General features: G+C 42.0%; 2 protein-coding genes across 10 annotated transcripts in view; both read left to right on the plus strand.

Annotated features, from left to right (window-relative positions):
- syngap1b (synaptic Ras GTPase activating protein 1b) overlaps positions 1 to 27,525 on the plus strand; it is a 111,656-nt gene extending 84,131 nt beyond the window's left edge. For 5 of the 9 annotated variants that reach the window (XM_042304588.1, XM_024385879.2, XM_024385880.2 and 2 more), the window contains 4 exons: positions 2,187 to 2,369; positions 3,152 to 3,363; positions 10,568 to 10,649; positions 21,371 to 24,612. In XM_042304588.1, coding sequence (XP_042160522.1) covers positions 2,187 to 2,369; positions 3,152 to 3,363; positions 10,568 to 10,649; positions 21,371 to 21,796 — 903 coding nt within the window. In that variant the 3' untranslated portion in view covers positions 21,797 to 24,612. Of the gene's footprint in view, positions 1 to 2,186; positions 2,370 to 3,151; positions 3,364 to 5,827; positions 8,070 to 10,567; positions 10,650 to 14,460; positions 14,523 to 21,370 lie in introns of those variants that run through there. The other 4 variants (XM_024385882.2, XM_024385885.2, XM_024385886.2 and 1 more) reach the window with 4 other exon arrangements.
- Positions 27,526 to 39,426: 11,901 nt separating this feature from the next.
- Positions 39,427 to 53,526, plus strand: smg5 (SMG5 nonsense mediated mRNA decay factor). The gene is made up of 22 exons (XM_024385878.2): positions 39,427 to 39,897; positions 40,740 to 40,838; positions 40,930 to 41,053; positions 42,880 to 43,036; positions 43,107 to 43,196; positions 43,343 to 43,432; positions 43,884 to 43,962; positions 44,542 to 44,667; positions 44,774 to 44,842; positions 45,050 to 45,270; positions 45,458 to 45,595; positions 45,702 to 46,571; positions 46,839 to 47,008; positions 47,209 to 47,284; positions 47,741 to 47,916; positions 48,016 to 48,174; positions 48,319 to 48,378; positions 49,493 to 49,652; positions 51,034 to 51,124; positions 51,587 to 51,661; positions 51,819 to 51,957; positions 52,293 to 53,526. Exons 1-22 carry the CDS (start codon positions 39,833 to 39,835, stop codon positions 52,374 to 52,376), a joined length of 3,318 nt encoding a protein of 1,105 aa, XP_024241646.1. The 5' UTR covers positions 39,427 to 39,832; the 3' UTR covers positions 52,377 to 53,526.
- Positions 53,527 to 60,948: the final 7,422 nt, after the last annotated feature.

The following is a 60,948-nucleotide window of genomic DNA, read 5'->3' on the forward strand; positions in this document are numbered from 1 at the left end:
TCTTCACAGAAGTAACTTTTTAAGATACCTACAAATTAGAGACTGTTAGAAAACACCTCCCAACATTTAGGAATGTTAAACCTTCCATGTTTGACAGATGCATAAAAATATGCCCCACCTCAGACAAACTGATATCTCGTCTATATGATGCTTTTCAATCTGTTAGCACACCTTCTACAGATGCCATTAAGTCAAAATAGGAGGAAGAACTAGGGACTGACATTTCTGTGGCAGACTGGGAAGATAGCTCGGAGTATATCCACACCTGCTCCATTAACTCCAGACATCGTCTCATACAATTCAAGGTATTACACAGATTACACTACTCCAAAACCAAACTAGGATATTTCCTGATACATCTCCTATGTGTTATAAATGTCAGGCTGCGCAGGGTACACTACTCCACTGCTTTGCCCTATGCTCTAGCTTGTATGGTTATTGGTGTGGAATTTTTAGGATCCTCTCTGAAGTTCTGGAGACTTCAATAGACCCAGACCCGCTTCTGATAATCCTGGGAGTGTCTGAGTCCCTAAACGGATTAACCAACCCCCCAAAACAACTCATCTCTTACAGTCTCATTTCGCCAAAAAAATGAATCTTGTGGTTTTGGAAAAGGAGGGAAGCGCCCTGTACCAAATCATGGCTCAGCGAATTGGCAAACCTCTCTTACTTGGACCAGTCGGCGCTGTGAATTTGTACATCTTAACGAACTCTCAATTGTAATATTTTAATTTGGGCAGCATGTGCTGGCCCCGTCACCCGAGCAGTCAGGAGGGGAATGGGGGGAATAAGGGGGAGGATAAAGTGGGGGAATAAGTGGGGGGTGACATCTACCCTCTTTCTACCTGTCCTTTTTCTGTATGTTGTGTTTTGTATTTGTTTTGTACCTAGAACTCTGGGTCTTGTTTCTGTCTGCTCTTTTATGTTTAGATAAGAATTTTATACCTATACACCATTCTTGTGTCTGTTCAATAAAAAATATTTGAACGGAAATAAAAGTTTAAATAAAATAAATCTCTTTGCTATTATTCTAACATTTCACATTCTTAAAATAAAATGGTGATCCTGACTGGCATTTTTACTCAGATTAAATGTCAGGAATTGTGAAAAACTGAGTTCAAATGTATTTGCCTAAGGTGTATGTAAACTTCTGACTTCAACTGTGTGTGTGTGTATATATATAGGACACACATTACGACACGAGAGACAACACTACATAAAGATAGCCCTAAGACAACAACAAAGCAATGCACATGACAACACAGCATGTGCAAGTCTAAAACACATGTTGACTCACCCAACTTGTAGAGAAACGCCAATGTCATCCTTCTCTCTTTCATGTTGATAAAATAGTCTATCACTCTGTCATACAGTACACGCTTTTATTTTTTTGTTGTCCTAGGCTACCTGGCTAAAATGCTTGCACGCTATCCTAACTTTCTTTCATGATCAACATTAGCTAGTTAACATTAGCCTTCTACAATTAGATACATATTGAACTTCCATCCTCTCAGGCCAGGGGCACAATGTATGAACTAATAGTTGGATCAGAATTACCGTTATAAGCATTGGCCAGTTTGGAGAATTAAGTAAAACCACAAGTCCAAATCCCTATCTCCATCCATGGCCAATTTAGGAAAGGGACAACTTTAGCTAGATAGCCACCGGAGGACAACTACACAAAGATATTCAACAATTCAAGTTGTTTCCCGATGCGATTTGATAGGAGTGATGCCAAATCCAAACTGGCTTTCCTTGACATTTATATTTTATGCGCCAGGAACATTCAGTTGAGCTCACTCAGTTTAGCGCAACACCGATTGGCTATTTTCTTACTTTTTTTATCAAGGAAAGCCAAATGCTTGTTTGCTTCCCTTGTATTCAATGCTACGTCCGGCAACAATGTCATACGCTTTTGGGCCAGACCACATCAGATAGATGGCCTACACATACAGAGACAGAGGGGCAGTGTTTTGCTCGCTCGGATGCTTTCTCCAGTGAGATATATTCAGCCTCTTGCGAATTGAAGGATAACTATGAAACACAGAGAGACAAAAGATAAATTATTTTATCTTTTCTTGTTCAATTTTTGGTGAAAACCTGGCTTCCCTTGGCACCCATGAATACACACCACTGCTAGTACTAGTACATATTCTTCATATCTGCTTTTTGTCTTTTCCCCCAAGGGTTCTGGCCAGTCGCCCTCGACTCTTAACCCCCCGACCCCGGCCAATGAGAGAACAGTTGCCTGGGTCTCCAACATGCCTCACCTCTCCGCTGACATTACTCTGGAGGCTAACCGCATCGACCGTGAGGAGTTCAAGCTGAAGGAGTACTCCAAAAGCATGGATGAGTCTCGCTTAGACAGGGTAGATACATCTCTCCCACCACAGCTTTTGCAACACAAAGAATGGTAGCCTAAATTTGACATTTGCAATGTGTATATATAAAAAAAACTGTAGATAATTGTCTTAACAATATACTGTAGCTTTGGCATTGAAATCCCAATCTTCTAGGAAATCGACAGTAACAAAATGATGCCTCAAAGGAATGCAGAATTCGACTTAGCAGCATATTCAACAGCAAACTGTGAGACTAGAGAACCGTAACACTGATCTGAGTCACATCTCCTTGGTAATGCACAGTGCAGATGTCAGGGAAGTGCAAGTCAAGTCTATCAGTGGAGAGCAGATGGTACCGAGACACTTCTTTATGAATAATTTAGAAACTGCTGAGGATGAACTTGAACAACAGTGAGTCATTGAAAATAAACAAACTTTTAGCTTGCATATTCATATTTGACCGCAGACACCGCATTACCACATTTCTTTTTCCGAGTGAAGGTGTGTTCAGTCAACCCCCAAGAACATTTGTTGGTTGTTTAGTCATGTGTTGCTAATAAACAGTATGACAATTGCTTAACTATTTTTATTTTTTCAATATACTCCCTTCTGGAGTTATTTTCACAACAGATATAGCTAGATCTTTGTGCATAGTGAGCAAGTGAAAAGGGATAAACTATGTGCCTTAGACCTTAGTGAAAACTGGACAACAAAGTGGTTGCCTTCATATTCCATGGCGACTTGTCGACGTGTATGACAATTGCCCAACCATTTTCTATTTCCAATGCGTTCTCTTCTGTCTGTCTCAGGTAAAGGAATACGAGGAGGAGATCCACTCCCTGAAGGAGCGACTGATCATGTCCCACAGGAAGCTGGAGGAGTATGAGAAGAGGCTCCTTTCCCAGGAGCAGCAGACCAGTAAGATCCTCTCACAATACCAGAGTCGCCTGGAGGACAGCGAGAGGAGGCTACGGCAACAGCAGGTGGAGAAAGACTCCCAAATTAAAGGAATAATCAACAGGTAAAAAGAGGGGTGGTGGAGGAGAAGGAGAATGGAGATGTAGAGATTAAGAGAAAGAGAAGACAGGTGTGGAGAGAGAACTAAAATGGAGAGGCGAAAATAAATTAATGTATTGTTGAGAACTCTTGTCTGATTACGTTTATCCAAGAAATATCCAACAATCTTACTTAGGCAGGTGCTAATTTTTGGAAATCATCTGGGGAATATTGATAAATATACAGTATATGAGAGGCTAGATATATAGTTATGAAATAGATACATTAATGGATGGAGAAATAATGGGGAGGCCTCAACCTGTACACTCAAATGTATGCAGGGATATTTTAATTTAAAAAAAGTCAAATGTAACTTTTATTTAACTAGGCAAGTCAGTTAAGAATAAATTCTTATTTGCAATGATGGCCTATCCCGGTCAAACTCGGACAATTGTGTGCTTTCCTATGGGACTCCCAATCCAGACCAGATGTGATACAGCCTGAATTCGAACCAGGGACTGTAGTGATGCCTCTTGCACTGAGATGCAGTGCCTTAGACCACCGCACCACTCGGGAGCCATATATATATATATATATACACACACTGCTCAAAAAAATAAAGGGAACACTTAAACAACACAATGTAACTCCAAGTCAATCACACTTCTGTGAAATCAAACTGTCCACTTAAGAAGCAACACTGATTGACAATAAATTTCACATGCTGTTGTGCAAATGGAATAGACAACAGGTGGAAATTATAGGCATTTAGCAGGACACCCCCAATAAAGGAGTGGTTCTGCAGGTGGTGACCACAGACCACTTCTCAGTTCCTATGCTTCCTGGCTGATGTTTTGGTCACTTTTGAATGCTGGTGGTGCTTTCACTCTAGTGGTAGCATGAGATGGAGTCTACAACCCACACAAGTGGCTCAGGTAGTGCAGCTCATCCAGGATGGCACATCAATCGAGATGTGGCAAGAAGGTTTGCTGTGTCTGTCAGCGTAGTGTCCAGAGCATGGAGGCGCTACCAGGAGACAGGCCAGTACATCAGGAGATGTGGAGGAGGCCGTAGGAGGGCAACAACCCAGCAGCAGGACCGCTACCTCCTCCTTTGTGCAAGTAGGAGCAGGAGGAGCACTGCCAGAGCCCTGCAAAATGACCTCCAGCAGGCCACAAATGTGCATGTGTCTGCTCAAACGGTCAGAAACAGACTCCATGAGGGTGGTATGAGGGCCCGACGTCCACAGGTGGGGGTTGTGCTTACAGCCCAACACCGTGCAGGACGTTTGGCATTTGCCAGAGAACACCAAGTTTGGCAAATTCGCCACTGGCGCCCTATGCTCTTCACAGATGAAAGCAGGTTCACACTGAGCACATGTGACAGATGTGACAGTCTGGAGACGCCGTGGAGAACGTTCTGCTTCCTGCAACATCCTCTAGCATGACCGGTTTGGCGGTGGGTCAGTCATGGTGTGTGGTGGCATTTCTTTGATGGGCCGCACAGCCCTCCATGTGCTTGCCAGAGGTAGCCTGACTGCCATTAGGTACCGAGATGAGATCCTCAGACCCCTTGTGAGACCATATGCTGGTGTGGTTGGCCCTGGGTTCCTCCTAATGCAAGACAATGCTAGACCTCATGTGGCTGGAGTGTGTCAGCAGTTTCTGCAAGAGGAAGGCATTGATGCTATGGCCTGGCCCGCCTGTTCCCCAGACCTGAATCCAATTGAGCACATCTGGAACATCATGTCTCGCTCCATCCACCAACGCCACGTTGTACCACAGACTGTCCAGGAGTTGGCGGATGCTTTAGTCCAGGTCTGGGAGGAGATCCCTCGGGATACCATCCGCCACCTCATCAGGAGCATGCCCAGGCGTTGTAGGGAGGTCATACAGGCACGTGGAGGCCACACACACTACTGAGCCTCATTTTGACTTGTTTTAAGCACATTACATCAAAGTTGGATCAGCCTGTTATGTGGTTTTCCACTTTAATTTTGAGTGTGACTCCAAATCCAGACCTCCATCGGTTGATAAATTTGATTTCCATTGATAATTTGTGTGTGATTTTTTTGTCAGCACATTCAACTATGTAAAGAAAAAAGTATTTAATAAGAATATTTCATTCAGATCTAGGATATGCTATTTTAGTGTTCCCTTTATTTTTTTGAGCAGTGTATATATATATAATGGGACAGCTTCAAACTAACTGCACATTCATTTCAAAGGTGAGAGGTCAACAGTGAAATCCATTCATATGAATGATTCATGTCTGTATGCAGATACCTTAGGCAATTGGTTTTCACCCAGTCAGTAGGAAAATGTTCATTGAACATTCTGACTAACGTTGACAAATTGACTTGAGATGAGGAACTTGAGAGAGGAAACTGTTTGTGTAAATGTTCTGCTTTTGTTCACCACTTCTAATAATCTGCAATTGATAGTTAGATATGTGTCACAGGGAACTTTGCTACTTTTAATCCATTCCAGGGAAGAAGAAATCGAATGAAGACCGAGACAGTTCCTGGCTGTACTTAATGGAACCAATCCCATCCATAACCCCATAACTTGGTGCATAAAGAACCCAAAAGACATGTTTAGGCCCTTTGTGCACTTTGGCAGCCATTTTATTGCCAGTATATCAAACATGCTGTTTTTTTCATCAGTAGTTTACCTGCGTCATCTGTGGTGATTATTCCGATAACCGTAAACTGAGAGGGATTCACCTAGATTGAATCGAAAAGCACAATAATGGACTGAAAGGTGACATCATATGACTTCTATCTGTCCTATACAGTATGAGGCCATAATGGTGTTTTTGATAAAAATGCATGAAACAAGACTAAGGTAGTACATGACATCTGGTTGTCATCACCATAACAGCTTGACATGAGGATGAACAATACCATACCAACAATACCATCTTTACAAACTGCAACCACAGTTTGATAGTATTTCCCTAACATATGATGTGTAAAGAGAACACAGAGTAAACCTAATTTAGCATCTAAATGACAAGTTCTCCTTCCCCTTTGAAGTTAGTTTGGATAATGGCATTGTTACAGTTGACAAGGTAATCTAGAAGATTCTGTAAGTAGTGGATGGCTGCAAGGTTTTAAGACAGATCCATATGCTGTCAATGAATGAGATGCTATTAGCGTTTTTTTATTTATTATTGAAAGTAAGCAATTTCAGTGACTCAAGTGGTTATATCCACTGCCCTCCAAAAGTATAATTAACCATACATTCCACATTTCACAAAACCCAAACTTCTATCATTGTTTTTCAAACCTCATTCACCATTCTTCTTAGAAACGACTTCAGATCATTTTTGAAGGCCTTTTTTTGTGTGATTTATCTTGGTGCCTCTAGAGTAGCAGTTATGTTTCTTAAGAGGAATATGACAGATTATATGATATCAAAGAATATCAGACACGCTAGAGTAACACACTTTATCTAAATGTTATCAATACCCTACTGAAGCACCAGTACTGCCATACCAATAAGGATACTCTAAGATTCTATATGTACATTTTGTTATGATATTACCAATGTAATTAACTATTTTAATCTATTTAAATAGCAATATTTTAGCATTAAGAGATGTGCAATAATAGACTACATTTAGCATTTATGAACAGAAGCAATCCATATGTGTATGTAGGCCTACATTCAGGCACACAAAGATATTGAGTATGTAAACCTTACATGCATAGACACATCTATCATGACCATACATACAGAACACATACACTTAAAGTTTTTTTTCAGGTCCCTTTCAGTATGAAATGAACCCATATCAACATAAATTATATTGAGACTTCTGCATGTCTGACCATGGATCCTGTAAATCCCTAAATACCATAGATGCAGCATATACAGTACTGTAAAAATAATTTATAACTTATATCTTTGACTTACACATGGCTGTATAGTGTGTTTGAACAAAAATGTTAATCATGTAGCCAGATGGATATTGGTGCCATTTATCTAAAGTGTTAAGATTTATATATCTGTTATAATTTTGCTGTATGTCGTTGGTTTAGGTTTTGATCTGCAGTAAGTCATAGGAAACCGAAGGGTAAATGGCGTCGTTGTTTGCTAAAGTTAGAGCTTTGAGGGAGTCATTTTTTGAGATACGATGTGGAACAAGAATTGTTCACTATCATAAGATTTCCTCTCGTTTGGCATTGTAGCAAGCATAATAGTGGTAGTCTGTATAGATGTATAATATTACATCAGTATTACTTTTAAAGTTTTCATAGAGATATAACTTGTCACTGTGCAATAAAGTCATTTGGATTGACATGGCAAATAGCAGCACATAGTGAGAGTTTACTGTTGATGTACATACAATTGGCTACATATCATGTGACCTTTGACTCACCCAATCGCCTGCCTTATTTCTATGTAAACAGACAAGTCAGATATCATGACCTGTCCCTGACCTCATATTGACAAATACCCACATTGTTTTGACTGCATGTACGACTTGACCTGACAAGCACACTACTTGAACTTGAAGTAAATAGATATACAGGTTTAGTTTTGGTACATATCACCCATGTGAATCACTGTCTGCCTTCTGTAGAATTCTACTGTATACTCATGTTACATTTCATTGTTTCTTAGATCAGTGCCAATGTTTCTGTCAGTGCATACGTTTGATTCCTTTTCCCTTTCTTATTTTTGTCAAATAAATCCCTGTACATTATTTATGTAATAAAACATCTAACACCAATGTTTGAAACTTCACCTGTGGATTTTCATTATTTATTAATGTTAAGCATCAATTTAGTTGTATGTTAAGCATAAAGATATTCAGAGAATGCTTTCTCTGCGGAATTGTGACAGCTTGATTATGGTGGCAAATGACTATATGTTATCCTCTGTCCAAACCAACCACTCATTTTGGAATAGTTTGACTAAAATCTGTGCTATTTCTGTTTTTAGCTTCTCTTATTGGCTCAGTTTTTGCACCAATCACATTGGCTGTCTGGTCCTCACTTTCTCTGTTGCCACTGCACAATGTCCTATACAGTTCCTTCAGAAAGTATTCATACCCCTTGACTTATTCCACATTTTGTTGTGTTACATCCTGAATTAAACATTTATTTATTTTTAAATCACACACAATGACAAAGTGAAAACATGTTTTTTTATTTTATTTTACAAATTGTATTGAAATACAGAAATGTCATTTACATAAGTGTTCACAACCCTGAGTCAAAATACTGTATGTTAGTCACCTTTGGCATCGATTACAGCTGTGAAACACCTGGATTGTACAACATTTGCACATTATTATAACAATTTTTCAAGCTCTGTCAAGCTGGTTGTTGATTGTTGCTAGACAGCTATTTTGAAGTCTTGCCATACATTTCCAAGCCGATTTAAGGCAAATGTAACTAGGTCATTCAAGAACATTCAATGTTGTCTTGGTAAGCAACTCCTGTGTATATTTGCCTTGTTAATTTCTTTGGCACATTCTTTTGCAGTTTTATTGTATGTTGTTGATCCAGTCTCAGTTCTCATTTATCACAGTCTTTAAACTATAACTGTTTTAAAGTCACTGGCCTCATCGTGAAATCCCAGAGCGGTTTCCATCTTCTCCGGCAACTGAGTTAAGAAGTATCTTTGTAGTGACTGGGTGTATTGATACACTGTCCAAAGTGTAATTAATAACTTGCTCAAAGGGATATTCAATGTCTGTTTTTTTTAAACCATCTACCAATAGGTGCCCCTCTTTGTGAGGCATTGACAAACCTCCCTGGTCTTTGTGGTTGAATCTGTGTTTGAAATTCACTGCTCGACTGAGGGACCTTACAATTATCTGTATGTGTGGGGTACAGAGATGAGGTAGTCATTTAAAAATCTTGTTAAGCACTATTATTGCACACCGTGAGTCCATGTAACTTATAATGTGACTTCTTAAGCACATTTTTACTCCTGAACTTATTTAGGCTTGCCATAACGAAGGGGTTGAATACTTATTGACTCAAGACATTTCAGCTTTTAATTTTTAATTCATTTGTAAACATGTTTAAAAACATAATTCCACTTTGACATTATGGGGTAACCCCAGCCAGTGACACACAATCTCAAGGTAATCCATTTTAAATGGGAAAAAGTCAAGGGGTGTGAATACTTTTTGAAGGCACTGTATTAAAATGAGTCATTCCTTTTGTGTAATTAGTCCTCTCTCAGCATTCTGTTCATCTCAGGAGTTTAACACTCTGAAGTTCATCCACTTTGTCAGCAATTTGTCTGTATGACTTTAAATGAAAACAACCATGTCATTCAGGCGGGAAGTAGATGTGATAAGATTGAAGACAATGAAATCTATAATGAGCAAGGCAGAAGAATGTCATTACCTCAGAAATATTGACCAGGTAGGAGTTAGGATGTCATATGTACCGTTGTTCATTGAATCTCCATCACCAAACAGCTGATCGCCATCTTGGATTTGACCTCATGATTGCAGTGACTTTTAATTCATCCTTCACCTTTTGTGTCTGTTGAAGAAAATATCAGAACCATTGCCTTGAATGACCCAGATCTTGAAATTCCAGAGGCAAGTATTTAATGATCCATGTTCCCTTCTCTGGAAAATAATTCTGATGCTGAGTAATCGTGTCTAAATGTGAATTTGCAAGGCAAGAAAAATATCCTATGGAGACTGTAGCAATAAGCTTCCAAATATCCCTGCAAGACGACTCTTTGAAATGGTTATAACAAGGATTTGGAATCTATCATGTTGTGTCAGTTCAACTATTCCATGAGGATGTGTTGCTAATTAAACCCCATTCAGAACACGATAACCGGCAAAACACCACAATCTAGACATCATTAGGCATGATTACATTGGAAAACACCCTGAATTGGACAGACACATCATGCTGAATCCCTTGGGGAACATGGAAACATGCACTTCAACTGCCTCAAAAATGCTTCCTCGTATTACTAGAGCAGTGTATGTTAAACAGTTACAGCATTGGTTGAATAGATTATAATTTGGCTACCAGAGGTTTTAATAACACTACTATAGACCAGGTAATGGGTATAATTGACAAATCAACGTTTTTCAGGGCAATGAGCGATCCAGCTTGCACCTGGACAGTCATTATAAGCCTTACGTATTACACTTAGCTACTTCTTGTCTAGTTTACTCACAATTCTCTCACAACTGTTTGAACTCTCTCTCTCTCTCACTCTCTCTCTCTCTCTCAGACTTATGGCTGTGGAGGATGAGATAAGGGGAGGAGCCGTGGTTGAGCCGCCAAAAGCTAACGTTAGGGTCTTCGCCGATCAGGTCTGTGATTTTCTTCTTCCGGTCGCCATGTCTGTAGGATGGCCTGTGTCTTTATCTCTCTATCCTTCTCTATGTTGTTTTCATCTCTTTGTTGATTTGTCCCTTTTATTTCGTCCAGACAAGTCCTTGGGTTTGGGTGAGACTGTCATTTGTCTGTCAATCCGCTTAGGTGCTTTGAAGGTCAAAGAACGTCTGTTTACATCTTGTGTCTGTCTCTCAATCAATCTGTTTATATTCTGTCTGACCACATCCGGGTTGTAATCAAATCAGCGTCTGTAGTAACTGTACATCTCAGACACGTCTATCAACTTTGTGTGAACTATATGTATTAAATCAAGATGTATTACTAGTCCAACACAAATGCAAGGCATAATACACAACTATTGAACAGTTTTGGTCCTGAGGATGAGTTAATTTGTCAGGTCGACAACGTCTTCAGCATCCACACTCAATGTTTCACAGTCCATGCTTTTAGCCAGCCACTCATCTCCTATCGAACTCGTCAGGCCCGCCCTCAAGCATGAGTCATGCTGCAAAGACATACCAGCTTTCAGTGTGAGTGTGTGTATGTGTCTGTGTGTGTGTGTGTGTGTGTGTGTGTGTGTGTGTGTGTGTGTGTGTGTGTGTGTGTGTGTGTGTGTGTGAAAGAGAGACAGAGTGTGTCAAACCCCAATGTCTCTTTCAAACGACATCACAGATGTATGCTCAAGCTTCTTTCATTCGTTTAAATCAAATCCCTGTTCCACCAGAAGATGAGTCCCACCCAACCGCTTCCTCAATCCAAACTCCTTCATCCCAAATATTCAGACTGAGCATGTCAACGTCAAGTTGTATTACCAGTCTAACACAAATGCAAGACAGACATAATACACAGCTATTGAACAGTTTTGGTCCTGAGGATGAGTTCATTTGTCAGGCCGACAACGTCTCCAGCATCCACACTCAATGTCTCTCGGTCCATGCTTTTAGCCAGCCACCCATCATCTCCTGTCAAACCGGTCAAGCCCACCCTCAATCATGAGTCATGCTGCAAAGACATGCCAGATTTCTGTGTGTGTGTGTGTGTGTGTGTGTGTGTGTGTGTGTGTGTGTGTGTGTGTGTGTGTGTGTGTGTGTGTGTGTAAAAGAATGTGCGAGAGAGAGTGAGTATGTGTCAAACCACAATGTCTCTTGCAAACAACATGACACATGTACGCTCAAGCTTCACTGAGTCCCACCCAGCCACTTCCCCAATCCAAATGTCTTTATCCCAATCCGAGTCAAATCAGACTCAATAGAGGCAACAGACATGTTCTGACATGCAGAGATAAAAACAAAAGCAGAACGTTTGAGCGGTGTGAACAGACAGGGCTCCCGCTATGTCCCAGATAAGAATGCAGCTGAATGCAGCACCCCTGCAAGGTGTCGAACAGTCAGGGCTTCAGCCACGCTTCCTCAAGTGAGCAGTGATCCAATGTGTCTCTCCTGTTCTTTCTCCATTCAGTACAAAGCTCCCCCAGAGAGAGAGAGAGGGTGAGGGAGAGGGAGGGAGGGAGGGAGAGGGAGAGATTAGCCAGAAAGGCTTAGAAACTGTGGTTGAAAGGGGGTAAAGCCGTCCAGCGATGCGTGGTGTTGTGTTCAGTTGTCAGACAAGCAGCAGACCAGAGTTTTGCGCTCGCACTGGTTTCACTCGGTCGAACGTGGCCAGTCTGTGGTTGACATGTAGTTGAGGGAGTGTCATGATAGACTTGGCCTACAGCCTCAGACAGCATTGGAATCGAAATCTATTGGTTCTTTCTGAGGGCTGAGAGATATAGTTTGAGTAGCTCCTCCCAAGTGGTCGTAGGAGCATCCAAGGCTGGGCATCCATCTTGACATTGGTTTTGTTTCCAAGCTGAAAGAGGCAGATTTGCTATCCAACATGAAGCTGTTTGGGTCTCTTCCTAGACACAGTATTAAATCACAGCAGTCCAACATGGAACTTCTGATGACATTCATTATTTCCATGTCATGCTTCCACCCAGGTTTTCTTTTATCTCATGTTAATTGTCCATTATCATGCAACCACGCGAACATTTCTGTGTATCTCCATTGTTCTGAAGGTTATAGTCAATAAGATTATAAAATGAAGCCATAAATTGTTGTGGGCCAATTGTTTGTGTACCATTACATTCCCATCATGGCTATGCCCAAGCAAAGCATGTCGGCATGTTTTAATGATTGCGTTTCCAATATCTGTCATTATTTGCAGTGAGCCGTACAATCACTTGTCCATCGCCATGGCAGCAACAGGTGTTTAATGCCGGGTGTCTAGGTGGGGGTGTCGGTGACTCATAGGGTTCACGTTCACGTTATCTTTATTATCCCAACAGTGGGCAGTTCACTCAGCTTTCAGCTTTTTGCGTGGAATTTGTGGATTCATATTCCTACAGCATTATGTTGAGAATACCTCCACCCCCTCTCTACTAAATATCTGGTTTTAATGGGATTTCATTGTCAAACTTGATTAAATTAGTTAATGTAATAATATTGCTGGAGTTTTTATTACTACCGTTTATACAAATGTTCTATCTTAATTTGATCTGTTGTAACAGAGAATTTTCCTGTTCAGCAGGAAATTTGAGGGTTTATAAAGCTTCTAACGTTTTGTATTTTCCACTTTAAATGTTTGACTTGATTTGCCCTATTGAAAAATGTATCAACCCCTACAAACATATCCATTAATTATTATCCACATTCCTGTTGGTGCAGGATTATTTTTCTGCTGTAAGAAACGGGTCCAATTAAGATATTTCACCTGTAGGCAGCAACTAGTGGTAGCACTCTTGAAACTACAGTAGATCAGCCTGTCCTTGGAATGACTCATAACAAATAAATCATCATTTGGATGTTGTACTGTACATATCCTCTCCAACTTAATGTTATATGTTCCATGCATCATTGTAAATATAATGCATGTCTCACTTTACATGGTTATCTCTATCACATCAGTTATCTACTGTCTCTATAACCCTGTATGTGTTTAAGTGTGTTATGTGTCATTCAACCTTTTTTACATGTGTATGCATATTTATATTGTTTAACTCTGTTTATTAATACTATTTATTCCTTGTTGCAGTAACAGTGGTGTTTATTACTTTTGCCAATGATTACTGCATGTTTAGCAGTAGCATGACCTTTTGCCTCAACTTCTAACCCCTCAGCTTCAGAGGAGATCAGAGATACCATTTTTCTGGACAAGACTTTGGATCAATGAATGACATTTAGCTTGAATTAAAATGCAGCTATCTTTACTGCCAAACCAACTCAGTGGCCTTGTTGTCAGTGTCCGCCCTTAGATCGATCCCAGGCCGAGTCATTACAAAGACTAAAAACGGGACCCAATGTGTCTCTGCTTGGCTCAGCATTAAGGAGATAGGTTGGGGGCTATGGCCCTGCGATAGAGTAGCATCATGTCCAGAGGGTGTACTTGTACATCAAGCTGCCTCATGTTCTGGCTTGCACAGGATGGCTACTTACCATCTGTACTGCTGCATGTGTGTATCAACAGCCTTGGTTTGCTTCCTCAGCATGCAGACTTGGTTGATATGTTGGGCCCTCTTGTGCTTTCAGGCTGCTGGGTTTGTGTTGGCGCGAATGGTGGTGTGTGTTCCTTTTGTGTTTGTGTGTGTCCTGTGGGCGTTGAGTATCCCTAATGCTCCTCAACCCTCGACACCCAACTTCTACCTTTTACTTTCTTCAGTGCACACAAGCCTAGCCTCTCCTCTCCTCCTTTTCTCTATCGTTCCTCTCCTCTTCTCCTGTGTTGATGAGATACGGTGATTTCTCTTAGGGGAGGCGCCAATCCATCCTAGTGCAGCCCCGTCTCGCGCCCGTTCCACCCCGAGTACAAAGGTAATAAACCAACCAGCATACACTTCAGTGGTACTGCCTCTCTCCATCCATACATTCTGCCTCTTCACTTTGATTCCTCCACTGTACTGTATGTGCGTCACTGACCGTATGCAGCACCAACAGAAGCACTTATTGACTTACACAGACATTATACCGAAAATCACACGTATTATCAACAGCAATATTCTTTCTTTCTTTACCTATTGTTCACATTATTTTGGTTATTTTGATTTTGTCAACAGCAATTTGAATAATGTCGAGCTTTACTGTAATAGAAAATCAATAAATGCTGGAGCTGAAATATCAACCCAGAGTCAGGGGTAGACATAACATAGTAAACAAAAATCTGGGACACTCAAATTAGTATGATTGTTATTTTTGGTATGGCATGTATTAATATGTGGATGTCCATCATGCATTTCGTATGATATACTACAATTCATAATATATGCTACAAATTTGCAATACGTATGACATGTTAAGAATTCCAGTTTGTTGTGGCTAACGTTAAGTAGGTGGCTAGGTGGCTAACGCTAACGTTAGCTAAGTGGCTAATGTTAGCTAGGCTAGGGGTTAAGGTTAAGGTCAGGAGTTAGGTGAAAGGGCTAGGGGAAGGGTTAACTAACATGCTATGTAGTTGCAAAGTAGCTATACGCTCAACCATCCACACCGACCAAGTACCCTCCTTTAATTTTTGCCTTAAATAACCTTCGGCCTGATGTAACTATACCAAACATAACATATCATACTAATTTGAGTGTACCAGATTTTTGTTAACTTTTACATCTAGTCTATGAGGCCAGGCTGGACGGTGTCTTTGGAAAGTATGCAGACCCCTTGACCTTTTCTACATTTTGTTACATTACAGCCTTGATTTAAAATGTGTTATTTTTTTAATCCTCAGCAATCTGCACAAAATACCCCATAATGACAAAAGGAAAACAGGTTTTTATAAATTTGTGCAAATTTATAATCATTAAAAACTTTGCATATGAGACTCGAAATGACAGTACTCCATGTAGGCACAACCGACGTACAAGTCATCACACAGAGAGCACACTTGAAGCACAACTGCACTGTCTGGAAGACCGCACCGGACTGAATTGGAATCCCTCAAATGACAGTACATGTTAGAGAAAAAACCAAGCCTTGAGGTCGAAGGAATTGTCCGTAGAGCTCCGAGACAGGATTGTGTCGAGGCACAGATCTGGGGAAAGTACCAAAATATTTCTGCAGCATTGAAGGTCCCCAAGAACACAGTGGCCTCCATCATTCTTAAATGGAAGAAGTTTGGACCCACCAAGACTCTTGCTAGAGCCGGTCGCCCGGCCAAACTGAGCAATCATGGGAGAAGGGCCTTGGTCAGGGAGGTGACCAAGAACCCCTTGGCCACTCTGACAGAGCTCTAGAGTTCCTCTGTGGAGATGGGAGAATCTTCCAGAAGGACAACTATCTCTGCAGCCTTCCACCAATCAGACCTTTATGGTAGAGTGGCCAGACGGAAGCCCCTCAGTAAGACACATGACAGCCTGCTTGGAGTTTGCCAAAAGGCCCCTAAAGGACTCTCAGACCATGAGAAACAACATTGTCTGGTCTGATTAAACCAAGATCGAACTCTTTGGCCTGATTGCCAAGCGTCACGTCTGGAGGAAACCTAGCACCATCCCTAAAGTGAAGCATGGTGGTAGCATCATGCTGTGGCGATGTGTTTCAGCGGCAGGGACTGGGAGACTAGTCAAGATCAAGGCAAAGATGAACTGAGCAAAGTACAGAGAGAACCTTGACAAAAATCTGCTCCAGAGTACTCCGGATCTCAGGCTGGGGCGAAGGTTCACCTTCCAACAGGACAACGACACTAAGCGCACAGCCAAGACAAGGCAGGAGTGGCTTTGGGACAAGTCTCTGAATGTCCTTGAGTGGCCCAGCCAAAACCCGGACGTGAACCCGATCGAACATCTATGGAGAGACCTGAAAATGGCTGTGCAGCAATGCTCTCCATCCAACCTGACAGAGCTTGAGAGGATCTGCAGAGAAGAATGGGAGAAACTCCCCAAATACAGGTGTGCCAAGCTTGTAGCGTCTCACCCAAGAAGACTTGTTGCTGTAATCTGAATACTTATTCAAATGTGATATTTTCGTTTAATTTTTTTGTTAAATAAAAAAAACTTTTTTCTGCGTCCTTATAGGGTATTGAATGTAGATTGATGAGGGGGAAAAACAATTCAATTCAATTCAATCAATTTTAGAATAAGTCTGCAACATAACAAAATGTGGAAAAAGTCAAGGGGTCTGAATACTTTCCATAGTCACTGTGTAGCACTATATATTTGACATTTAGATTCATGTATTGTACAGATTTAAAATACACATAGTGTATACATTAATGTATGTGACTCTTACACCACTCAGACAAATATGCCAACATTATTTGCACAAATTCAGTCATATACGGAGACTTCCTAAACGTGTAACTCTTTGCATTAGGTAAATTGCTTACCCTCTGAATTCAAACCATAAAACTCCAGCATCAATGGTAGAATTCCTGACTGAAATGCATCGAAATGTTCAGCTGTTTAATTCAATGCTCCATTTCAATGCTCCACTATTATCAAATGTTGGCATTTGCAAACCCTTGCAACTACTCCTTCATCCTTCTTCACATCCTTCATCCTTCTTCACATCCTTCATCCTTCTTCACATCCTTCATCCTTGTTAATCCCTCCACTACTTTTTTCTTTCAATTCCCTGTGTTGTTTTGGGATGATAAGCGAACTGTTTGATCAGAATATAGATGGTAGTATTATATACTTAGGACTAGATTCAATCAGATTGACAGCCGAATAGCCGTTGTTTTGGCAGTGTCGGAACTGCGATAGAGATGTCAAATCCACAAGAAGCAACGAAACCACACCCAACGTAATCCTACAAATTCCATGCAGCCGCATTAGATATTTATGCAGCCGCGTTACCAATCAAACACTCAAATTAGATTGATAGGCTTTAAACCTCTCCCATTAGCCTAACATCAATGGATTGACATTACATTTGAGAGTCATTGTTTCTAACATCGATAGAGCCTTCAATTTCTAGCGCCGTTTTGAACTTCTAACGCGGTAGGGATAACAAGGAAGGGAATGGTTTGTGACGGACAAGAGCACAGTCGCCGATAAGTCAGCTCATGAACGTCTAACGCGGTAGGGATAATAAAACATTTGCTATGCAGATGTCGGCCAACACTGGTTAACGATGGTTAATGCTCGATCTGATTGAATCCAGGCCATAGTTAGTTCTAGTTATGACAAACAGCTTGACAATTCACAGATACTCTATTAGGTACATGTACAAACACTGATGGCTCTGCTGTAGTAATACATATAAGTAGACTCTATTCCAAGAACCAATATCAACAAGGTAACTGACTACATCCATATACAACAATACCCCTGCTCAAATCAACACAAACTCACTTACACACACCGCACGTGTCTCACGGAGGAACACGTTACCGTGGGTCATCAACATATCCATTCGATTCGACTCATCTCCCCTCCCACCACTCCCCCAAATAAATGACGGGAATTATGGGAAATCTCCGTATCTGACACAATCCTTCCCTGAAAATAAACAACTGGTGTGCGTATATGTCAATGTGTGTGTTTCTTGGAGAGTGTGTTTATATATTCCTGTGTGTATGTGTCCTGTATGTATATGGCACCTGAGCACATAAGTTGATCCAATGTTCATGTATTGTCATTGTGAGTTTGATCAAGTGTGTCGCCAGTACTGTATTGTTGTTCTTTTTGCTCTGGGTCATACTTGGAGAGTTGTCTAGTGTCCTTTATATGTATGTCAGTCATATACTACTGTTCTGGAATATTTGGTTGGTTTGTACATCTAATTTCCACAATGATATGCCTAGTTTGAAACAGAAATTGAGAATTAATTTCCTATTCATGTTGCTGATTAAGAACATTTGAGAATTGCGTACCAAAGCATACTAACAATGCACTTAACATTGCACAATTCATCCGCTATGTGTTGTTTTTGTCTACAATTTCCTAACTTTTATTAGTTGCAGCTTTTGTACAAACATAAACACCAAGTTGTTCAAGTAAGCAAACTCTGCACATATGGATCTTTAACAGTGAGTGATGCACGTTTTGTTAAATTGATTGGATCGCTGCTTCTTTTATTAGCATAGGTTGGCTATCTAGCAGCTATCTAACTTTCTTATCATAAAATATTTGCACAATTTTCTCAGTTACATTGCCAGGTCTGGCTAAACTTGGATAAATAATGTGAAAGGGTTTGTAGTAATTTTTGTAGAACTGGTTTGAAAGTAATCCAGCACTGGTAGAGAAATACCACTTGTTCTTCTTGTTTCCACAACACATTTCCTGTTACTGTTGCTAGCACCAAGTAGGGAATGGGATTAGCATGTATGCTAACGGTCATCTCTGTTGAAATTGGTTATCGCCGTGTGCTTTACAAGGTTCTGAGTGAGAAGAGAAAAGGTCTGCCAGTTCAATTCCACTTTCTGAAGGACATTTTTTGTTCTCTTTCTAGAGATGGAAACATGTGCTACACACAATGGACACACCCACCCTGATATTAATGCTAATTCATTTTGAAATCAAATGGCCTGTTTCCGACTAATTTCTGTACTAGATGCAGATCATAAAACCCTCTTGAAATACCTTTTTTTCTGACTTTCACTTCTCCAGTGCATCGTTCACATCTTTAAGACTTCATACTCCTTTGTACAATCATATGAATGGTCTTTAGTCCTTATTGTTCAATGAAGTTAATACACATTTGAGGAAAGGTATTGGCATCTCGGTAGAGTAAATGTCAATTCAGATTCTTCTATTCGTGTAGAAAACTTTGAAATGATTCCACATTCCTGTTTTGACTTGGATACGTTCGACACCATTTCCTCAATCTAACACAACCTCCATCAGTGCCAATAACCCAGCTATTTTCTTTCCTACTGCTCCAACACAGACTGTACTGAACAGGACTGAACACGATGACTTGCATTCAGAGCTTGATTTAATTAAGAACTGAAATCAATCTGGTATTTGCAATGACGTTATTCTGCGCCAATGTAGGTAAGGATAGATAGCAAAACCAAACTTTTGACTTATTCACTTATTACAAATTCTAACCCAGTGCTTTACAGATTTGGTAAATGAATGAGCATCCATTGATAATTGGTCAATGGGTATGGGTTAGAAATTCTGATTGGTGGATTAGACACGGTTGAGATTTTATTCAAGAGCTCTTGAATACTAGCTTCTTAAACACGCTTTGTAGATCAGTATTTAGTCATTATGTCCTCCAATTCGCATCTAAAGTTCTAAGAATTACTGTAACACATCTGCATGCTAGACTATTATAGTAATGCAATACTATAATATTATCATCTAGAATGTTTTATCTTAAAGTACTTATTACTATTTAAATGTTAAAGTACTTATAAGGTTCAATGATGTGTGGGAATCAACCACACACTTGACAAGGGAACAAAGGTGCATGAAAAAACAATATCGAATTTCTGCACATTTATTGTGGTCTTAGCTAAGCTTTCGGTGAACGCTTTTTGTTCTTCATTGATTTTCTTCTTTCTGTGAAAGTTTTGCTCTGACAAAGGTCAATTGACTGAAAGCTTAGCAAAAACCATGCTAAACCTGAAATGCGCATGGATTCTAATGTGCTTAAGATGAATTAAGGTGACACAATTGTATCACGTGATAGAGTCATAACTATTTGTGTCACCATGGTTTTCAAGCCTTTACTACAGTATATTTAAGCAATAAGGCACGAGGGGGTGTGGTATATGACCAATATACCACGGCTAAGGGCTTTTCTTAGCACGTCGCAAAGCAGAGTGCCTGGATACAGCCCTTAGCCGTGGTATATTGGTCATATACCACGAACCCCTGAGGTGCCTTATTGCTATTATAAACTGGTTACCAATGTAATTAGAGCAGTAAAAATAAATGTTTTGTCACAACCATGGTATACAGTCTGATATACCACGGTTGTCAGCCAATAAGCATTCAGGGCTCGAACCACCCAGTTTATAATACAAATTAGAATGTATAGAAATTCCTTGAAATTAATCTCATTGGCTAAGACTGACACAACTCTCATTCTACTTGACTGCTCAGACTCCTTTTGACACCTGCCCCTGACTAGTACCCCCTTCTAACTCAGCATCATATGAAGATCAAGACACTCTGACATGTTGGTCAACCCGAGATTGTAATTCCTTCCACCTTTTCTTTTTCTGACTGTATCCCCTCTCCTATGCTGTCCATCACTATTGGTGTACTTCATACTTCTGCTCTGTAACTCATTTTCCTCTATTTCTCTTTCTCCGTTGTTCCTCCCATCCCTTGTCACTTATTTATCTCCCTCCCTTTGCTTTCTCACATGATCCTTTCTTTCTTTACCTCCTGCTTTGATCCTCTCCTATCGGGACCCTCATCACCCCACCCTATTTCCTCCATTCTATTCTTTTTACATTCCTAACTGATTCACCTATTTACTCTCTCCTCTATCCACCTGTTTGTTCTTCACTGGCCTCCTCTTTTTATTTGACTATTCCTTGCTTGTTTATATCACACATACTCCCTCTCCTTCCATCCTCCCTGTTGCCTTCTCTCCCCACATTTCCTGCTTCATATATGACTCTTTATATTGCCTCCCTCTCTCCTTCCTGGATTGGCTGACTCGTTTACACCCTTGTCCATGCCACAAATCCCCCACTGAATGCCCCTTCTCCCACTCCCATCTCTCCCCTCTCCTACTCCTCTTCTCCCTCCCTCTCTCTGTCTTGCTAGGGGGCCCAGCATTCCTCCCTGGGTTCAGCAGACCCCTGTGTGAATACTGAAGGTGGAAGAGGAGGAGGAGGAGGAGGAGAAGAAGAAGGAGATAAAGAAGGAGGGATGACTACTGTTCCTGACCATACTATCTCTTCCTCATGCATCTCCTCCACTGGCTTGCCCCGGAACGAGAATGGAGTCCCCTCCCCACCCGTAGACCCTCCTCCTCCCCCCACTCCTCATCTCCACTCCAGTCCACACCAGAATGGAGAGCTCCGTGTCAACCCAACATCCTCCCCAGTGACAAGCAGGGAGGCAACTGAGAGCAATGCAACAGCAGGACTTGGCATAGAGGAGAGGGAGCAGGTCAAAAACAACACAAAACCAAATCAGAGAGAGAAGACACAAATAAAAAAGTCTTGCCACATTTCCTTCCTTTTTTGAGGAGGATGAGATGACTGCAATCTTTCCCGTTTCTTTTATGTGTACTCAAACCAGAGAGAGAAGAAATGTGTGGGGGGTCATTGTACATTTAACTGTACAGTACGTTCAGCATTATCATACAAGACAACAAAAGGGCTTTCCAATGGACCTCATTTCCGTCATGCTCAAACTGGGCTTTGGTCAGTATCTGTCTTGCAGGACAAGATAATGATACCTTTTAGTTATCGTTGACATTGTGGGATCCTCATGTACTGTTTCAATCGATCAAACTATAGAGCCTATCATACACTGGTATAGGCCTAATCCCCAAACCAAGCGACTATGTGAGATTTTGCTTTGTGTGTTTGTTTAATCAAATAAAGACAGTAAGCAAACACTATATAACATCTCACTCCCCAAAAACTTCTCAGTAGCCAATAGCATCCTACTACTATATACATGCGTGTAGTATCCCATAATTCCATCGATAAAGGTCTAGTCATTTCCTGTCCTGAAAACTCCAGCTCTCAAATTTAATTGGTAGAGATGTGGTCATCTGGCTTTTGTAGTCTGGTTTCCTTAGTGCCTTTGAGTGTATTTTAACAGGGTTTTCAAATAACAGGCGGAGATGATATTGACAGAAGGATTATTTTAACTGATGATAGTACATAAACAGTCTAATCAAGATCCAAAAATAACTATGCTGTTTGAAATGCAGACTAACTACAGAGTCCAGAACAAGCAGAATACGGTTTTATTTTTGCCCTAAGGAAAGTGTTTGATGTTTTCAAAACATCGTGTGTAAATTATGGGACTTCCCATTCGTGGACTGGACTCAGTGCAATGTTTTCTCTTCTCAATCTCAGAACCTGTGTGTGATCAACTGGTGCTACAGACACAAACAGGGCCGTCTCCAAATCAAGTGTGTGTGTAAATAGCACTGCCTGTCATGTTTCCCACTGTCTGTATGTCTGTCTCTCTCACTCTCTCTGTTATTGTCAATTTCTTTTATGTATTTGTCTATGATTGTTTGTTATGTGTGTTGTGTCCTTACGTGTGCAATTATTTAATGGAGTGGGAGCTGGGTCAAGTAGGGTGCATAAACCAAATGAGACAATAACAAAGTTGTCAGGTAAAAAGTTTACCAGCAATTTTAAGTGGTTGAAAATATCAAAGGGATACTATTTGTGGACCTTCAGTGTCCTGGCATATAACGTAGTCACTTGTAACACCTAGTAAACTTCCAAAATTGTTGTCATGGCCTTTTCTGTTTAGTACCACGTAAACTATTTATTTGATTCTTATTTTGGGGTAGCCAGTTAAGTCTAGCCTTAAGTGCCTGGGTCTCAGATAATGACATTTTGGCCAGTAGTCAAACAGCGCTCAGACAAATTTGTATGTGGCATAGATTTTCTTCATGTCGTTTCGAGGGACTACTTTTAAGTTAACGTACCATTCAGCTGAGCATGATGAATGCTAATGTAACAACATTTTGAGAAAACAAAGATTGTTTGGGGCATCGTTAGTAAAGAGTACTTCAAATCTAAAACATGTTACACACACAGTACACTAAAAGGAATTCATTGCTTTGTGTCAACTGTTCAGATATTACCTGTCATTGAATACTGTTATACTGTGTTGTCATGTCCTCTTGTTTTGTGTATAACTTGTCCATTGTAATCTTTGTTTAGATGTGAACTTGGGTTTATTTGGTCCCTTTTTGATTCCCACTGGTGGTGCTTTATAACTAGTTGGAATCCTTACTCTGGCTTAGCGTCTCAAGTGAATTAACATGCTTCAGACAGTCCTGGTTTTGCAGAACCCAACACCAGTCTTATTTAACTATTTGATTTGATTAAGAGTCAATTTACTAAGGGCCATATCCTAACTTGATTTATATTCTTGCAGTTCTCCCATTGGCATCATGCATTACGAGTAAGTCTGAGTTTAACATGCGGATCTCAAGTTAGGATTCGGCACTTTGTGTATAGGGTCAAAATGCCTCCGCCTATGCTGTGTCGGTCAGTACTAGGGGATTAGCCATAGTGTAGAGTGGATGAGATTCAGAGATATGAGAGAGATTTAGAGTGTTGAATTAAAAGTTAACCAAATGTGATTGTTAATACGGAGAGTTTGTTGTAGTTAACTTGTGTTAAGTCAGCTAATATGGCTACCTTTCTAGTGCCAAAACATATCAGTAATAAAATGGCTTTTAAAGCAACTAGGGTTTTACATCTGCATTGAGTAAAGATATGGGACTATACAGGGTCACTGGTTGATATATGAGCATTGCCATTAATATACCTCAGAGATGCAGAATTGAGAGACTCAGGTAAACAAATATTTGCCTCAGAGCTAAACACAAACTGACAAAGAGATTAATCCTACTTTGGAGGGACTGCCATCCGATACAGTGGTTGGTGCATCTCTTAACAAGATCTATCCCACTGGGCAAAACTGGTTGAATCAACATAGATTCCACATCATTTAAACAAAAAGGCTAAATGTGATGTAGTTATCCAATTTCATTAGGGACGTTAGGGAATTTATTATTTTTTCACCCAAATTTGAACCTAAATCCAATGACATGGATTAAATTCACTTTAGTTGACAACTCAATCGATTGTAAATCAAAATTAGACGTTGAAATGACGTCTGTGCCTAGTGGGATGGCTATGATTGGATAGCAACTCATCAAGCACCTCCCCGTTCCTTCTCTCTCTGTCTTCCTTTTCTCTCCTTAGCCAATCACGCAGCTTCGTGGAGGACAATCTGGAACCTAATTGGCTGAGGCAACATGGGCAGCCCGCATGGCCTGGCCATATATCAAGAGCGCTCTCTCGTGATGCGATTGGCTGACAAAGGGAGAAGTTGGGCCATTGGTCCAATTCTCCTGACCTTAAGGATAGTCCAGAGCCACAGCTGACCATGTAAGGATCTGCTGTGTTATTTACCCTACTTTACTTGGGCCCTCTCTCTCTGATTGGATGGCTGGACAATCTGTATTTGACGCTTGTGATTAGATATTTTCTTTTCAAGACGTGCCAATCTCGGGAAATGGTTTTGTTGGCTCATCAAGCATGTGAAGAACAGCTATGCAGATTGACATGATATAAACCTTTTGGGATTGAGTAGTAAGTTAAATGAAAGAGGGAGAGCTGCTGTGTATAAGATGCATTTCAAAGGTGCTGTAATTTTTCTTTCCTAACATTTTTCTAAGATCTCACAATTTGTTTCTTTCATTTTTCCTTCCTATCATTTTCTACAGTCCACTCACTATCTACCCATTCCTCTTTCTATCTATTCTTAACCACCCACCTCAGTTTATGTTCACTTTTAGACTTTTTCTGCTCCTGTTCATATCTGCCATGGTTTTGGTTTTGTTCTTTGTTCTTTATCTCTATTAGTTTTACATTTAAAGGAAACTAATTATGCACAGCCTATTACAAGTGAAACTGCTACAAAACAAAATATTGCTTCAGTTAAAACTTTGAAAAATGTAGAAAATGCTATGATTTATATTTCTATAATAATGCTTATTCTTACCGTAGTACTACATAAACTTTTCATTGGAAATCTTCCTCTCGCAAATGTTTATTTCTTGATAATGACAAGACTAGTATCTAATGACAGTCCAGAAATGATCAATTTTATATCAACTGATTTTTCTTAAGACAATCTTATGGAACATTACCCTTTTGTGGAGAAAGATTGCCCTGGGATTGTGACAGATAAAAAACACAAACTGTTGTTTTACCTGCTCCCCTCACAATGATCTGCACGTTGCTGTGACCTGTACCCCTCCACTTCTCTCTTGTAATCCCTGGAAGAGAGATGCGAGGATGGATGTTGTTTTTCTACTTGACAATCGCTGGGGAGCTCTCCATTTTACAGACGATCTAAAAACTCCTTAGAAGAGGACATCCTTACCATCACGTTTTTGTTTTCCTATTTCTGTCTCTGATGTAAGCTTAGTGGAGCAGACGCGAGTTTATCATGTTTTTCCAGTGTGGTGAGACCGAATTCTGGAGCCAAGTTTCTGTATAACTTCCATTTGATTTCTTTGTATGGACTCCACTGACACAGAAGCTAAATAAAACCCTGTGCCCTCCTTCACCTCTGACCACTGAAAGGTGACACATCAAAAGAGCGAGAGATTAGAGGTTAATACCTTTTACGTGATTGAATGTGTGTGTATATACAGTGTGTGTACAGTTGTTGTGTATATACTGGATATGTGTGTGTATATATGGTATGTCTATGTGTATATACAGTTTGTTTGTATATGCAGGGTGTACAGTTTTTTCCTCAATCCTCTAATCTCTCTCTCTCTCTCTTAAATTACGTATTTGACTCCTCAAAGAATAAATGTTGGGGAGTGGAGAGGTTCACACTGGCAATTTAAAGGACAGCTGTTTGGGAAGCACTTTCTGTGCAGACACTGACAAATCTGACACCTCTGGACACCTACACACCTAATTATGCCTCTCAAAACAATCTCTGGCTTGCACTCATTTTCTCATCAACTGAGGCATTTTTTAAAAATTATATTTGGGTGACCAAGCAATGTTTGTACATATACAGTATATAGAATAACTAAGATAATATTTCCAGTGACCTCCATCTCCTTTTCTTTGAATTCCTGTAACTATTATGATTCTTCGTTGTTTGATTTGATTTAAGTTTTGCGTTTCTCTACATTAAATGTTTGCAATGGTTGTCAATTCAGATATATATATTTATCCAGACAACCCTTATCTAATCTTTCCAATTTAGTTCCCCGAACTCTGCCTCTCATAGACCCCTCTGTCAGGCTGAACGTTTGGTTCAGATCACACTGTTACTTGAGAAGCAACTCTTCCATGCAAGTAACACCATGTTATTAGCCATTTCTTCAAGTTCTATTAAGTGTGCCTCCAACTCGCCAACCCTCCCTCACCCTTGAACTTTCAACCCCACATACCCCTTGACAAGCCATAGTCCCCCAACCCCTCTATTTTTGTTTTAAAAAGGACAGACATTCGGGGATTTGTGTATATTAATGGAAGAGTGATATTGAAGAGTGTATTGCCATTGTAAATGGATTTGTTATGAATGTGGATATTCTGATTATTTAATTATTATTGTAATAATGATTACGATTATTGCCACTTTGATTTTGTTGATTAATTCCTTTGATGCGGTCAATAACAATTCCTTCATTTAATTTTTGAATAAACCGGAATTTATATTTTTCGGGTGGGTGAATCTTGGAGATAGAAATACATAAATAAATGAATAATAAACAAATAATTAACTTCTTAAATTAAGATGTGATATGTATTTTTTGGTATAATTCCTACAGAACAGTCACCACAGTGAAACATGTTTTGAAACTCTTACAAAGGCCTATTGGCCATTTCATGGTTGATGCGGACTATTCTGGGGTCCATATCATGAGATACACTGTAGGTTACAGAATCATCATTAGATTATCACTGGACAACCAAAGACACAGTATGCCAGTCAGATCATAGTCGTCGACATTGACATTACCATAACCGATCATGTTTGCAAATATTATTTGCTGAGGCTGTTGGTGCATGTCATGTGAGATAAAAATTAAGACTAGTCTTTTTAGTAAGTATTCACACCCCTTGACCTTTTCCACATTTTGTTGTGCTGCAGCCTGAATATAACATGGATTCATTTGAGATGTTGTGTCACTGGCCTACACACAATACCCCAGAATGTCAAAGTGGAATTATGTTTTTAGAAATATATTCAACCCCTTTGTTGTGGCAAGCCTAAATTATTTCAGGATTAAAAATGTGCTTAACAAGTCACATAATAAGTTGCAATAATAGTGTTTAACATTATTTTTTAATGACTACCTCATCTCTGTACCCCTCACATACAAATGATTGCAAGGTCCCTCAGTCTCTGCAGTGAATTTCAAACAGAGATTCAACCAGAAGGACCAGGGAGATCCACCATGAGGCCAATAGTGTCTTTTAAACAGTTAAATAGTTCAATAGCTGTGATATAAGAAAACTGATGATGGATCAACACCATTGTAGTTACTCCGCAATACTAACATAAATGACAGAGTGAAAAGAAGGAAGCCTGTACAGAATACAAATATTTGCAATAAGGCACTAAACTAAAACTGTAAAAAATACAAATAAATAAAAATAATGTGGCAAAGAAATTAACTTCATGTCCTGAATATGAAACATTATCTTTGGGGAAAGTACATCACATCACTGAGTACCACTCTTCATATTTTCAAGCAAGGAGTTGGCTGCATCATGTTATGGGTATGCTTGTCATCGGCAAGGACTAGAGAGACTAGAGAAATGGAATAGAGCTAAGCATATGCAAAATCCTAGAGGAAAACCTGGTTCAGTCTGCTTTCCAACAGACACAGGGAGACAAATTAACCTTTCAGCAGGACAAAATACAAGGCCAAATATACACTGGAATTGCTTACCAAGATGACATTGAATGTTCCCGAGTGGCTTAGTTACAGTTTTGCCTTAAATCGGCTTGAAAATCTGTCAAGATTTGAAAATGGCTGTTTAGCAATGATCAACCACCAACTTGATAGCGCTTGCATAATTTAAAAAAGAATCATGTGCAAATATTCTGCAATCCAGGTGTGCAAGAGACTTACCCAGAAAGACTCACAGCTGTAATCGCTGCCAAAGGTGATTATAACATGTATTGAGTCAGGGGTGTGAATACACATGTAAATCTGATATCTCTGTATTTCATTTTCAATAAATGTGCAACAATATTTAGAAACATGTTTTCACTTTGTCATTATGAGTTATTGTGTGTAGATGGGTGAGAGAAAAAATAATTTAATCCATTTTGGATTTAGATTGTAACACAACAAAATTCTTTCGGAAGGCACTGTATGTAGCCTGATACATCATCCGGTGATAGCTTGCTAGCTAGTCACCATCTGACATAATGCAATAAAATTGTTTGGAAAGGTCCTTTCAGGACCTCTGCAAGCCAGAATTTTGAATACAATTACATTTGAACTTACTCTACTGGTTGTTTTGGTGGTTGGTAATTATGCTGGAAATTTGAGACAAAATATCCACAGGAAAGTGTTATTAAACTGACTTTTCTAAACTACCCCCTGTATTTTAGCATATGCTCTTATAAGCCATGACAAAATGTGTAGAATTGCAGGACTCCCGAAAACCAGAAAAATAGCAAACATTTTCAAGAAACAGAAATAGAAACAAAATAGAACATACAAAAGTAATCCATACTGTTCTGGAACATAACTATTATTTTAAAAGCACCCAGTTAACAACCTTATTTTAAGTTGCAGGCATTTTTACTAGTCCCACAAGAAAACGCAATAAAGCGCCTATGCAAAGTGCTCACTCTGTCACTCAGAAACTGATTCCAGTGTCTGCCTGCAAGCTGAAAATCTTTGTAAGTGTGTGTATTTAGGCTACCTGCCCATTCCCCTTCCAAAGCGTAGGTTACTGTACTGTTGTTAGAATCGTGATTCAGAAGATAGAATCTATTAACTTTTCAGTGCTAGTTAAGGATTCAAAAGGCCTAATTATAATGTTTCACAAAGGATTTATTAACTACAAAAAGGCAAGATGTGTTTTTAATTCTGGTGCCACTCTGCACACACAAGCGTGTTAGCTAGCTAGCTCAAAGGACATTCAAAGTTCTTTCATAGAAGCCGGCCCTCTTAGGTATAATTCAGTGGACCTAATTCAGATAATGCATGTCATAACAAGATGCCCAGCACTTCAAGCCCCCTCCACTACCCTCTCTCGCTCAATCCCCTCCCCACCAACAAAATGTCAGTCACATCTTGCGCCATAGTCTACACTTGTCTGTCCATCACACATGTAAATAACTACCTTGCCTGCTCTATCCACATTGATTGGTCAAGTAATTTAATGAGCTAAATGTAAAAAACTGTTGATATCACAGGTTAAAAAAGAAACAGTAAGGAACGATATAAACCGGTTGTTTTGGGGGGTTTGAACTAGTTCAGAACTTTATTTTGCTGGTTGGAACAGTGGAACGGAACAAAAGAAATGTGGTTCTGTTCAGAATTAAACAATTGGAAAATAATTCTGGTTCCAACCCCTGGAGGTAGGTGCCCCAGATGTGGGGATCCGGCACCGCTAGTATATGCATGCATTCTGTGTATGCATTTACATTGTTTGCTCAAACAAACCATGAGAGCCACACACAGATCAGATCCGCATTTTGAAGTCGATTTAAGGCCTACATGTTTTCAGAAATGTTTGAGCATTTATTGAAAATGAAATACAGAAATATCTAATTTGCATAATGTAAGGTTCTGTATTTATTTTCTTAGTCAACCTTGTGTTCTGTTTCTTTGTGTTCTTGAATGTAGCCATGTCTTTCATTTTTGCTCATTGATTTCACCTGTGTTAGTTACTCACCTGGTCTCATCAGCTCCTTATTTAAATACAGCAAATACATTGAGCATATCCCCACTAACTTCGCCAACGACAAGAGCAGGGTGGATTTGGTTGTGTCTCTACTCACAGACAAAGCCCTAGATTGGGCCACCGCCATATGGACTGTCAACAGTGCAGAACTCAGCTCCGAGACCCATTTCCACACCCTCTTAAAAGAGGTATTCGATCACACTCCTTCCGGTCGTCCTATAGGAGACCTCCCCATAGAACTTCAACAAGGACACAATTCAGCTGCCGAGTATGCCCTCGAGTTCCGCACCATGGCTGCAGGGAGTGGATGGGAGTGCGGCTGCTTTACTTATCGTCTAACGAAGAGGGCTCAACAGGGAACTTCAGGTGGAGCTAGCCTGTAGAGGTGACCTTCAGGATTTAAATCAATACATTCGTGTTTCCATCGACCATCTCATCGCCGATCGCCGAAGAACTCTGCCACCCAGGAACCCGAAACCTTCTCTTTCCATGATTCCGTCCGAGTCTTCCAGAGCCCATGCAGTTGGGCTCTGGAATGCTCCTCTCCCGTGAATCGAACCTCAAATGTGGATCCAAGAAGGGCTCTGCCTATAAAAGATCATCTTTTCAGGCGTGTCCTTATTTGTATATATCTCCCAGAAACAATTCTCCATCCTAGTATAGATAACCGTGAAGGGGGATACTAAGTACGTAGAGGGCTTGATAGATTCGGGGGCAGCAGGTAATTTTATCGCTCACCAGCTAGTACAAGAGCTTGACATTGATCTAACACCTGTCACCCCTCCCTTAAGGATTAACACCCTGGACGGGCAGCCATTGGGCACAGGCTCCATTACGCACCTGACACAGAGCGTCACCCTCCAGATTGGAGTCTTCCACACCGAAACCATTCAACTCATGAACCTTCATCCCCCAAACAGCCACTCAGCCTCGGACACCCCTGGCTTTGTAGTCACGACCCTGTCATCTCGTGGTCTACTACCTGCTTCATCAGTTCTCAGCCTACCCTGCAGAGCCACCACCATTAAGGACTCTGCCTCTGCAGTGCCACCCACCATACCATCTGAATACGCCCAGTACAGCAATGTCTTCAGCAAAATCAAGGCCTCCACTCTGCCACCACATCGCCCAGGGGACTGTGTTATGGACTTACTCCCTGGAGTGTCCCCACCGAAGGGCCGTGTTTAGCCCCTATCTATCCCGGAAAATGAAATGAGGCAATGGAATACTACATTGACGAAACACTCAAACGGTTTTATCCGTTCTTCTTCCCCGGCTGCGTCCAGCTTCTTCTTTGTTGGAAAAAAGGACGATGGTCTCCGCCCATGTATTGATTACCGTTCCCTGAACGACGTCACGGTCAAGACCCGTTTCCTTCCTCTGATCCCAGAGACCCTTGAACAAGTGGGCCGCGCCAACATCTATACAAAACTCGACCTGCGAAGTGCATATAACCTTGTTTGTATACGTGAAGGAAACGAATGGAAGAAGGCCCTTATCACCGCATGAGGGTACGACGAATACCTGGTCATGCCCTACGGCCTTACTAACGCCCCTGCCGTCTTCCAATTCTTTATGAACTAGGTTTTACAGGATATGACGATCATCGTAATCTAACAGATCATCGTAATCTGGAATATATCAGAGGGGCCAAGAGGTTAAACTCCAGAAAAGCCTGCTGAGCTCTCTTCTACACACGCTTCCATTTTCATGTTACTTACATCCCCGGAAAGAAAAACTTTAAAGCTGATGCGCTCTCACGCCAGTTTGACCTTCTGACCAGTAACTCAGACCCTACACCATTCTTCCTTCCTCTTGCATTATGGGGCTGGTACTGTGGGAGGTTCACTCATCCATACAAGAATCCCTAACCTCAGACCCGGCTCCTCCTGAGACACCAGCTGGGAGGAGTTACGTACCAGCAGCTGTTAGACCCCCAACTGATGCAATGGTGTCACACGTCCTTAGGGTCCGGCCATCCGGGCATTACACGAGCCACCAAACTTCTAGCCCATAAGTTCTGGTGGTCCTCACTGGCATCCGACGTAAGGGATTACGTACTCTCCTGTCCAGTCTGCGCCCAAACCAAAAGCCCTCGTCATCTCCCTTCCGGGAAGCTTCAACCTTTGCCAATCCCTCACAGACCCTGGCCCCACATGGCTGTTGACTTCATCACAGACATTGCTGAATCCTCTGGGAACACCACCATCCTTGTCATAGTAGACTGTTTAAAAAATAATGTGTCTGGTTCCTCTTCCTCATTTACCTAACGCCATGGAATTGGCTGAGTGTATGTTCCAGCAGGTGTTCCGTCTGTATGGTATTCCGGAGGACCCCGGAGCCCCAGTTTGTCTCCCGGGTGTGGCTAGTCTTCTGTGACCGACTGGCGGTCGCCCTCAGCCTCTCCTCCGGGTACCATCCCCAGACCAACGGGCAGACCGAACACCTGAACCAAGAAATAGGGAAGTACCTCCGCCAACAATGTTCTACCTCTCCACACGACTGGAGTCGGTATATGGCCTGGGCCGAATACGCTCAAATCACTCATGCATTCATCCCTCCGCCTTACTCCGTTTCAGTGTGTTACCAACCCCCCATGTTTCCCTGGGAGGCGGAGCCTGGTACTGTCCCAGCTGTTGACTACTGGTTTCAGCATAGTGAACAGGTATGGGAGACCGCTCACCGGCATCTGCAGAAAGCCTCTAATACCCAGAAACGCTCTGCCGACCTACGCCACTCTTTCACCCCGGATAGCGTATGTGGCTCTCTACCAGAGACATCTGGCTCCGCCTCCCCTGAAAAGTTCTGTCCTCGCTTCATTGGTCCCTTCAAAATAACCCATCGCATCAACCCTGTCATGTATTGCCTCCAGTTACCCCATCAGTATAAAATCTTCTCGTTCTTCCATGTGTCTTTAAAACCGGTCCTCTTCATCCTACAGTGTAAACCTGCAGTGCGCCCCCACTGTTAAACGTCGGAGGGGAGCCAGCCCATGCCATTCTAGCCATCCTTGATTCCAAACGCCTGAGAGGTTGCATCCACTATCTAGTGGACTGGAAAGGTTATGGACCTGAAGACCGGTCCTGGGTCCCCGACCAGGACATCCTCGACACATGGATGATTCAGGCATTCCACCGTAGGGGGGGTACTGTAAGGTTCTGTGTTAATTTTCTTAGTCAACCTTGTGTTCTGTCTTGAACGTAGCCCTGTCTTTCATTTTTGTTCATTGATTTCAGCTGTGTTAGTTACTCACCTGGTCTCATCAGCTCCTTATTTACTTCAGTTCATTCTGTTTGTGCCTTTGTGAGGTATTGTTCGTTTTGACTCTGCTAAGCCTTTTCCTAGCTCATTTGTGAGAACCAGTTATAGCATTCAGTCCTAGTTTTGATTTACCTACCTGTGTATGACCATTGCCTGCCTGTGACCACGATTCCTGCCTTCTTCAAAGGCGAAATAAACACCTGCCATGCAGGTATCTACACCTTTTTCTCCCTGAGTATTCATTACACAAGTATTCACACCCCTGAGTCAAAACATGTTAGAATCACAATCAGTCTTTCTGGGTAAGTCTCTGGGAGCTTTGCACACCTTGATTGTTGAATATTTGCACATTATTATTTTTAAAATTATGCAAGCGCTATCAAGTTGGTGGTTGATCATTGCTAAACAGCCATTTTCAAATCTTGACAGATTTTCAAGATGATTTAAGTCAAAACTGTAACCAGGCCACTCAAGAACATTCAATGTCGTCTTGATAAGCAGCTCCAGTGTATTTGGCCTTGTGTTTTAGGTTATTGTAATGCTGAAAGGTGAATTTGTCAACCAGTGTCTGTTGGAAAGCAGACTTAACCAGGTTTTCCTCTAGGATTTTGCATATGCTTAGCTCTAATCCGTTACTTTTTATCCTAAAAAAACTCCCTTGTCCTTGCCGATGACAAGCATACCCATAACATGATGCAGCCACCTCCATGCTTGAATGTGTTGGATTTGCCCCAAACATAACACTTTGTATTCAGTATTACTTTAGTGCCTTGTTGCAAACCGAATGCATGTTTTGGAATATTTTTATTCTGTACAAACTGCCTTTTCACTCTGTCAATTAGGTTATTATTGTAGATTAACTACAATGTTCCGTTCTCTTATCACAGCCATTAACTCTACCTGTTTTAAAGTCTTTGTCGTGACTGGGTGTATTGATACACCATCCGAGATGGAATTAATAACTTCATGCTCAAAGGTATGTTTAATGTATACATTTTTTATTTGACCCATCTACCACTAGGTGCCCTTCTTTGCAAGGTATTGGAATGCAGTGTTGGGTTTTCGCCAGGCATCATGGGACCCATGTCATCCAAAAAGTTTACTTACATTTGCCAAAAACGCCTGGAAGCACCTTGATGATCATCAAAACTCTTGGAAGAATGTTCAATGGACAGATGATTCAAAAGTATAACTCGGTCCCATTACGCCTGGCGAAAACCAAACACTCACTGCATTCCACATCAAAGTCCAAACCTAATCCCAATTGAGATGTTGAAATGAGCAGTTCATACTTGAAAACCCACAAATGTCGCTGAGTTAAAGCAGTTCTGCATGCAAAAGTGGGCCAAAAATCCTCCACAGCCATGTGAGAGACTGGTCAACAACTACAGGAAGTATTTGGTTACGGTCTTTGCAGCTAAAGGTGGCACAACCAGTTGAGTGTAAGGGGGCAATTACTTTTCAAACAGGGACATGGGGTGTTGCATAACTTTGGTTATGAAATAAGTATGAGTCATGACTAGAATACCGTATGTAAACATTAAAGTGACCCGTGTTCATTGATTCTATATACATAAGGCAGCAGTCTCTTAAGGTGCAGGGTAGAGTACCTGGTGGTAGCTGGCTAGTGACAGTGTCTACGAAGACAGTCATTTAGTTCAGTAACCTTCGCTTCCTTGGCTACAGGAACAATGGTGGACATCTTGAAGCAAGTGGGGATAACAGAATGGGATAGGGAGCGATTAAATATGTCCGTAAAAACTCCAGCCAGCTGGTCTGCACATGCTCAGAGGACGCGGCTTGGGATGCCATCTGCGCTGGCAGCCTTGCCAGGGTTGACATCGGCAGGGTAGCCTAGTGGTTAGAGCATTGGACTAGTAACCAAAAGGTTGCAAGTTCAAATCCCTGAGCTGACAAGATGTCGTTCTGCCCCTGAACAGACAGTTAACCCCCTGTTCCTAGGCTGTCATTGAAAGTAAGAATTTGTTCTTAACTGACTTGCCTAGTTAAATAAAGGTAAAATAAAAATCCTTGAATGTCTTACTTGTGTCAGCCACAGAGATTGGGAGCTCTCAGTCCTCATGAGTGGCTGGGGCACACATTGATGGCTCCGTGTTGTTTTTCTTTGTCCGGGATTGAGGCATCGATGTCTGCGACGTACCTCAAAGTCTGTTCAAGAACGTTGAACATTTTGGGGAAACATGTCGTTCAGTACAAACCGTCACGCAACGTAGCGAATGTAACTTAACACACCCTAGTAGAGTAGCCTAAAGTCAAATGAAGTTTATGCAACAATCTTACGTAAAGGGACTGTTAGGTCTTCTGGAATCTACAATATGTGTGGCGATGTCCACACTCAGAAGCGTATAGGCTAAAGTGTATGCTACACTTTTTTATTTTATTTTTCTATGCTACACTTATGAACAAGGTATGCATCTAGTGTATGAGGCCTGTGGTAGCAGAATCAGAATCCTTTAGGTAACATTGATAAATAAGATGTTTTATTAATTTTCATAAGCATGCTTATGTGGAAAAAGTTACTTGGGCCTAGAGAGGGGAGAGGTCGGGTTAGTCTTATCTGTGAATGTGTCTGTAACTATTCCTAAACCATGTGAAGGGATGGTGTGATTAATGGGGAACCAGTTAGTTGGCTCCACAATGTCTGGGTGCCAGTCACTTCTCTCTGTAAGCTTGTCCAGGAGGGGTTGCATTTTTTATGGGAGTATCTAGAAATTGACAATTGATATATAGCATTGGATGAGGTAATATCTTGGTACTATGTTGTACCAAGAACGAGATAAGAGCTTCGGTTTAGGAGACCAAACTGAATGATAATTTATAGCTAATGCTATAAATTATGGGATACTCTTTTTTCTGGTAAAAGATTCTTTGTGTAATGTTCCTAAGATCTGTTATTCGTTATGTGAGTTTTGATGGGTGTGTCTTGGCTATAAATGATACTAAGGACTGTTTTGTAAGCACTCTCAGAGAATTCATTTATAGACACTGAATTGATCTGAGAGTCACAGGGCTATGGTGAAGCTCATATAATTAAAGATGGACTTTATGATAACTCTGACTTGTGTGTGGTTTGCTCTCTCATGATTTGGTAATACAGAAAATTTCAACGACAGGCCAGTTTAAAACGAATGCAATCACTGCTTACCTGGTGCGTCGGATCATGAAAAACACACCCTAGCACACTACATTATCAAATTACAGAGCCATAGCCAACCAGCAAAGTGGCCTAATTTAATTCCTAGCACTTAAACCTAAGCGAAAAAAGAGATGAAAAAAGTGAAAAAAGAGAAGACAAAACAAGAAGCTCCAGCCAATTCAAACTCTCAAAGAACAGCATTAAGGAACATCACTTACCTTTCTCTGTTGAAATAGATGTGATGATGGCATGCAAACTGGATCATGTGGTCCTTCGGTGATTGCCTTGTCTATCAATCAAAAACCAACAAGAAATGTTTGCTAATTCTTTTTTTCTCCAAAACATAAACCCAGAATATTCAGTATTCATCTAAATCACTCCTATGGGGTGACCATCCTAATCACAGCTCCTGGTCAGTCCAGTCCAAGCTCTTCCCTGTTCTGACACCCCAAATGTGGAACCAGCATCCACCTAAAGCTACGACAGCAGAGTCTTCCCGAAAACATCTGAAACCGTACCTCTTCAAAGAGTATCTTAAATAATACCAAAGCACCCCCCAAAAAAAAAAATGGAAATTATATACTAAACAAAAATATAAACGCAAAATGCAACAATTTCAAATATTTTAATGAGTTACAGTTCAGGTCAGGAAATCAAAAAATATAAACGCAACGTGCAGCAATATCAAATATTTTACTGTGTTACAGTTCAGATCAGGAAATCAGTCAGTTGAAATAAATTCATTAAACCCAAATCTATGGATTTCACATGACTGGGAATACAGATATGTATCTGTTGGTCACAAATACCTTAAAAATAAGGTAGGGGCGTGGATCAGAAAACCAGTCAGTATCTGGTATGACCACCATTTGCCTCATGCAGTGCGACACATCTCCTTCGCATAGAGTTGATCAAGCTGTTAATTGTGGCCTGTGGAATGTTGTCCCACTCCTCTTCAATGGCTGTGCGAAGTTGCCGGATATTGGTGGGAACACATTGATCTAGAGCATCCAGAACATGCTCAATGGGGGACATGTCTGATGAGTATGCAGGTAACAGGAAGTGTGTACAGATCCTTGCGACATCGGGCTGTACTTTATCATGTTGAAACATGAGGTGATGGCGATTAAACAGCACGACATTTGGCTTCAGGATCTTGTCACTGTATTTCTGTGCATTCAAATTGCCATAGATAAATGCAATTGTGTTCGTTGTCTGTAGCTTATGTCTGCCCATACCATAACCCCACCTCCACCATGGGGCACTCTGTTCACAACGTTGACATCAGACAACCGCTAGCCCACATAACGTCATACACATGCTCTGCGGTTGGATGTACTGACAAATTCTCTAAAACAATGTTGGAGGCAGCTTATGTTAGAGAAATTAACAATAAATTATCTGACAACAGCTTTGGTGGACATTCCTGCTGTCAACATGCCAATTGTTTCTCCCTCAAAACTTGAGACATCTGTGACATTGTGTTGTGTGACAAAACTGCACATTTTAGAGTGGCCTTTTATTGTCCCCAGCACAAGGTGCACCTGTGTAGTGATTATGCAGTTTAACCAGCTTCTTGCTATGCCACTCCTGTCAGGTGGATGGATTATTTTAACAAAGGAGAAATGCTCACTAATGGGGATGTAAACAAATTTGTGCACAACTTTTGAGAGAAATAAGCTTTTTGTGCGCATATTTTATATCAGCTTATGAAACATGGGACCAACACTTTGCATGTTGCATTTATATTTTAGTTCCTTTTGTGAACTAACACTTAACTATTTCCCCTCTTACTAACTCAGACTTTTCTGATAGCTACTTTATTGAGGAAAAATGTACTTATTATGACTGTGATATATGGTTGTCCAACCTAGCTATCTTAATACTGCAGTGGGCTAAATCTGGGCCACACAGTGTTTCTTGTTAGTTTTAAACAAATCTACTTTAAACAAAACAAAAGTATACACCTCACACACATGTTCATGGGCTTAAAAAAAAGGCATCTGTACCCTGTCAGATAAATAGTTGACATGTATTCAATTTTGAGTTTGCATCCCAATAATTACACTTTATATACATCACAGAAGACTGAAATATAACAAAACTGTTTGGCTTAGAAACACCAGATGTTCATTTTTTTATTATTAATTATGAAAACAATATGAATAACATTCTACCCTTGAGGCCACTAGGTCATTTGACTGCAGGAAAGGGGTACGATGAATGTACTAACTTTAAGTCGCTCTGGATAAGAGTGTCCGCTAAATGACTAATGTAAATTGCCTAGGCAATCAAAGACTTGTTTGCTACAACACCTTGCTTGTTTTAGCAAGGTGCAACAAAAGTTTCATCAAGTTTTAAAGTCCAGAAACGAACTCAACTGCACAAATGCCCAGCAGTTCCGTCTTCAGTCAGGTGTTTTTTTTCGGTGGTTATCACTCTTATTTCATTTTCACGACAGTCTTCATCAATAATCATTGGTTACCCGGTTATTGTGCCATGCAGCCCTAATCACCCAAAAATATATACAAACGTTTCACATTGCCAGGGATCACAAACAAACAAATTAATCATAATGACTCTGGCTGTCTGGCAATGTAGCTAGGTTTCCACTAGGTTCTACAGCCACAAATAAAAAATTAAAAAATGTTTTGCTTATTGGTCTTAATTCAAGGTTAGACATAAGGCTAGCAGTGTGGTAAAGGTTAGGGTTAAGGTAAAGTCATATTTTAATTAAGGGAAATTGTAGAATTAGCGGGGTTCATGGCTTTGTGGCTGTGGTAACTAGTGCCGGTCCCGCGCGGAAGCAGGTCTAACATTTCACGCGAAGTCTCGCGCTGTTCTGGCGGTCGCTGTTTAATGGCTGTCCTCTTACTCGTAGCGATGTTTGGAACGGGGAAAAACACAAGGAAACCATCGGGGTGTGATAACTGACCGGGAATTAACACAAACACTGGGGCATTCCTCTCCTAAACGGTTTCCGAACGGATGGGCAGTTTGGCAAGCGACAAGATACGAAAGCGACGTAGTGGTTAGCGGGAGAGGATAGAGCTGCTAACGTTAGCTAGTCAACACAGTTGTCACTGCCGGTGAGGCAAGCCCGGAGCAACCCTGACAAGAGTGGGGTTGAAGAGGGTGGGAACGCAGACTCTGTTGGACTGGAGCGTGTGACTCTTGGCACCAGATGCTAACATGAGTGGACCTGGGCAGGATAGCGAGCCAGAGGCAAAAGTCCTCCTCATCAAGCGGCTATACAGGTGAGGTAAAGGCCTTTTGCTGGGAAAAATTACATTAGCTAGCTAACAGTAGTAAAATAAATGGATAGCTAACCTTAGCTAATTTGCTAACTAGCTAGCCATCTAGTCAACTAGCTAGTTAGCTAACTACCCAGTCACCTGTCTGTCTGTGACTTGCAAAAGCTAACGTTAGCTAGTTAACTGTACTTGTCACGAAGCCTTCGTCGAAGGGCAATGACATTTTTACGAAGTAGTCGGACATTTTCGATAGTATGGGTTTTAAATAACCAGATGTAGCACAGTGGGAACTTATGAAGCGGATAGCTAATTAGCTAACTAACGTTAGCTTCTAGACAACCTAGCACTAACAGCACAGTAACAAGCTACTATGCTATTAGCTAGCTAACTTATTCCTGTGTCTACTTGCTTTCTAAATAATATTAGTTGTTGGACTACGTTGTGATAACTTCAGCTGTCAGTATTGTCACAGTACTAGTTAGCTGATAGGCCTACCTTGCTTGCTAGCTACCTAGCTAGTTAGTTATTTAGCAGCTAACTAGAAGCGTCTAGCAGAACATCACCACATGAATAATGTCGACTGGCTACTTTTAACATGCATAACTAGGCCTATTTAGGGCGAAACACAATATTTCATAAGCCCCTTTAACTTTACATACCTAGTTAGGAAGCTATAATGTCAACCATTATCTCAGTGTGAAACATGTATGACAGTTTATATATTCCAGTTATAGCTAGCTAGTTAACGTTAGCTCCCTACATTTATAAAAATGAGTTTCCTCATTCCTCCAATGACAATGACCAAGTAATTTACCTGCCATAATAACTGTCTCTTGCGTGCTCAGGGCAGTGGTTGAGTCGGTACACAAGCTGGATGTCATCATTGGCAGCAAGTCATCGTACAGGGAGGTCTTCAAGCCTGAAAACATCAGCCTTCGCAACAAGTAAGCATTTTACTCTACTCCAACCTTTGCCCTAAACACTAAGGCAAGAGGCAAAGCACTAACCCCAACCTCATCCGTCTTCTGTGCCCAGGTTGAGGGAGCTGTGTGTGAAGCTGATGTTTCTCCACCCTGTGGACTATGGTCGCAAGGCTGAGGAGCTTCTGTGGAGGAAGGTCTACTACGAGGTCATCCAGGTCATCAAGACCCACAAGAAGGTACAGCATTTAAGGGTGTTTTTCTATATAGTCCTCTTTAAAATAACTGATCTCCGTCCTCTTTAAAGTGAACATTGTGGTAAAAATGAAGCTAACGAACTGTTCTCTTTGTATTCACACTTCACTCCTCACTTTTGAATGGGGACTCTACTCTTTTCTAGTCCAAGTCCTCTTTGCATTCACATTGCTATATTTAGAAATGACCCAAGATCTTTTTCTAACATTCACTCAATGCGCTCTGGGACAAGCCACTTCCATTCGGCCATCAGATTTGCCACCAATGCTGCTTATAGGACACATCACTGCACTCTATACTCCTCTGTAAACTAGTCATCTCTGTATACCTGTCGCAAGACCCACTGGTTGATGCTTATTTATAAATCCCTCAATCCCCCATATCTGAGATACCTACTGCAGCCCTCATCCTCCACATACAACACACGTTCTGCCAGTCACATTCTGTTGAAGGTCCCCAAAGCGCACGCATCCCTGGGTTTCTCCTCTTTTCAGTTCGCTGTAGTTAGTGACTGGAACGTGCTGCAAATAACACTCAAACTTGACAGTTTTATCTCCATCTCTTCATTCAAAGACTCAATCATGGACACTCACTGACAGTTGTGGCTGCTTTGTGTGATGTATTGTTGTCTCTACCTTCTTTCCTTTGTGCTGTTGTCTTGTGCCATGTTTTGTGCTGCTACCATGTTGTCACGTTGTGTTGCTACCATACTGTGTTGTCATGTGTTGCTGCCATGCTATGTTGTTGTCTTAGGTCTTTCTTTATGTAGTGTTGTGGTGTCTCTCTTGTCTTGATGTGTGTGTTGTCCTATATTTTTTAATGCCAGCCCCGTCACTGCAGGAGGACTTTTGGTAGGCCGTCATTGTAAATAAGAATGAGTTCTTAACTGACTTGCCTAGTTGTTTAAAAAAATATATATATATATATCACAAATAATATTTTTAATCAAAATATGTTATTGGACAGATATACCTACTTACATTTCGTAATCTAATATTGCATTTAGTTAAAAGATGAGACAAAGTAATTGTAATCAGAAGATACTATTAACTTGTAATTATTATTGGTAACAGAATAAATAGTGGAAGAATAACTGCAGATTAAATAATGCTGTAATTGAAAATTGTACACCCAATGTAGGCTACTGCCCCTTAAAGAGCTAGAATAGATTTGGACTTTATGTTGATTCTCACCAAATATGTTTTCTCACACTTCCAACCCCACAATCAAATAAACAGTGTATGAAACTCTCTTATAGATCACATATTGCAAACAAATAATCTGAACTAAAAACACTACACATTTTGGAATGTCTATGCGTCCTTGACAATCGCTAATCAATATTCAAAAACGGCACACCGTTTTTTTTTTCTCGAACCTGCACATAATCTTCTCTCTTGTGGCACCAATGTGAGGGGTTATGGCAGGGAAAACAGTGTTGCAGTAGTGTGTGTAATCGCAAGCGAACCTGGGGAGCATTGCCCTAAATAATGGAGCCGAACTCAGACCAACTCTGGAGATGTCCTCAGTTTGCTTCGGGGGCTGTTTTGAGGGGTCCGAGTTCCTTTTGGAGTGTTAAACACTGCATTATGCAAACCGCACTGAGTTCACAAAAATGTGCTGAAAGGGACTATGTGTGAAAACACCCTAAGTTATTGGGGAAATGTTGACTGTGTGGCCCGTACAGTGACTCCTGAGCTTTCAGACATGCACACGTTATCTTTCCTCATGCCCTACACACAACCCTTAACTTTTATTTCTAATCTCTTCTTATTACCTGGCCCCCTTTTTATCGCTCTGTCTTTTGCAGCACATCCACAGTCGCAGTGCCCTGGAGTGTGCCTACAGGACTCACCTGATAGCTGGCGTGGGCTTCTATCAGCACCTGCTGCTCTACATCCAGTCCCACTACCAGCTGGAAATGCAGGACTGCATCGACTGGACCCATGTCACCGACCCCCTCATCGGTGAGAGACACACTCAGGTCAGCGGTATCTGTGATTGACACTGTATAAATTATTGTATTTGTTTTTGTAGGTCGGAAGAAGCCGGTATCAGCCACCCCTAAGGAGATGGAGTGGGCCCAAATGGCCTGCCATCGCTGCCTGGTGTACCTGGGAGATCTCGGTAATACAAACTTCATCTTTCTCACCAAAGAGATTTGAGACAACCTCATTTGTATGACCATTGAATATCATTCCCCAAATCCAAGGTCACGTTTATTTTAATGTATCAGAGAGGTTTACAGGAGGTTGTTTGAATGTTTTCCACAGCCCGTTACCAGAACGAGTTGGCTGGGGTGGAGGCTGAGCAGCTGTCAGAGCGGTTCTACCACCAGGCCCTGTCAGTCACTCCGCACGTAGGTGAGTTGACAACAAGGTGTTACCGGCCCTCTCTTTCACAGCACATTACCGCCATTTTTCACACTAACCGGTTTACTCACATCACACCACCATCTACAAATGAATCACTCTTGTTATATTGCCCACATAGTGATGAACTCACACAGCACTTATTGATTGAGCTTTATTATATGACTGGTCAAAGCTTTACGCAACTCATAGTGATCTAGCTGAATGGTTAGCGGACCATTTGAGCCAGGAACGGGAAATTCAGTAACTGTTAGCTGGCCAGGAGAGTGCATTCAGTCTCAAGAAATCACTGATCCACATTTGAAACGTTCTGTCTTTTTGAGAGGGCTTCAGAGGGCTTCATCGGTCGAACTGAAAGTCAATATTAAATGGCTGCTGCTAAAGGAAAGCAATGTATTTATTGTGCCATGATGTTGACAAGTGTTTGATGTTTTGTTTTCAGGAATGCCTTTCAATCAGTTAGGTACACTGGCGGGGAGTAAATTCTACAACGTGGAGGCCACCTATTACTACCTACGCTGGTGAGAGGAGACTTCAACACGTCTAGATTTACTGAAGCACATCCACAATCTATGACTGGTCTGTAGACTATGCTGTGCTATTGTTCTCTACCTTAGTGGGGCAATGTAGTCACACTGCTGGGGAGAAATATCTTCATGGCAGCAATTCATATTTGGATCACATCAGTAGGCACTAAATAGCATGTTTGGAATGGTAGAGGTTCTGAAACCAGGAGAAGAAGCCCAATTTCGGATCCAGAACACGTTAAAAAAAGACTTGCCACCGAGTGGTACCGGGACGATACCAGTATTGCAATAACTGTTAGTAGTGGTGGGTTTACAAAACACAAAGCGGATTGAGCTTTCGGAAAACAGCCCTGACTTTGGAAAGAAACATTGTTGTCATCCAGCCACAATTATTTGTTTTCCAAGCTATAGCACACACTATTTTACATACAGCTGTTTTTTAAAGGACCAAAGGGTTGGGTCTGCTTCGTGTTTTCATTGTCATGGACGAAAAATTGCGATACTGGTATCATCACACCCCTACCACCAAATATTGATCATGGTTGTCTCCTCTATGGTCCCGTGTTTGAACAGTATACAGTCGGAGACTCCCTTCGAGGGGGCCTACGGGAATTTGAAGCGTCTGTTTGATAAAGCTGCTAAGATGTACCACCAGGTGAAGAAACAGGAGATGAAGAAGCTGTCTCCCTCACGGCAAAGGTCAGTCTGGTTTCTTCACACCACAGCCCTGAAATGACAAATCACTAGGTCAGCATTGAAACCGGTATTGAGATTATTACTCTTTCTACAACTGTTTTCTTTCCAGATCCAAGGACATCAAGCAACTTCTGGTGAGCTTCATGTACCTGCAGAGTCTACTGCAGCCCAAGAACAGGTTAGGACTCACTTTTAACCATTTATGCCCTAGTCATTTATCTTAATAGGAACCTTGACATTTTGTCCATATATGACAAAGCTATCTGATGATAATAACAATTGATTTAATTTTTATAACCCGATTTGGTTAGTCTCAACCTGCTTTCTATTGTCTGTTGGGTCCGTGTTTGTAATGTCTTACCATTTCTCTCCTCCCTGTGAGTAGTCTGCTGGAGACAGAGCTGACCTCTCTGTGTCAGTCGGTGCTGGAGGATTTTAACCTGGTGCTGTTCTACCTGCCCTCGCCGCCACATGGCCACGAGGCCACTTCCCCCAGCGAGGAGGAGCTTGAGGAGCACGACTCGCCCTGCGCCCTGCTCCCCGATGCCCTCATCTTCAAGATGGTGGTCACCTGCCTCATGGTGGTGCACAGCCTGAAGCGGGGAGGTCAGTAAGAATATAGATGTCACATATTTGTTTTTACAAATCGCTTTTCAAACATTATGTGTATAGGGTGTTTTAAGTAGAGCTGAGTCGGTAGGCATGTGAGGATAGTGACATACTGCTAGGGAGAAATAAGGGGATATGTTGATTCGTTGTATTGCAAAGTTGATATGTCGACTTGTTTGTGTAGGGTCCAAGCAGTACAGTGCGTCAATAGCCTTCACGCTGGCCCTCTTCTCCCACCTGGTGAACCATGTCAACATCCGCCTGCAGGCTGAGCTGGAGGAGGGGGAGAGCCAGGTGCCCCCACTGCAGACCGACAACACAGGTGAGAACACCACTCCCAGCTAACCACATGCTGCCTATACACTATTCATGTTCTGTTAATCCTCTGAAAAACAAATGGAACGATGATGATATTTGTTTGCTCCTAGACGACTCTGAGTTGAGAGACCCGTCTGACCCGTTGACATCGGAGGAGAGGCCCCTGCAGAACGGCTCCCTGGACCATGAGGAGGACGAGGGGGGCCACCGGAGTAGTTTGGCCCAGAAAGCAGGCGTCGGTGAGCGTAAGGCGGAGGAGGAGAAACAGAAGCAAAAGAAGTACGCCCGCCTCTCCATGCTGCGCCGCCGCCGCGCCACCTGCAAAGAAGACGAGAGCGACCTGAGCGAGGGCTTCGAGAGTGATGAAGAGGAGGAAGAAGAGCAGAGGGGCTGCGCCGACTCTGGGGGTGCCTCGTCGGGACCCCCACTCACCCCCGCCATGCTGGGGAAGGAGAGCAAGAGAGGGGGGGAGCACCCGACAGAGGGGACCTGGGAGAGCGGCTCGGAGGAAGACGAGGAGGGCGGCACGGCCTTCGATGTGGAGACTGACTCGGACATGAACAGCCAGGAGTCACGCTCCGACCTGGAGGATATAGAGGACTCAGAAACCCCGGAGAACTTGGACACCCCTCCTCGGGGGGAGCTGCAGCCCGGAGAAGACGATGAGGAGCAAGCTAATCCCAGGGAGGACGGCGACGGGGACACCCCTCCAGCCACCAATGGCCCCCTCCTGCCCAGCGACCCCAGTATCAGCAGTAACCTCCAGGCCATGTCATCCCAGCTGTTCCAGGCCAAGCGCTGCTTCCGCCTGGCGCCCACCTTCAGCAACGTGCTGCTGAGGCCCCACAGCTCCTCCACCAACCCCACCCCCACCGACCCAGATGCCTCCTCCACCACCCCCTCCCAGGAGACGCCGCCTCCCCCGGGGGACTCACCCTGCGACGCCGGCCCTGGCACTGCCAACGGAACCAACGACAATGGTTAGTAACCTGCCCACACACAGTGACGGCTGGGTTGACTATTATGTGATTTTTGTATAGTGCAGGATATTCGTTTTTTTTTAAAGATTAACTTCAATATAATGATGTACTTCTAGTCTGTTTTTAGTCTTTCCCAAAGACTACATTGGGTAACAGCACATTGCTAAAATATGCCATTTTATAACAGTATATCTGAGGTTACCCCTAAAGAAAACTAGGGTGTAGAATAAACACATTTTCATTTCTTTATTTGTCCATTCCCTGTAGAGGTGGATTCCGATTCAGAGTGTAGCGTGCTCAGCAACCAATCAGTACACAGCGAGAAGACCCTGTCAGAGAGACTGGAGATTCTGACCAATCAGGGGCTCATCCAGGTGGTCAAGGTGTTTGTAGATTGGCTGAGAACCAACACTGACATTATCGTCATGTGTGCACAGGTAAAGGGGGCAGATTTTTCAGTAACCTAGAAGCTCTTACAAACAGTATGCATTGAAAAATCCAATTTGCATTAAATTGGTAAAATACAAGTTAATCTTTATCAGCTGACTCAGGTGAAGGGTTTGTAGTCTTCATCATTGTTGGTGTTTGTTTCACTGTCTGTCTTCTGCTCAATGTAACGCCGTTACTCTGTCTGCAGAGTTCTCAGAGCCTATGGAACAGACTGTCTGTGCTACTCAACCTGCTGCCTGACGGGAACAAGATGCTGGAAGCAGGTGAGTTACTAAATGCACCCGTTCTTTTTATGGGTTGTTAATCTGCGTTTAATTTTTTTTTTTTTTACCTTTATTCAACTAGGCAAGTCAGTTAAGAACAAATTCCTATTTACAATGACTGCCTAACCCGGATGACGCTGGGCCAATTGTGCGCCGCCCTATGTGACTCCCAATCCACGGCCTGTTGTGGTACAGCCTGGAGTCAAACTATGATCTGTAGTGACGCCTCTAGAACTGAGATGCTGTGCCACTCGGGAGCCCGAGGTGGAGGCTTGAGTTGGCCAAATTCTTCTCTCCCCCTCTCTCACATTATATTTCTCATTCCATCTGTTCTCTTTTTCTCTCCTTTGGTTATTTTAACCCATCTTTTCAGGGATGAAATTCCAAATGTGTCTCATTCTGTGGAGCACATGTGACAAGAAGTCACTTCTTAATCTTTCTCTCTGTGTATTTTAGAGCTGGGTTTGAACACTGAGGTGACGGAGCTGCTGAGTGTGTGTGAGCAGCCTGGCCTGGTCCAGTCCCTGCTGCTGCCTGAGGACCTGGCCCTGCGACACCTACCTGCCCTCAACCTGGCCCACCGCCGCCTCGACTACACCCGCCCCAGACCTTCCCTCAGCCCCATACAGGAGGTACACACACCTAGCTTCCCTTAGACACCCTCACTGTTTTGCTGCCCTCTCTTTACTTTACTATCTCACTTTATCTCTCCCTTTCTCTCCCCATCTCAGTGTGTGGTGCGCGTGTGCTGCATCCGCAGCTTTGGCCACTTCCTCACTAATCTCCAATGCAATGTGCTGCACTTCAACCCGGAGGCGGGCATCTTCACCAGCATCACCCAATCGGAGCAGGAAAACCTGGTGCAGCAGGCCAAGGCCCAGATCCGCATGGTGAGCGGCAGTTGAATGATCCAATGAGACCAAAACAGCAGCAGTCACTCTAGTTTCAGTATTTGTTTCACTTGTGAAGCTCAAATACTATTATCTATTTCAACACTATCTATTTCAACACTGTGTGTGCGTTTGTGTGTCTAGGCAGAGGAGGAGGCTCGACGAAATCGCTTGATGAGAGACATGGCTCAGCTCCGACTACAGGTCTTTCTTCTGGAACATTCCATTCTATCATAAACCAAACACTATCAATCTAGCTATCTGACACTATACTGAGTGTACAAAAAATTAGTAGCTTTCCATTACATACTGTAGACTGACCAGGTGAATCCAGGTGAAAGCTATGATCCCTAATTGATGTCACTTGTTAGTCCACTTCAATCAGTGTAGATGAAGGGGAGGAGACAGGTTAGAAAATAAGGATTTTTAACTCTTATGACAATTGAGACATGGATTGTGTATGTGTGCCATTCAGAGGGTGAATGGGCAAGACAAAAGATTTAAGTGCCTTTGAACGGGGTATGGTATGTGGCAGGTGCACCGGTTTGTCAAAAACTGCACCGCTGCTGGGTTTTTCAAGCTCAACAGTTTCCTGTGTGTATCAACAATGGACCACCACCCAAAGGACATCCACTCAACTTGACACAACTGTGAGAAGCATTGGAGTCAACATGGGCCAGCATCCCTATGGAACGCAATTGACACCTTGTAGAGTCCACACCCCGACGAATTTAATTGAGGCTGTTCTGAGGGCAAAAGGGGGGGGTGCAACTCCAATATTAGGAAGGTTTTCTTCATGTTTGCTATACTAAGTGTATATGTCTTAATTTACTTTCGCACCCAAAACCTTGAAGTGAATCTCATTAGATTTCAGCTGATGGTTAGGATGATTCCATTGAAGTATATTACTTAATGTTGAATGTACAAATACACTGCCCTCTGTAATTCTTAAGTTGGTGAAGCATTTTTTTAAATTTTGGCTCTATGCAAGAGTTTGGATTTGAAATCAAACAATGACTATGTGGTTAAAGTGCAGACTGTCAGCTTTAATTTACGGGTATTTTCATCCATATCGGAGGAACCGTTTAGAAATTACAGCACTTTTTGCACGTAGTCCCCCCATTTTAGGAGAGCAAAAGTTTGGGACAAATTCACTTGTGTGGTAAAAAGTTGAGATTTTATTTAAAATCCAAATTTGTAGGGTATAGAGCCAAAAGAATATGAAATACTTCACTGTCCCAATAATTATGGAGGACACTGTATTATCCACTCAACATCCCATCAAGATAAGCAATTTGTCACGCGTCTTACCCTACAGTTGGAGGTGTCTCAGCTAGAGGGCAGTCTGCAACAGCCCAAGACCCAGTCATCCATGTCTCCGTACCTGGTACCCGACTCTGCCGCCCTGTGCCAGCACCTCAACCTCCTCAGACATCTGGCTGCCAGTGGCTGCTTCATCATCATCATTCCCCGCACAGGTGAGCACAGAGCCATGCCCTGTCTGGGTGAATAAACCCAGTGTTAGACTGGATGAGTCTGTTTGAATGCAGTCATAATTTAAAGGTTTCTCACCAGAATTGCGTGGAGATAAAATTGTGATAAATATGATTTCTATATTGCAGGGTTATTGAAGTATATGGGGTCCAGACATCTTATACATGGGATTACTCTTATAAAGCACATTTATTAAAAGTACATTTTAAGTGCTTTAAGATAAGCCTAATTCAGTGCATGAAATTGTTTAAATAATGGAACACATTTGTACTTGTAACACAGTGGACCTACCTTCCTGTCTGTTTTAGACATGGCTTCATCTTTTGTTTTTGTTTACACATAGTGAACCTTTTAGGCATGGCATATCTCAGTTGACTAACTTGTGCAGAGAAGTCTCTCTCCCCTCGCATCAGTAGAGAACGACTCCCTGTAACAAACTGCACCACCTCTGTGGGGACTTAAACTGACATCACGGGAGTGATCTGTACAGATGATAACTGAATATAGTTGCGCAGTGTAGGGAAATCAAATCAGAGGAGAAATTAACATGTATTTTTTTTTTATTGGCACGGTTTTCAATCATATCAACTGTTTTTATCCCTTCCCTGGACTCCAAAATTAAATCCTTTCTATTGATTGAAGATGTCACTCGCGGACTCAAGATGGCGTCAATCACGGAGAAAAGCAACTATCTCCTTCCTAAGCTAACACAGGCTGCTCTCTTGACATCATTATTACCCGTGCTTAGCCACTGAGCATCATTATGTAAAAGTAGATCATGATGCTCAGCAGACCACAAAACAAGTGATGTTGCAGGCTAGATCTTGATTGGATAAAGTTTATGATAACCATGGCTGAGTCTGTGGTGTTTAACTCACTGCTGAGTTTACACCAGAGCATGATTTGCAGTGATCTCATCTGCTGTGAAAAAGCCGATAGGTGGGCAGACAGACAGATCCTGTTAGCAGCTCTGATTGGCTGTAACTGGTATGTTGGGTGATATTGATTGACAGCATTTAATGGGCGGGACTACAGGGAAACAGATTTACCCATTGGAGAATGTTGAACAAGGGCTAATTTTGTCTCTAAACACCCCCCCTCCACCCCATTGTTGCAGGATTATTATTTTTTTAAATACTTTTCAGAATTGATCAGAAGCCCATTCTAAATTGATAAACGGGCCTGATTTGTCCTGCTGGCAGCCAGTTGAATAGCCCTGCTATATTGTTTTGACATTGGCTATTTGCTGGCTGTGTTTCGTAAGTTCCCGAGGGGACGACTGAAGCTGTGTTGTCTTTCTAGTTAGAGCATGAAATTAATAGATACCAAAGTTTAAACATGATGGTTGACTGTTATGTGCTTCAGTGATTGATGGCCTTGACCACCTGAAGAAGGAGAATGCCGGAGCGAGAGACGGTATCCGCTTCCTCGAGTCTGAGTTCCGTAAAGGCAACAGGTATATGTCTGTCTCAACCCTCAAGTGTGATGTATGGTAATATAGTGGGCCACATTTTAAGATCTGACAACCACAATCAGCCAACCCAGCACAAGCGAAGCCAGTTCTTGTGTCAGAAGCATAGCCTGTTATCATTGAATGGGATATGTTGAGTCGACAGTTCCTTGAATGTAAAGATAAAGCTATTTTCAATGTGCTTAGCCTTTATCCTGTGTGAAACCCTAGAGCCAATGATACACAGGTCATTGTTCCTTTTATATCAATGTATCTCACGTAACCGATTTCAAATGAGCTAGCTGTTGGGGCCCATATTGCCCTTAATACTTCAGATCTTAACAAAACAATGTTTCTAACCATAACCCACTCTGAATCCGTGATCCAGTAAACTAAAAATAGGCTGCAACCCATATGGGTGAAGACACTTGATGTTGTAAACCCCTCTTCCGCCCCCCTCTACCTCAGGTACATACGTTGCCAGAAGGAGTCAGGGCGGAGTTTTGAGAGGGACAAACTGAAACGCCAGGACATGGAAGCCTGGTAAGCCTCCATTTGTCTTTTTGCAGTCTCTTCACATGGCCACCTCTCAATACTTAGCATTCTTATACAAATGCTTCAAAAGTGGTAAAAGATTTTATGAAAGCTGTAAAACTCTTTCCCAGTGTTAACTGGTTTCCTTATGTGTCCTGATTTCAAGGCATCTATACAAGACGGTGGACAGCTGTCGTCAGCTGACCGTCTCCCAGAGCAACGGAGACGAAGACACAGCTGGCATGGTCACTATTCTCACCGGTCACTCAGTGGAGGATCTGTGTACCCGCTCTGTACCCATGAAGGTCAGTGAGCAACAATACACATCATAACTACAATCACTCACTCAGTTCTTTTAGGCTCTCCAGCAACCACTGTTGGTATGGGCGGCTGGTCTGACTACTGTGTATTTCTGGTTTATCCCTTGCGTTGTACAGTATTGCTATTAATATTTCCCTGTTATAAACCATTTTGCCATGGTGTAGATCTTTGTAGAGAGCCAGAGTTCTTTCTGCGAGAAGTTTGGCATGTTCGACCTCTCCCATTTATCCTTCCGTGATATTTACCTTACATTGTATGTTCATTGGCGTTAGAAGAGTTGAAGTCTTACCCTCCATTGTCTGTGTCTCCTTGGTAACAGTCGGCCGTCCAGGCAGTGGCAACAGCAGGCATGGAGCTGAAGAACATTGTGGAGTTTTACCGTCAGTGGAAGGAGATTGGCTGAGAGCTTCGGGGGCGAGGTCGGCACGGCGGACAGCTGATCACACACTCACTCCCTCTCTCTCTCCCACTCTGTTGCTCTGTCTGTATCTGCGTCTCCAAGGAAAATCAACTCTCGGAAAGAAAGAAGGGGGGGATGTAAAACAGTTGAAGGAAAGAAAAGGCGAGACACATGGGCAAAGGGGGCAATAAGAAACTGCAGAAGACCCCCAAACATAAGTGATCCCAAAGGTCGGGGTGAGAATTAAGTGGGGACGCTACGCACTTAAAGTGACCCTGGTTCACATCATAACCAGGCATATACTGTATACGATAGAAATGAGTACATTACGTGTCGAGAGAGAACCACTCATACACATTCACGCTCAGTTAAATCCATTGGTTTAGATGTGTAGAGCAGTGTTTCCAGTTTCCTCCTTTCCCTCTATTTGTGTTGTGAAGGTGGGACTATGTCAGCCCTATGGCTGGCTGGGTCTGGTCTGCTAAGGCAGGGGGGTGTGGAGTAAATCCCAAAGAGAGAACACATCTCTAGCGTGCCAAGCGATGAGCCTCTCGACACATCGGAGTCTTGGAGCTCGAGGGTTACAAACGGGTTCAGGTCAATGGACGTACACTTCTCCAGGATTTGTTTCTTTCCTATTAGTTTTTTTGCGGTGTACTTTTTGTGTCCAGTGACTAATGTATTGTTATCGGTGTATGAGGAGGAATAATAATGACGGTTTATGCCCTGCTATTGTTTTAATTTGGATTTTATTTTTGTACCCAAATATACTTTATTTTGTGTTTTTGTAAGATGTGCTGAATACACACAGGAATGAAATGCAGGGGGAGGGATGGGGTTGTCTTATATCATTTCCCTAAACCTGTCTGGTAATCCTTTCGTTCTCAAGGAAATAGTCCTGACTTCTGTGTCATGGTGCCATTTTAGGAAGAGGTAGACTCGGGTGGGTCAGCTTTGTGCTGTTGCTAGATGTTAAGGAGAGCGGGGCCTGCTGTTGTCCCAATATGGCGGTGCGAGGTGTTTGTTTTGACCCCTGTGAACTCCTGATATATCCCATCTACCATCATCACTAAATGTCCCATCATGCACAGTGCAAAGGAACTCGGTATGTGTGTGGCCACGCATTGAACAATAAAATGAACTCATTTTAAAATGTCTTGTTTTCACTCTCTTGCAGAAACCATTTACAGTGGCAACTTTTCAAAGCTTTACACAATTCATGACTCGGCACAGGACACTCTGAATTGGGAAAGCAACCTATTTGAACTGAACATACTCATTGCTGCACCCTTATGACAATAATAGCCATTGTTTCAATAAGTTGAACTTATCCAGAGACTATGACCGGCCAACATTTAAAATAAAATATTGTGTTTCAAATCAAATAGTCTGGGTAGCCATTTGATTAGCTGTTCAGAAGACGTATAAACTCAGCAAAAAATAATGTCCCTTTTTCAGGACCCTGTTTTTCAAAGATAATTTGTAAAAATCCAAATAACTTCACAGATCATTGTAAAATGGTTTAAACACTGTTCCCCATGCTTGTTCAATGAACCATGAACAATTAATGAACATGCACCTGTGCAACGTTAATACTTAACAGCTTACAGACGGTAGGCAATTAAGGTCACAGTTATGAAAACGTAAGACACAAAAGAGGCCTTTCTACTGACTGAAAAACACCAAAAGAAAGATGCTTATGGTCCCTGCTTATCTGCGAGAATGTGCCTTAGGCATGCTGCAAAGAGGCATGAGGACTGCACATGCGGCCAGGGCAATAAATTGCAATGTCCGTACTGTGAGATACCTAAGACAGCGCTACAGGACGGACAGCTGATCATCCTCGCAGTGGCAGACCACGTGTAACAACACGTGCACTGGATCGGTACATCCAAACATCACACCTGCGGGACAGGTACAGGATGGCAACGACAACTGCCTGAGTTACACCAGGAACGCACAATCACTCCATCAGTGCTCAGACTCTCCGCAATAGGCTGAGAGAGACTGGACTGAGGGCTTGTAGGCCTGTTGTAAAGGCAGGTCCTCACCAGACATCACCGGCAACAACGTCGCCTATGGGCACAAACCCACCGTTGCTGGACCAGACAGCACTGGCAAAAAGTGCTCTTCACTGACGAATCGTGGTTTTTGTCTCACCATGAGTGACGGTCGGATTCGCGTTATCGTCAAATTAATGAGCATTACACCGAGACCTGTACTCTGGAGCAGGATTGATTTGGAGGTGGAGGGTCTGTCATGGTCTGGGGCGGTGTGTCACAGCATCATCGGGCAGAGCTTGTTGTCATTGCAGGCAATCTCAACGCTGTGCATTACAGGGAAGACATCCTCCTACCTCATGTGGTACCCTTCCTGCAGGCTCATCCTGACATGACTCTCCAGCATGACAATGCCACCAGCCATACTGCTCATTCTGTGTGGGATTTCCTGCAAGACAGGAATGTCAGTGTTCTGCCATGGCCAGCGAAGAGCCCAGATCTCAATCCCACTGAGCATGTCTGGGACCTGTTGGATCGGAGGGTGAGGGCTAGGGCCATTCCCCCCAGAAATGTCCGGGAACTTGCATGTGCCTTGGTGGAAGAGTGGGGTGACATCTCACAGCAAGAACTGGCAAATCTGGTGCAGTCCACGAGGAGGGGATGCACTACAGTGCTTGATGCAGCTGGTGGCCACACCGGATGCTGACTGTTACTTTTGATTTTGACCACCCCTTTGTTCAGGGACACATTCCATTTCTGTTAGTCACATGTCTGTGGAACTTGTTCAGTTTATGTCTCAGGTGTTACATCTTATGTTCATACAAATATTTACACGTTAAATATTCTGAAAATAAACGCAGTTGACAGTGAGATGACGTTTCTTTATTTGTTGAATTTATTTTTGGGGTAGAAGCTGTTAAGACTTTTGGACCTAGACTTAGCACTCTGGTACCGCTTGCTGTTGGAACACATTTAATGTTTTTTATTTTATAGGCGTGTTCGAAAGTTTAAAACCAACCGTACCTATTGAAATATGGTAGTTCTGTTCCACTTTCCACTTTCCTCTCTAACTTCTCATTCTGAACCCGTTCAGTGTAGTCTGGCTCATCAATCAATCTCGGTCCTGTGAGTAGGTCTCTGTGTGCCATCTATCCTGGTCTCTTCTGTTGTGAGGTCTCGTGCCCCTCACTACCCTGGATGCCTGGGCCCCATGCCCACCATTCTGCATGGCAGTGAGTAACCAATCCCCTGGCAGCGGGGTCAGCGCCACCCCAACAGAAGATGGTTGGCACAGCACAGGGCTGGCCCACTTTCTGGTGGTGGGGAGGTGAACAGTCCAGGGCCCTGTTTCCCAAAAGCATCTTTAGGCGAAGTTCATCATTAGAACCTTCATAGGAGCATATGATAGCAGATAGCAAAAATGTGTAGAATTTTAGGAAATTAGCTTTAAAACTGCAAAATGTTCTCTCAGCCTCGTGGCAGCACTTTTTTTTCTCTACCCCTGGCAGAATTACAGGAAATGCGCTTAAACAATAATGACAATGTGTAGAATAGCATTAGAAAACAGCATTTTTGTCTCTCTGCACCATGGCAACATGTGTTAATGCACATTTTGGCAGAAGTTAATGCCCCGTGGCCCCCTTGACCCCAAATGCTGTAGTCTGGCCCTAGGGGTGCTGATGGAGGATAAAAAGTCCTAACAAAGCATTTTGTCAATGTGCCTCTCAGTCCATGAAAAAAAAGCCCTGTTTTTCATGTAGATTTGGTTCAGTTGGAATATTATAAAGTGACCTGCCTGCCTTGACTTACTGAGTGAGAATTTCTGAAAAATTGAAACTTCGCCTATATGATTATGGTGTTGAATAGGCTACAGAAGAAAATCAGCATCATTGAAATCATCCAATAGTCTTCGGATCTGTTTAAACAAGTAATGTGAAAAACTTTTCAATGTGTCATTTTTATTAAGAAAATTATATAACTTTCTGCATGTAAATTATAATAATTATGCGATGATATGGGATTCCTTAAAAGATTGCTCTCTGCCTTGTCTCCTGATTTTCCATAACAAGGTTTCTTTCTTGTCCCCGTCCAATCAAAAAGTCGCTGTGTGAGGAGGGTGGGATTTCGACGTTGGGGCAACGGGTTTGCAGTGTTTTTATTCGCCTGTGAAGGAATGCAGGACATAGACAGTTTATACAGATTTACACCAGGCTCCAATGGTCAGGATAATCGGATTTACAATGGAACTATAGTTTATTACAAGCAACAATTGTTCATTTTGGTCAGTGACTACATTGCACCAGTGAAGATTCGCGCAGATGAGCTCACCGCCAATATAAAGCTGAAAGGTTTGACTTCGTTTCATTCTCTTCACGTCCCATAGTTTGCTTGTTACAATGTAACAACCTATAGTGTGTGTGTAGGCTACAGGATATGATTACCGGTAAGTGGCGTTTTTCTTTCCAAGCACTGTCTGTATTACTCTATAGGCCTACTTCTGAAAACCATCACTTCTTTTTTTGTTGTTGGTCTACCTCTCACATCGCTATATGACCCCTCCCACACATAGATAGATAGGCCTATAATATATCAACCAATGTTATTCGAGGTCTTTTAAAGTTACATTTTTAGTGTGCGAAGTTTCTTTCGAATAGCCTATATTTGATCGATTTTGATATCTTAGTTTTTCTTTTGATGCTGTGTGGGTGTATGCGAGGGTGTACCTGCGCGCGTGCGTTTATGTGTGTGCGCCACTTGCGTGTATGTAACTATGGAAATCCTGAAAACGTTATCTAAGGAAAATGTCTCCACGGAAACAGACTTTTCAGCTATTATGAAAATTATATTATGTAACCTATATATATTGTCATTAAAAATATCATTACACTGTTTTATCGGCATATTTGCCTTTTTGTGTTCACATTCAATTTGTATTGATGAAATTGGCAGTGTAGCCTGTCATGAGTGTGTAGGCGTTTTATTGTCTGAAGTGTGACAAATTTGACATTGCGCCCGAACATATAGGCAATTGGCCTATAACAATTTTCTTACAAAATGGTAGGCTATCCGACATGAAAATTAAGACCAAATAGTCCCTGAAAATAGATTGGCGATCCAGTACTCCTCTTTCTTGGAAAGCAAGCGTGCATTAAAAACGCGCACGGGGAAACATTCTTGGTCTTGTCATTTCTGGCCGGCAGCACAGATAATGGCTTTTGTCTTGTTATTGTTGCTGCAACAGTCCACGTGATCGCGCTGAGGAACATTTCTTCAGTCTCTCCGGGGTTCTTCTGGGCAGGGGCTGTGTAGAGAGCTACTAGGATAGGCTGATAGATCGCCTACAGTTCACTAAGACTGTGAGGCAGTTCTTCCCTGGTTTCACATCTCGGCTCTCTTTAGGGCATATTCTCCCTCCACATGCCCGACTCCCGCGGTAAATGCTATTCTCTTGGGGAAAATAGATCCCAATCTCTCACCAGAAAGTTTCTCTCTGAGATTGCCTTTTTAGCCTGTGCCATAACAGTTTGTCTGTGATTGTTGTGTGTCTGCCTTTACCATTTCTCCAGTATTAATGGAATATGAATGTGACTTCAGGCATTGTACATTCCTATAAAAAAAATCTTATTCATTTGAATTTGAACAGGATATGCTCTTTATGAGAAACTTTGTCCAATTGTTGGATCTCGTTTCTCTCATGAAACTATGGACTCAGCATTTATTATTTATTTTGCAATGTTCATGTTGTTGACAACTTCAGAGCAATTAATTGAGTTTCAACCTGCCTCTGGTACAGGGCTTTAGTGCGTTACTCTACAAAGGTAGGGCGTGAGACAGGTAGGACAGCTACCTTGCTCTACCTAGGCTATATGAGTTAAACATTTCATAGACCAAATGTAGATCTCTTCCCTACATATCTGGTTGGTCTGGTCTACAGTTGTTGCCACTCTATTGCTATTGCAATGACAAGTTGCAACTTGTTCCATGTGACACTATGTTCTTATAGTAAATCACAGATTATCATAAGTGATATTACTGGTTGACACCACACCTGCAGCAAGGAACTGTGTGACCCTGTTTAAATCATGTCAAATAAATTGTGAGAGAGTCATTCAGCAGTTTGTAGATTGGTGAAAGCAAAGGGTCTGTTACACTTTCAACAATTTATTCACGTTTGATCAGTGATTACAGGAAAGAAGCGACGAGAGGAAGGATTCATTTAAGAAGAAAGAAAATCTCGCTCTTACTGGATTTAACAGATGATATTCTAATCCATTTATCACTAGCCTACAATAATGTCATATGGCATAGTGGCATCGTGTGAATTTAAAGTCCTCGAAAGACTGTGTTATTGAGTACTCCATCTAGGTCAATGGGAGGGTCTGATAGTTGGTTCAGCTATACATGGAGTTATTTGATGGATTTACACCTTCTGCAGTACAGTACGGACAGAAAAAGGTGAATCCCGTTGTTCAGGGTACACTTGACCGTCAGTCATATTGTTTGTGTGTGTTGAGGTGATGTCTTCCATGTTCCAATCCCAGTACAAACTGTACAGAATCATGCAGCTAGATGACAATGCAATGTTCTATGGGGCGAACGATGTGCCTTGTTCTTGTTTACATAAAACTGACATGTGCCCATGTCAACATGCTCCCCACGTAGACTTCTTATCTTCAGCTCCTGAGTCATAAAGTCTTCTATTGAGGAAGGTCACGTGACGAGATCACGAGCGAGGGAAAGAATTTCAGAATTCAGGAGTTTGGCGAGAGAGTGGAACAAGAAAGAAGGAAAAGTGGGAGAGAAGCTGCACATTCAAAAGAGGTGGGGAGGGGTAAAGAGGTGAAGAGGAGAGAGGGAGGAAGGAGGGAAAAATGTGAACATTTGTAGATTGTGAAACATGGTGGTAGGGGAACTGTGGGTGGTCACCGCCACTGGCAGTCACTATTTAGAGTGTTTGTTTTCCCCTTGTTTGCTGTATTACCGTGCTCTTGCACACAAACACAGACAGACACTCACTGACACTTAAACAAACACCTCTGACGGAGAGTTTAACCTACTTCTCACTTTCTTGTTACTACTTTGCACAATTGTATAGTATTGTAGATAGAAAGTCACAAATGATCAAGTCCTTGCCAATAAATTATTCTGAAGAGAAATGTGTTGCTACTGTGCAGAACAGCCTTGTGAGTGGGTGGTGTAGTTGAGAGTGGGTTGTGTAGTTGAGAGTGGGTGGTGTAGTTGAGAGTGGGTGGTAGTGAGCACATTGTTATCACAGAGGCCCACAAGCAACACCTCCAAGACCTCCCGTTATTCGACTTTACCAAAAATAGACAAACAGAATTCCCATTCTACTACTGATGGAGACAGTGGAGGCTGCTGAGGGGATAACGGCTTATAATAATGTCTGGAATGGAGAAAATGGAATGGCATCAAATGCATAGAAACTAGAGGTCGACCGATTATGATTTTTCAACGCCGATACCGATTATTGGAGGGCCAAAAAAGCAGATACCGATTAATCGTCCGATTTAAAAAAATATATAATAATAATATTTGTAATAATGACAATTACAACAATACTGAATTAACACTTATTTTAACTTAATATAAAACATCAATAAAATCTATTTAGCCTCAAATGAAACATGTTCAATTTGGTTTAATTAATGCAAAAACAAAGTGTTGGAGAAGAAAGTAATATGTGCCATGTAAAAAAGCTAACGTTTAAGTTCCTTGCTCAGAACATGAGAACATATGAAAGTTGGTGGTTCCTTTTAACACGAGACTTCAATATTCCAAGGTAAGAGGTTTTAGGTTGTAGTTAATATAGTATTTATAGGACTCTTTCTCTCCATACCATTTGTATTTCATATACCTTTGACTATTGGATGTTTTTATAGTCACTATAGTACTGCCAGTGTAACAGTATAGCTTCCGTCCCCCTCCTTGCCCCTACCTGGGCTCGAACCAGGAACACATAGACAACAGCCACACTCAAAGCATCGTTACCCATCGCTCCACAAAAGCCGCGGCCCTTGCAGCGCAAGGGGAATAACTACTCCAAATCTAGAAGTGAGTGACGTTTGAAACAGTATTAGCGCACACCCAGCTAACTAGCTAGCCATTTCACATTGGTTACACCAGCCATTAGGCTGATAGGCTTGAAGTCATAAACAGCGCTGTGCTTGCGAAGAGCTGCTGGCAAAATGCACAAAAGTGCTGTTTGAATGAATGATTACGGGCCTGCTGCTGCTCAGTCAGACTGCTCTATCAAATCAGACTTAATTCTAACATAATAACACACAGAAATGCGAGCCTTTGGTCATTAATATGATCAAATCCGGAAACTATCATTTCGAAAACAAAACGTTTATTATTTCAGTGAAATATGGAACCGTTCGGTATTTTATCTAACAGGTGGCATCCCTAAGTCTAAATATTCTTGTTACATTGCACATCCTTCAATGTATGTCATAATTACGTAAAATTCCGGCAAATTAGTTCGCAATGAGCCAGGCAGCCCAAACTGTTGCATATACCCTGACTCTGCGTGCAATGAACGCAAGAGAAATGAC

This window comes from Oncorhynchus tshawytscha, linkage group LG23 (genome assembly GCF_018296145.1).
Source record: "Oncorhynchus tshawytscha isolate Ot180627B linkage group LG23, Otsh_v2.0, whole genome shotgun sequence".
In the NCBI taxonomy this organism is placed as follows: domain Eukaryota; kingdom Metazoa; phylum Chordata; class Actinopteri; order Salmoniformes; family Salmonidae; genus Oncorhynchus; species Oncorhynchus tshawytscha.

What these genes read in the sequence shown, in the direction of transcription:
- smg5 (XM_024385878.2), top strand. Translation starts at nt 39,833, where the DNA reads ATGAGTGGACCTGGGCAGGATAGCGAGCCAGAGGCAAAAGTCCTCCTC. An exon ending in CAACGGAACCAACGACAATG is followed by an intron (nt 46,572 to 46,838) that starts GTTAGTAACCTG and finishes CATTCCCTGTAG; the next exon opens with AGGTGGATTCCGATTCAGAG. An exon ending in CCAAGGCCCAGATCCGCATG is followed by an intron (nt 48,175 to 48,318) that starts GTGAGCGGCAGT and finishes TTGTGTGTCTAG; the next exon opens with GCAGAGGAGGAGGCTCGACG.